At 43.2% G+C, this 71,919-nt stretch overlaps 2 protein-coding genes across 2 annotated transcripts; one reads left to right on the top strand and one right to left on the bottom strand.

Annotated features, from left to right (window-relative positions):
* Nucleotides 1-26,304: 26,304 nt before the first annotated feature.
* Nucleotides 26,305-54,858, top strand: LOC124865177 (low affinity immunoglobulin gamma Fc region receptor II-b-like). The gene is made up of 9 exons (XM_047360142.1): nt 26,305-26,477; nt 26,947-26,982; nt 27,140-27,412; nt 27,492-27,734; nt 27,820-28,014; nt 28,175-28,261; nt 44,609-44,707; nt 50,464-50,550; nt 54,756-54,858. Exons 1-9 carry the CDS (start codon nt 26,447-26,449, stop codon nt 54,797-54,799), a joined length of 1,095 nt encoding a protein of 364 aa, XP_047216098.1. The 5' UTR covers nt 26,305-26,446; the 3' UTR covers nt 54,800-54,858.
* Nucleotides 54,859-62,283: 7,425 nt separating this feature from the next.
* LOC124865179 (Fc receptor-like protein 5) lies at nt 62,284-64,173 on the bottom strand. The gene is made up of 6 exons (XM_047360144.1): nt 64,001-64,173; nt 63,496-63,531; nt 63,066-63,338; nt 62,744-62,986; nt 62,510-62,671; nt 62,284-62,418 (listed from the first exon to the last, which is right to left on the bottom strand). The coding sequence occupies exons 1-6, from the start codon at nt 64,029-64,031 to the stop codon at nt 62,315-62,317; spliced, it is 849 nt and encodes a 282-aa protein (XP_047216100.1). The 5' UTR covers nt 64,032-64,173; the 3' UTR covers nt 62,284-62,314.
* Nucleotides 64,174-71,919: the final 7,746 nt, after the last annotated feature.

Genomic DNA, 71,919 nt, shown 5'->3' with positions numbered 1-71,919 from the left:
TTAATGCAGGTTAAATGCAGGTTAAATGCAGGTTAAATGCAGGTTAATGCAGGTTAATGCAGGTTAATGCAGGTTAAATGCAGGTTAAATGCAGGTTAAATGCAGGTTAATGCAGGTTAAATGCAGGTTAAATGCAGGTTAAATGCAGGTTAAATGCAGGTTAATGCAGGTTAAATGCAGGTTAAATGCAGGTTAAATGCAGGTTAAATGCAGGTTAATGCAGGTTAAATGCAGGTTAATGCAGGTTAATGCAGGTTAAATGCAGGTTAAATGCAGGTTAAATGCAGGTTAAATGCAGGTTAATGCAGGTTAAATGCAGGTTAATGCAGGTTAATGCAGGTTAAATGCAGGTTAAATGCAGGTTAAATGCAGGTTAATGCAGGTTAAATGCAGGTTAAATGCAGGTTAATGCAGGTTAAATGCAGGTTAAATGCAGGTTAAATGCAGGTTAATGCAGGTTAAATGCAGGTTAAATGCAGGTTAATGCAGGTTAAATGCAGGTTAATGCAGGTTAATGCAGGTTAAATGCAGGTTAAATGCAGGTTAAATGCAGGTTAATGCAGGTTAAATGCAGGTTAATGCAGGTTAATGCAGGTTAAATGCAGGTTAAATGCAGGTTAAATGTAGGTTAATGCAGGTTAATGCAGGTTAAAGGTTATTTCACCATAATGATCTCATATCGGCCCCATGTTCTAGAACTTTGGTATGAATTAGAAACAAGAATCATCTGAAGAGCGAATTGACTCCAGAGAAAACATTTTACACAACAGGACACATTTTTAAATCTCATTATCTCACATGAAAACTTATTATTCCATCTTTTTATCAAAGATTAAACTTACCAGCAGAAGCAGCAACGAAGCAGCTGAGAAACAGAAGATTCAACATTTGTGACGCAGTTAGAAAAGCAGCCATTTCCTCGTTGAACTCCTCGACGACTTTAACTCTGAGTTAAATTAAATCCTCGGAGGATCAACAGAGTTTAACTTTAGTAATAAAGTCTGTTAGGTTTCCGTTAGGATTAGAGGAGGAATCTGACTCTAGTTTAGGCTGAATAAATATTTCTGGTCGAGAGAAACTGAGGGTTGAACCGAAGACTCGCTGCGACACTGAAGAAGGAGGATCTGAGAGGAGGAGCTTTGATGAAAACAAAAATAGATCAATGTTCTGGTAGAAATTAATCCTCCATCGGTTTCAAACTAACCACAATGACCAACTAACTGATACCTGGTCCGCTTCTTGTAGCCTTCAGAGATCTTTAGCGTAAAATAAGTTCATAAATACGACCAACGTCCACATCCTGGAAGAACACTGAGTCCGTTTATTAGAAGCGACTTTCTGCTTGTTTTCTTCTAAAGCGGCGGGTTGTGGTTTTTTTTGCTTGTTTTTGAACGGGAAGTTGCTTATTTGGGCTTAACTTTATTTCCAAGTGAAATCTATTGATTATCTCCCAGCTCCCACAGTAAAGCAAAACACGAGTGGAAGGAAGTTTGTCTTTTCCACGCCCGTTTCCTGGTTATACAGTGTTGCCAGAACTTACGAGAAAAACAAGCAACCAGCTCTATGAAAACAAGCCCGACGAAGAACCACCACATTTATAAACATTATAAATGTAACAATTATTATGGCATTATACAACAGCACAATTATGCTAAACACTTTAACCATGAATATTTTTAATAACTTAATCACATATCTACAAATTAGCATTAAGGTGGCACAGATATAAAATATGTAAAACGGCATTTACCTGGACTATAATACTACGGAACCCGCGAAGGGACATGGGCGAGTTATTTTTTTTCCTTTGCGTCCCCACGCAATACTTTTTGCGTTCTCACGAAATATTCTTTGCGTTATCTCGCAATACTTTGTGGGATAGTTTCCAAACCAGATAACTGCAAAAATGAAACCAACACTTCACCCGTTTTTGAGATTTATTGAGTTTTATTTTGAAATCAGCCTTAAATAAAACGATCTTCAATCAGACAGCCTGAACTCTGGACAATAAAACTGCACAAAACCACATCTTAAATACATATATACAATGTTCAACAGAGAAACAGCCTGGGGGAAGAAACTGTCTCTGTGGCGGCTGGTTTTAGTGAACAGTGCTCTGTAGCGCCACCTGAAGGTAAAACTCTGAACAGTTTATGTGCAGGGTGTGTGGGGTCTGCAGAGATTTTAGCAGCTCTTTTCCTGACCCTAAACCTGTATAAGTCCTGGATGGATATGAATGACAAATCAAAGATTTTCACTTCATTTATTTATTTTTTTGTGATTTATTTAAAATTGGACAGTGGAATTTCATAAAACAAATGACAATTCAAGTTTAATTAGCCAGCATTAGTCTAATGGCTATTTTTCATCAGTAATCCCCTACAGTTCACATTGTTTTTTAAATTATTATTTTTTCATGAGTTAATTACTCAGAATCTTTAATGGGTTACTAAAAACACATGTACAACACGCATATATACATACACAAGTGCTATTATTTACACAAGAGGTGCATTCGCACGGCTTCATTTGGTGCAGCAATCACTACTGCCAGTAGATGTCACCCAAGGGAATAGAATGAACCAGGTAGTGAACCACTTTATGACACAATGGTTCAAAATGATTCTATGCTTCAAAAAACCTCATTTTGACATAACTATCTGTGGTCAACTGTGGCGGGCGGCGCGATAACCAGGAAAGAGGGGCGTGGAAAGGTCAAAGTACCTTCCACTCGTGTTTTGCTTTATTGTGGGGAGCTGGGAGATAATCAGAGGGTTTCACTTGGAAACAAAGTCAAGGCCAAATAAGAAACTTCACATTCAAAAATAAGCCCAAAAACCGCAACCCGTGACTCATGAGATTTGCAAGCGACTTTAGAAAAAAAGAAGCCTAAATTCGCTGATAAGAAGCAGACTTTAAACATGACATTTTAACATCTGTTTCATCTGTTCCAGGCTTTATGCAAATTTTTACATATGTTATTTCTGACCACGATCGAAGACAGTTTTACACTCAGCCTATTTGAATTGGCTCAGGTGTTTAAACAGTTTAAAGAGAGTTTTTTATTGACTGTTTACCGTCATTTTGCTGTTATATATGCAAAATGCACTTTTCTTTATATCAGAGTTTAAAAGTAGGAGTTATTTAAAGAATTTAAGTAAATGAAAATGTTCATGGTTAAAGTGTTTAGCATAATTTTGTTGTTGCTTATGTATAATGCCATAATAATTGTATACATTTATACTGTTCATAATTGGTCTTTGTTTGACACAATGTGGTGGATGCCCGTTGGGCTTGTTTTCATTGAGCTGGTTGCTTGTTTCTTTCAAGATCTGGCAACACTTGCTCCTGCACTTTATATAAATCAAGTAACTTTTACACATATAAGTGCCTGTGACACGCTTTTTACTCTGTAGATGAGGAATAATGCAAAGCTGGAGGATGAATTACACTCGCCACTGGGTGTCGGTCAGGACATAAACTGGAGATGGAGTTTTCTTTGAATCTTTAATTACCAGTTAGAGCAGCTGTACAGACATGATGAAGATGAAGGGATGTGGACATGTGGTAATAAGTCAGCAACCCACATCAACTAGAAAAGGGAACAGTCGCACCAGCTGCAAACATCCACGCACTGGAATACGTTCCTGGGCACCATTCTAAAGCAACAAAAATCTCACCAATAGGTGACACCCTTACTCCACCCAGGCTCGGACCAACAACATAAGCTTCTTTCTTAACATAACTGCATTGTGAAATGTCTATGTCCAATAACAAGCATGAACCTTTCTAACACCCACAAATGCAGAAATTGAAAGAAAGCATCTATGTATTGAGGAAATTGGGCAGTAATTGACATGATAATAGGATTAAAGATGCAATAAAAGACAATTGTGGCACAAAATAAGCATATTTCAATGTTAAATTTTACAAGTCCAAAGTTGCCCGGAAATGACGTCTAGGGTCACAATGGAGAAATTGTCCTCTGCATTTAACCCATCCCCTTAAGGAGCAGTGAGCTACCATTGTGTGGCACCTGGGGAGCATTCAGGGCTAAGGGTCCAGAGTGGCAGCTTATGGGATTGATCCCAGGTCCTTGTGGCCTCTCTGGAACACAAATCCCCTGCTCTAACCACCAGGCCAACCACTACCCAACCTATAATCTGAAATGAGTTTTATTATTAAAATAAGATAAATTACAGGCGCATATGATATATTTAAATAGATGTTTCCCTAAAGATTCTAATATTAAGTATAAAAAATGACACCGGGTAGTGTCTTCAGATCTTGAATCATCCCTTGTGTCGCTGCTGCTGCTCCATGATGCTCAGCTTCTCCTCCGGCTGTTTTAAACTACTTAAACTGCTTCATTTTTCGTTTTTGCATCCAGATATTTTCATGTTTTGTTCTACAATGGTTGAGTACCCTGAGTTCGTTTGTTCCTTAATTTGGTGCATTTAATGTTTAATTGTTCGGTTTATAATACCTTAGTTAAACCAGTAACTGATCTAATTGATCTAATGTTAACAACTGCTAATATATACATGTATGTATATATAAATAAATGTGTGTATTTATTAATATAGCTCGTCTTCAGTGAATTATTTTGAAAATCCGGATGTTGTACTGGTTCTGTTTCCTGGTGGTGCGGGATGATGCATGTGTATTGACTCCGGCCGTGCTCCAGCATCCGGCAAAAAAAGACTCTGGTCGACGTCCGCAGGCCGCAGCACTGACGCTCTGCCATCTAATGAAAGCTCACTTTGTTCTCCTAACTCTGCTGCGTCTTTCTGTGATAGTGACTGAAATATATCTAAAGAAATATCAGATTCTGTTTGTGTTGCTGCCATTGTAGCAGCAGTCAGTTTACATGCAGGGATTTCCTTCTGATGTCATAAAAGAGCGCAACAAAATCGCAAAGGACTAGTCTGGAAATGCTTTTTAATGGAAATTTATGACAGTATATCTTAACAATCGTTGTATCGTTGTAATCATATTATATCAAAGTTTCCTTTCCATAAATGTAATTGGATTTATCATGAAAATTTGATGTCACAGGCACTTTAAGACTTCTATTGTCATTCAACTGCACATTCACAATGTACATTTGAGCGAGATGTCGTTGCTAGGCTCCCAATAAAAACAGGAAAACAAGTAAAGGCACAACAGTATAAATATGAGGATACGAAACAACCGGAAGGAATGTGGCAAATAATAAATAGGTTAGAAAATTATGTACAGAGAGAAAAGTTAATGTAGGGCAATATCAAACTGCAAGTATCTGTAGCAGCTGCATGAATTGTAACACAGTGACCATGTAAAGTGACTAGTGTCAAGATGAGACCCACCACTGCCGTGCCAGGTTCAGAACGAACCATATCATTAAGTATGCGGATGGCACGGCAGTCCTGGGTCATTAGGGTGAAGTGCAGTGGGCTTAGAACACAGCCCTGGGGGAGCCGGTGCTGAGGGAGATGACACTGGAGGAGTTTTTGCCAAGACATGCAGACTGGGGTCTGTCTGTGAGAAAATCCAGCAGCCAGTTGCACAGGGGTGGTGTTGAGTCCGAGGGGGGCCAGTTTGCTCACCAAGTTTTGGGGGATGATTGTGTTGAATGCTGAGCTGAAGTCCAGAAACAGTATTCACGCGTTGGTATTATTCTTCTCCAGATGTTCCAGGCTCAGGGGGAGTGTGGAAGAAACGGCATCCTCTGTGGAGCGGTTGGAGTGGTAAGCAAACTGGAGCGGATCAAATGAGGGGAGGAGTTTGGAGATGATATGGTCCTTCATCAGCCTCTCAAAGCACTTCATCATGATGTGAGTGAGTGCAACAGGGTGATAATAGTTGAGTGATGAGATTGTGGCTGTCCAGGCACTGGTATGATTTTGGCAGTCTTGAAACAGGGTGGGACGACGGCATAGTTCAGCAAGGTGTTAAATATGTCCAGTGAGCCAGGTGATCTGCACATTCTTTGGGCACTCAGCCCCGGATGTTTTAAGGGACCACGGCTTTTCGTGCATTGACTCTTCTCAACGTTCTTTGGACATCAGCTGTCTCAAGTCTGATGTCAGAGTGCCTGTTCATCTGGGTGAGGAGTGGCTTTCCTCACAGCAGTGTTGTTGAGGGAATCAAAATGACCAAAGTAATGTTTGACTGTGTTAAGAAAGTCTGTGTTGTCCTTACAGGGTAAAGGAGCAGCCTTATAGTCTGTGATGGACCGGATGCCTTGCCACATGTACCTGATGTTTGTCGGGTCGTGGAAGGAGCCCTGGATTTTCTGACCATAGGCATGCTTTCTTGTTCTGATGGCACGGTTAGGTTGGCTCTAGTTGTTGGATGAGTGCGAAAACTTGTTATCACTCATGTAAAAACTTTGTGCTGTAGTGCAGCTGCACTCTGCTTTGTATCATGCTCTGGTATGCAGTCCGCCCTGTGTGTGTGGGATTTCCGTTATCTATTTGTACACACACACACACACACACACACACACACACACCAGCCTCTTCTCAGCCTCACACACACACATACATACACACACACACGCGCACACACACACACACACACACACCCTGTCTGAACTGTCTGTTGAACTGTGCATATAAATAAAGAGATAAGGTGTCAAAACTTTGTAGTCTGCACTGCAAAGTGAGCTACCCTTGCTGCAAGTAAAACTGACTCTGTATCGTTCTTGCCTCTGAGTTGACTTAATAATACCTAACACTAGTTGACCTAGATGCCTCTCTGTCCCCACTCTTTAAAGCTGTATTTCGTGCTCTCAGCATTGCATGTTCCTCCTTTGTCATCCGGGGTTTCTGATTTGCCTGTGTGGTGATTCTTTTCACTATATATATGCTTCTAATAGGTAAAATTATCAGGCAGCATAGGATAAATCTTTACTGTTATGCTGATGATACTCAGCTTTATTTATCCATGAATCCTGATGAGCCCAACCAGTTAGATAGACTACAAGCATGTCTTGAAGAGATAAAAACTTGGATGACTTTAAATTTTCTGCTTCTACATTCAGACAAGACAGAAGTTGTCATCTTTGGACCGGACTCTTTGAAAAAGAAACTGCTTAGTCAATCACTTAACCTGGATGGCATTAAATTGACCTCTGGTAATAAAGTAAAGTTATTTAGCCTGGTTCTGCTGGAGGTTTCTTCCTGTTAAAAGGGAGTTTTTTCTCTCCATTGTCACTACATGCATACTCAGTATGAGGGATTGCTGCAAAGTCAATACCAGAGATTGTCCACAGTCGCTACATGCTCATCCAGGAGGAGGGAATGTTTAGATAGAAAAACTTTTAACCAATCTAAATAATAATCCAAATCCGACTGCACTGTTGATAGTTAGGATTAATTGGAATGTATGTACCTGACTTTAAATATGTATGGTTCGATTGAACTGACTTTGTAAAGTGCCTTAAGACGACATGTGTCATCTGCCAATTACCAGAGTACATAATGTAATTACCAATTACCAGAGTTGGCCTCTCAGCGGGTGTGTCGCTGAGCGGGGAAAATCTGTTAGAAACGCAGATGGGTTGGTGGTGAGCTGTGGGCTGGGATCTAGGACTAAGCTTTCTACGCACTGTCACCCAGCCGGCCTGAGGCTGCACGGGCTCTGCTGGAGGACTGCTACAGGGGGCTACCTAATTCCGACACCTTCGCCTCCAAAGCTACAAAAATGCTACATTTATTACATGTACCATTATCACTAAAGGAGGCAGAGGAGTAACTGAACATCTGACACAGAGAGCAGGAGAGAGGAGGAAACTCAGAGAGAGAAACAGTAGAACGGGTGGCCATGGTGGAGCTAAAGCTAACGCTAAGCTAGCAACCCCTTACCACTACTAGAAAAAAACGTGTAAGACACAGAAACGTTAAATGCAGCAACAGAAAATTTGTTTTAACGTGCTTATGTATTAGAATAAGTCAGAGATATCACAGTAAAGAGAAATCAGATGAATCATTTGAGTGCATGTTCATTCCCTTAGCTCTTAGCAGTCATGACTTTATGGGATTCTTCTTAAATAAAATTGATTCTATCAAAAATAAAAATCTTTGATATACTCCCAAAGATGATTAATTCATCTTCAGCAAGTGAGACAATATTGGAAATAACTGCAGAACCTGATTTGTGTTTGGACTGTTTTGATCCTGTGGAGCTTCATGAATTATCAGAAATATTAGCTTCATCTAAACCTTCACCTTGTATGTTAGACCCAATCCCAACCAAATTATTTAAGGAAGTGTTCTCTCTGATTACCGGCCCCATTTTAGATATGATTAATCTATCTTTAGTAAATGGATCAGAACCACAAGCTTTTAAGTTAGCTGTAATTAAACCTTTACTTAAGAAACATTCGCTTGATCGAGATGACTTGAAAAATTCCAGACCTATATCCAATCTTCCATTCTTATCTAAAATTCTTGAGAAAATAGTTGCTAATCAAATGTGTGAGCATTTATACAGCAATGACCTGTTTGAAGAGTTTCAGTCAGGTTTCAGAGCTCATCATAGCACTGAAACAGCTCTGCTGAAAGTCACTAATGATATTCTTATGGCCTCAGATAATGGACTTGTGTCTGTTCTGGTTCTGTTAGATTTCAGTGCTGCATTTGATCCAGTCGACCATAATATTCTCTTGAAAAGGCTGGAATATGCTGTAGGGATCAGGGGAACAGCGCTAGGCTGGTTTAAATCTTATCTGTCTGACAGATTCCAGTTTGTTCATGTAAATGATAAATCATCTTTAAACTCCAGGGTTAATTGTGGAGTACCACAGGGTTCAGTACTTGGGCCAATTCTTTTTACTATATATATGCTTCCAATAGGTCAAATTATCAGGCAGCATGGGATACATTTTCACTGTTACGCTGATGATACTCTCCTTTACTTATCCATAAATCCTGATGAACCCAACCAGTTAGATAGACTACAAGCATGTCTTGAAGACATAAAAACTTTGATGACTTTAAATTTTCTGCTTCTAAATTCAGACAAGACAGAAGTTGTCGTCTTTGGACCAGAGTCTTTAAAAGAGAAACTGCTTAGTCAATCACTTAACCTGGATGGCATTAAATTGACCTCCGGTAATAAAGTAAAAAACCTTGGTGTAATCTTTGACAAGGACATGTCATTTTAATCCCATATTAAACAGGTTTCTAGGATTTCCTTCTTTCACCTCCAGAACATTGCCAAAATTAGAAATATCCTGTCCAGGAGTGACGCTGAAAAACTAGTCCATGCATTTGTTACTTCAAGGCTGGACTATTGTAATTCTTTACTATCAGGATGTCCACAAAATGCAGTTAAAAGCCTTCAGCTGATTCAAAATGCTGCAGCAAGAGTTCTGATGAAAATTAAAAAGAGAGATCATATTTCTCCTATTTTAGCTTCCCTTCATTGGCTCCCTGTTAAATCCAGAATAGAATTTAAAATTCTCCTCCTCACATATAAAGCCCTTAATGATCTAGCTCCATCATACATCAGAGATCTGATTGTTCCATATGTTCCCAACAGAGCACTTTGTTCTCAGACTGCAGGTTTACTGGTGGTTCCTAGAGTCTCTAGAAGTAGAATGGGAGGCAGATCCTTTAGTTATCAGGCTCCTCTCCTGAGGAACCAGCTCCCAGTTTTAGTCCGTGAGGCAGACACCCTGTCTACTTTTAAGGCTAGGCTTAAAACTTTACTTTTTGATAAAGCTTATAGTTATAGTGGCTTAGGTTATCAGGGAGGGAGCCTTCCTCCCTTCCTGTTGGATAGAGTAAGGGGGAGTCAGGTTTAGCCTAAACCGGCTCAGTTATGCTTGAGGTCCAAACACACCCTCCATTTCTGCTACCTGTATGACCCCTTCTCTTTTCCAATGGTTATAATCAGTTTGACAGAGAGGGGTATCCCAATCCTTGTGGTTTTTAGTATAACAATGACCATCAGTGGGACCCTTTGTGGGGTTCCTTGAGACGACATTGTTGTAAATAAGCACCGTTTAACTAAATAATCTGAACTGAAACTATCTGTGTAGTTATGCTGCTATAGGCTTAGGCTGCTGGAGGACATAATGACCACTTTCACCCTCTTCACTACATTCTCACACTACTCTCCAATTTTGCATTATTTGCTGTTATTTCAGCTTTTAACTTTGTGCTCTATTCTCTTCCTAGAAGCTACACCTGGCCTGACTCTGTGTCTACCTGTGACACCTTTCTGGAGAAGAGAATTGTCCGAGCTTCTGCTGGCAACAACTTAATGCTCACCCTCTACCGATGATCCACATAGCCCTGTCTTTCAGTGTTTAACCCTTTCTCTCTCCTAGATATAGCAATTGACTGAGCTTAACTGTGACTAACTCTATGTGCTCTCTTTCAGACTCTAACCTTGAAAACTGGCTCAGAGTTTATCTGTTCTTTCTTTCTAGGTGAAACGACTAAAGGAGCTACATCCATTAATATTTACTTTTCCTTCCCATAGAAAGTACTCCTGGATCAGTGCTTCTTTGTTCTCTTTTTGTCTCTGCTCTGTTCTCTCAAACCCCCAGTCGGTCGTGGCAGATGGCCGCTCACACTGAGCCTGGTTCTGGTTCTGCTGGAGGTTTCTTCCTGTTAAAAGGGAGTTTTTCCTCTCCACTGTCGCTACATGCATGCTCAGTATGAGGGATTGCTGCAAAGTCAACGCCAGTGACTGTCCACTGTCTCTACATGCTCATCCAGGAGGAGTGAATGCTGCAAGTCACTGACTGGATGCAATCTGCTGGGTTTCCTTAGATAGAAAAACTTTTTATCCAATTTGAATAAATAACTGAATCTGACTGAACTGTTCAATGGTTACGATTAATTGGAATGTATGAACCTGACTGTTGTGAAGAACCTTGAGACGACATGTGTTGTGAATTGGCGCTATATAAAAAAACTGAATTGAAATGAATTGAATATTAACTTTTGCTCAATGATCTGAAACATGTGTGTAACAAATAAATGTCATCTTGCTTTTGCTGTTTTTCATAATCTATGTGGTTTGTAGAGGTTTCTATCACCATGGTGTAAAATATGCTGAAAGGGAAATGCCTGAGATGAAAACATAAAAAGAAAAAAATCTTAGACAAAGAGAATAAAATCTTATAAAATGTGCTCTACATTTTAACTAAAGACTTGTCTGTCAAGTTAGGTATGGGTTTTGCTGGTGTAACAATGGTTAAGATGTAAATTCCACTTGCTTTATCTACAGGGGTTGGACAATGAAACTGAAACACCTGGTTTTAGACCACAATAATTTATTAGTATGGTGTAGGGCCTCCTTTGGCGGCCAATACAGCGTCAATTCATCTTGGGAATGACATATACGAGTCCTGCACAGTGTTCAGAGGGATTTTAAGCCATTCTTCTTGCAGGATAGTGGCCAGGTCACTACGTGATACTGGTGGAGGAAAATGTTTCCTGACTCGCTCCTCCAAAACACCCCAAAGTGGCACAATAATATTTAGATCTGGTGACTGTGCAGGCCATGGGAGATGTTCAACTTCACTTTCATGTTCATCAAACCAATCTTTCACCAGTCTTGCTGTGTGTATTGGTGCAATGTCATCCTGAAACACGGCACCGCCTTCAGGATTCAATGTTTGAACCATTGGATGCACATGGTCCTCAAGAATGGTTCAGTAGTCCTTGGCAGTGACGCGCCCATCTAGCACAAGTAGCCCAAACCATCACTGATCCACCCCCATGCTTCACTCTGGGCATGCAACAGTCTGGGTGGTACGCTTCTTTGGGGCTTCTCCACAACGTAACTCTCCCGGATGTGGGGAAAACAGTAAAGGTGGACTCATCAGAGAACAATACATGTTTCACATTGTCCACAGCCCAAGATTTGCGCTCCTTGCACCATTGAAACCGACGTTTGGCATTGGCATGAGTGACCAAAGGTTTGGCTATAGCAGCCTGGCCGTGTATATTGACCCTGTGGAGCTCCCGACGGACAGTTCTGGTGGAAACAGGAGAGTTGAGGTACACATTTAATTCTGCCGTGATTTGGGCAGCTGTGGTTTTATGTTTTTTGGATTCAATCCGGGTTAGCACCCGAACATCCCTTTCAGACAGCTTCCTCTTGTGTCCACAGTTAATCCTGTTGGATGTGGTTCGTCCTTCTTGGTGGTATGCTGACATTACCCTGGATACCGTGGCTCTTGATACATCACAAAGACTTGCTGTCTTGGTCACAGATGCGCCAGCAAGACGCGCACCAACAATTTGTCCTCATTTGAACTCTGGTATGTGTTGAAGCACCCCCTCCGAGAGGTCTTCGGTGTGTTCGTTTATTCACCGTAAGCTGAAAGAATTCACACCCATTGAAATAACACACTCAGACACCGTTATATTGAATTCTAAGTACCTGGCCCAGGGAAGCTCTCATGTGATCTGAACACACACCGAGACGACTTCGGAGCTTCTCCCTTGGGCTCATTGCTTTTATTAAAACACATGAAAATGGGCAGCGCCCTGTTTACAGTTTTTTCCCACATATAGTTACGTACAAACTTTTCTGGCTTACCATATTAAGAGAGTTATTATTTTGCATATCTTGCACCTGCACTCTGCTTTTCCGCTGATATGAGAAGGGAGTACTTGGCCCGTTAATCTTTTCACATCCTTTTCCCACCCCTACAGTTCTTCAGTATTTTTCTGCTTCACCACACTCAAGGCCAAGTTTATGCAATACAATTCTGCAGGCCACTAACACAAGTTATACATTTTATTTCCCACACTGGTTATGAACATAATAATAATAATGCACACACATAATATATCTCCACAATTTCCCCCTTTTGAATTCACCTATGTGACTTCACCACTACTTGGAGATGCTAAATAAAAGAGTTTAGCAGTCATTACAACCTGTGGAGCAGAAGGAAATGTTTGTCATAATGCTTTTTGACCCTGCCTCCAATGCCATACCATGTGCCCAGGGACTATTGCCTGTCGGGCCTTTGTAGTCCCAAGGATGCTTACAACCTTCTAAATCTTGACAGGGTGTATTGACCCCTCTAACTGGAGGGTGTCTATCCGTGCTTTATTCCATAGTCTGTCCAAATATGCCAATATAATATTCTACCATCCTTCTGTTCCCTACACAGTAAAGAATTAGTTCCCTAAAAAGTTTTCACACCCTACAAAAAGTATTTGCACCCTAGACAGTAATACATGTCAGACAAGTTTTTGCACCCAAACAAGTTTTAGCACTCAAAAAGTATTAGCACTCAAAAAAGTATTAGCCCTCAATAAAGTATTAGCCCTGTGACTTACTCTTACGGGTTAATCTTCATCCTCCTCCTCGTTAGCATCAACCACAAGCAAAGGCATCATATGGGAAGGAGGAGGAGGTGCGGTTTTCCCTTCAATGGTTGTAGTAATAAAGCGAACAATCAAAGATCTTATACATGGTACGCAGCAACATCCACAGGTAACCATAATAGCTACGAAAACAGCAATGGATATGAATAATGACATAATCATCCCTTTCCAGTGTCCAAACATTCCCGTCATCCAGTCTTCTAACGGATTGTCTATACCTGAGTGCTCATGCATCGTGGCCGAAAGGATTTTTAACCCTTCTAAGGATTTTGAGACTGAACCATCCGGTGCAGTGTTGTTGGGAATAAAAGTGTAACACATATCCCCAAACATCGCGCAGACGCCCCCTTTTTCTGCTAACAACATATCTAATGCCATTTGGTTTTGCACAGCCATGAGGGAGGTTGGTGCCAATTGTTCAGACAGGCCTTCTACTGCATCCCTTGTTAGGTTAGCTAGACGTAGGACATTGTAATGGATGTAGTTGATGCAGTCTACGTTTTTATTTGGGGTCACCGGAAAAAAGGCTGCAATTATTTGGATATTTTCAAAACCTGCTGAGATTTGGTCCGCGATCTTATATTCATTTGGCACTCCCTGAGGTACTCCTATAGCATCAATGTAAGTGGGGGAGCCTTGACTCAGGTCAAAGGTTCCTGTGCTCCTTTTCATGACGTGCCTCCTTCTTCTACGTGTTAACGCCCTGGTTTTATCATGTGTGGTCGGGGCAGATGTTATATTAGGTTCTATCAGGATCAGTGGTGCCTGTAGCCGAACCATGGCACACAATCCTACAGTGTCTTGTGGTATATTAGTGAGCAGTCTGTGGTCGCCGCAATAATAGTAGAGTCCTGCTCTTGCCCAGGGACCTATCACTGAGCCTGGCACCGTGATGTTACACCAATCGCGAGGACTTTTTCCTACATTTGCCTGTGGTTTTGTGGAAGTGAAGTCAAAACTAGTGTATGTGCCATTTCTCCGTAGAGGGGTAAATGGTCCTGTTTTAGTGTTATTTGGGATGGGAGGAAAAATGCTGGCTAGTGTAGCACAGTTAGCTGGTGTGGCCTCATTAGTTAGTTGTATCATGCAATTGTAACCCCACGAGTCCTCTGGATACAGAGGTGCAGGTTCAGTAGTTAAATGTGGTCTTGCAGCCGCACATGCTACACAGTCTGATTTACTGTGTTCTTTAGCAGTCTGAGTTATCCATTGGAGCCAGAGGTTATCTTCAGTATATCCCGTGGCCATATGGATAATTTATATGGGTTTTAAGGTGTTGTAGTCTATCTTTATCCTCCCCTTGTCTGACTCTGCCTGATTGGAGTGGTTTCCGAAATTTATCTTGATGATGCCTTCCGGATTCTGTGTGTTCCATCCTCGTCGAAGACCAAACATGAAATGGGCGTTGTGTGTTCCTAGGGGGTTGTGTGTCAAGGCTTTAAGTGTTAAAAGAAATGGCTGTGGGCCGTTTGAGGCGGTATTCGGTAAACTACCACGTATCAGAGAAATGTTTAGCACTTCAAGTTTAGGTGTCGGGTCAGGGTTAAAAATGTTGGTATTCCATGGTCTGCTGTAATATATAGTATTTCTCCACCCCCTACCGCACAAAGGGGTGGGTGTGTCTGCACTTGTGGACTCACAGTGTGTGGAGAGTTCAACATTAGCACATAGGTAATAGTGGAGCATCATCAACCATGTGCTGCCTGAGATTTGGTAAGAGCTACAATTGATAACGTCGCAGAGATCAAATAGGAAAGTTGTGGTCGCACCAAGAGTGTAATTTAATTCTATTCCCCCAAACGCCTGGAGGCATTTATCTGGACCCTGGGGTTTGGATTGTCTTTTATTGATTGTGGGATGACTGGAGCATGTCTGGAAAGGAAGTTCACAATACAAACCTAGAATCAACGTGACAATAAAAAATGATAAAACACCTATACCTCCCGCGACCCAACCCTTAAGGGGCCTGGGTCCTAGATTTTTACCTCCCATTCTCTTCAAAGGTACCTGCAAAGGAAGATAAGGATTAACAATATGGTGAAACACAAAATACCTCTTTTTTTTATTCAAAAGTTCAGTGTTCAGTTCAGTTCAGTTCTCGGTGGGAGAGCAGCTACGACCACCAGTGAAAGAGAGGAAAGCTCAATCACATCCGCCTCTTCTGTGGTATTTCCTGGTCTTCACTCACAGACCTGGAGCTAAGTGGTCTCACCAGGGGATTATTCTACCCCTATTGGTGGGACCACTGATCTGACGGTGCACCTAAGGTGTAGACTAACCTTTAGGTGTAAATGAAAACTTTCTCACCCTAGGGGATTATTCTGCCCCTTGAATTGGGTGAGAAAGGTCTTCTGGTGTGCTGGTGTTGTCCCTCAGGTTCTGCTGGACTTCTGACAGCGATCTCTGTGGTGCCTCTGCTGCTGCACACTGGCTCCAATGATACCACGTGTCTCCTTTGCCCTTGACCCTCACCGCATCAGCTTATCCAATGACCTACCGTCTGTTTCAGGTATGGATGCCACCAGTGCTCAAGACTCTTCATCATTTGTGTACTTCTTGGGGAAGTAGTAGGGCCTCAGCTAATCTTCTCATTTCTTGCTCATGTTTAATGGCTTTTTGTCCTGCTGTTCTAAACCCTGTTCTCATCCATTGCTTTAGTTCCACGTGCGCTGCTCCCGTGACATAAGCTGAGTCTGTGTAGATGTTCACTCTTTGTCCTTCCCCTAGTTCTAGGGCTGCTATTACTGCTAGCACCTCTCCTCTCTGTGCTGATTGGGTGTCTGTCAACCCTTCTGCCTTAAGAGTCACAAAGTTTGTTCCTGTGTCTTCCACCACCGCATAGGCTACTTTCAGACCCTCTGTGTCATGTCTAAAACAACAGCCATCTGTGTACAGGTTTCTTGCCTCTGTCAGTGGTTCTCCTTGTAGGTCTGGTCTGATTTTCTCACTTACCTCAACTTTTTCGGCGCATACATGGGGCTCTCCTTGTGTCATTCTGTCTGCCATGTTGATCCCTTCATGGCTGTAGATGATATTTGGCGCCTCCAGCACCTTACTCAATCTCTGTTGTCTCAATGGTGAGAGTGTGAAAGTTTTGGAATTGACAAATGCCACTACTCCATGTGATGTTAAAATGTGTAGTGGATGTCCCATCACCACATGGGCTGTTTTTTGAATTATTTTTGCCAACCCTGCTGCATGTCTGGTACATTCATGGTGTCTTTGTTCCATGTTGTCAAGCATCACGCTAATGTACATTAGCACTGTTCTTACTCCCCCTTTTATCTGGAACAGCACTCCATTCGCAGTATGTGCTGTTACAGAAACATCCAAGTGAAAGGCCAATGTGTAGTCTGGATGTGCCAAGTGAGCAGCTTGGGAAAAGCTGGTTTTAAGAGCAATAAATGCTTCCTCTGCTTCTGTTGTCCATTCTAGAAGCGCTGTCAAATGGCGCATGCCCTGTTTCTTCACTAAGTCGCGGAGTGGGGCAGTTAGGTCAGTGTGTCCTGGAATAAATGACCTGCTGTATCCGGTGAGTCCCAAGAAGGAAAGCATGTCCTTCACCCGCACCGGTTTTGGATGAGAAAGGACAGCAAATTGATGTGAAGGGGACATTCCTGTCCCGGGCTGAGAGATTACCCTGCCCAAGAAATCCACCTGTTTCCGGCAAATTTGTAGTTTGGCTTTGCTGACCTTCTACCCAGCTTTAGCTAGGTGTGAGAGCACCACAGCCGTGGCCTCCAAGCATTCAGAAACAGTTGGTGTCGCCAAAAGAATGTCATCCACATATTGAATCAATGTGGTGTTCGGTGGAAGGGGACAGTCTTGGAGGGATTCCTTAAGTACCTGATTAAATATCCCGGGTGACAGAGCAAAACCCTGCTGCAAACGAGTATAGCGGTACCTGTTTGACTTATATGTGAATGCAAAAATCTCTGCACTCCTCAGCTAGAGGCAGGCAGAAGAAAGTGTTGGCCAGATCGATGCAGGTGAACCATGCATGCTCGGGGTTTAGATTGGTAAGAGCAACATAAGGATTGGGCACTAGAACTGTAGGAGTGGAAAGTGCTGCATTTACAGCTCTCAAGTCATGGGCCATTCTCCATTTCCCAGTGCCCTTCTTTTCTACTGGTAAGATGGGTGTGTTCCAAGAGGAGCCGTCAACTGGTTCCTGCACCCCAGCGTTCCACAGCCCTTCTATGGAGTCAGAAATTCCACTTTCGGCTGCTGGTTTGTGAGGGTACTGGGATTTCCAAATGGGTCAGTCAGTGTTAAGCTGGAAAGTGATGGGAGAACACTGAATGAGTCCCACGTCCGTGGGGCCCTCAGCCCAAAGTGAAGATGGCATGCTCTGAACTACTACTGCTGCAGCCATTGGATGATCTGTTTTTTCTCTCCCATGATGTCTTTCAAGTTGCACATGTTCCAAGGTGCCAACGTCTGTGGACATGTTGGTAATGCGGTAGGTGTTACATGAGGGGAATAAGATAGATTGGGTGTGGATAAAGAATGCCAGTCAGTGAGAGCTAGGGAGCGTTTTAACACTCCTCCCAGCTCGCGAACTTCGTGGGCAGGGTGGAGGGCTAGTGAAACACGGGGAACACCATCCGACCACATTTTGAACCAGTTCTCCTGTTCTGTAGACAGCTGCACGGAGGCTACGACACCTTCGGGGGCTACATAAATGTCTGCAGTGGCAATCTCCCAGGAAGTCCCCTCCAGCTCCTCAGCAAAGCTTTCCTGATAACACTCACAGTTATTCCTGTCATAGTAGAGGGTGACATGTGGCGGGTCAGGGGGAGAGACGTAGGGCGCCAGGGTCGAGATCCAGGATTTCCACCGAAGGAAAGACGAGAGGATGCCTCCGCCCGCTGTGGTTTCTGGATGCAGGAGGACCCAATATATGTCAGCCATAGGGTCAGCCAGGGGTTGTATGAGATACTGTCCGTGAGAGAGGCAGGAATTGTTGCCACAAGCTAGTTGAGTTCCATTGGGCAGATGCACAGACAGTCCATCAGGTCCACATAAAATGGTGGCACCCATTTTAATCAAAATGTCTCTGCCCAATAAGTTGACAGGGGTGTCCGCTGACACCAAATAGCTGTGGTTCAAAGTTTGTCCCCCTATCTCGGTTTTTAGGGGTGTGGTGTAAGGTAGGACCTGTTTAGCCCCGGAAAACCCCATGACAGTAGTAGTCCTTGTGGCGAGGGTGGCAGGAGGGGCTCGTTGAATAGTTGAGCATGTTGGCCCAGTGTCCACCAAAAAAGGAAGGTTTTGTCCATACACCGTCATGGACAGTAAGGGGTCCTCAGTCCCTCTGTCCGGGGGGTTCTGTGGGGGCCCTCAGTAGTGGTCCGGGCCAAGGCTGGGTTCATCCCAGGATGGCAGCTGAAGTGAAGGTTGCTGCTGTTGACCTCCACGTGGTGGACCACCCCGTCCTCGATACGGGCGTCGCCCTGGGCCTCCTCTGGATCCATACCCACGACCATATGCCTCAAGGTTGTATGGACAGTCTCGGCTCCAATGACCCTGCTCCTCACAGTAGTAGCAAACGTCAGCACCCCCCCATCGCCTTGTTGGTCCGCCACGGAATCCACGGCCCCTTGGCCCGCCCCTGCCCCTGAACCGGCCTGGTTGGGCATGATAAGGACCAGAGGTTGCAGACCTCGGTGCAATCATGTCCTGATGGCCAGGAAAGGGAGGAGGCTGGGGACCCTGAGAAACCGCACCTTCATACATTATTTTGGAGGTTTTATTGTCTTTCTTCTTGTCTCCTGCTTTTTGCTTGGCTTCAGCTAACTGCATCTTTAACAATTGGGTCTGCAGCGTTTAAGTTCCTCCTCATCTTTCTTATGTTCCTCTCTTATTTTGGACAGGTGGTGTATCAGATGGCAATCCCAAGTTCCAGCCTCCTCTCCCGCCATGTCCGGATTGTCCTCCATGCTGGCTTTTACCTGTTGGGGTAGTCCTTTAAGGACAGCATCTCTGAACCAGTCTTGTTGTGCCCCCTCGTTAGCCGGATTAGTTCCTGTCTGAGTTTGCCACATGGATTTACATTGATCCAGGTATTCCATGAGGTTAATTTTAGGGTCCCATTCAAACATAGGAATGGTGCGCCCCCTGGTTACAGGGTATGCTTGTCTCAATGCATCACCTAGCCAGTGGACATGCTGGGTGAAGAGGTCAGAATCCGGGGCTCTTGAGGTAAAAGCAGCAGTCTCAATCTCTCTACATTTGTGGTGTGGTATGCAACGTAACTAAAGCCTTCTGGTTTAGCTGCTGCTTCGCGGACTCCCTTGGGCTCATTGCTTTTATTAAAACACACATGAAAATGGGCAGCGCCCTGTTTACAGTTTTTTCACACATATAGTTACGTACAAACTTTTCCGGCTTACCATATTAAGAAAGTTATTATTTTGCATATCTTACACCTGCACTCTGCTTTTCCGCTGAAGGGAGTACTTGGCCCGTTAATCTTTTCACATCCTTTTCCCACCCCTACAGTTCTTCAGTATTTTTCTGCTTCACCACACTCAAGGCCAAGTTTATGCAATACAATTCTGCAGGCCACTAACACAAGTTATACATTTTATTTCCCACACTGGTTATGAACATAATAATAATAATGCACACACATAATATATCTCCACATATGTCACCCATAATGTTGTGTTCATTTCAATATTTTGAGCTAAACTGTATTCTTACCCTGCTAATTGAACCTTCACACTCTGCTCTTACTGGTGCAATGTGCAATCAATGAAGACTGGCTACCAGGCTGGTCCAATTCAGCCATGAAACCTCCCACACTAAAATGACAGGTGTTTCAGTTTCTTCTTCTTCTTCTTCTTGTATTATTTTTGGCAGTTGGCAAATAACGTTATGATGTGCATTACCGCCACCGACTGGTATGGAGTGTGGTTCTTCATGGTTTTAAATCTTATTTACTGTTACAACAATCAAATTCTATTTATTAATTTAGTGCTTTTGAAAAATCTAATTATAATTTGAATATGCTTGCTACCTAAACTTCTTTGCAAAGTATCTCTCAAAATAAAATGGTCTTTAATACCTACAAATTCTCTCCTTAAAATTGTTCTTTCTTGTTCATATTTCTGACACTTCAATATTACATGTTCTATTGTTTCCTCCTCTCCACAATAATCACATTTTCCTGTATTATGTTTCTTTATCTTGAACAATGTAGAATTAAGTCCTTTATGTCTAGATCTTAATCTTGTAATTAACCTTTCCTCTTTTCTGCTCCTTCTTCATGTTCTTACTTCTTCTACTATCTTGTTGATTCTGTAAAACCATCTTCCTTTCCTTTCTTCATTCCACTTTTTTTGCCACTCTTTCCTGATTCTCTGTTTAATTATATTTCTCACCTCTGACCTACTAATATTAATGTGGTTTTGTGTTGCCTTCTTTGCCATCCTGTCCACCATCTCATTCCCTACAACTCCTACATGTGCTGGTACCCATAAAAACACTAATATTAATCTCATCCTTTGTATTCTAAATAAAGTATATTTTATTTCTAACAAAATGTCTGGTCTACCATCTGATTGATTATGTTTTAAACTTAATAATGCTGAACTTGAGTCTGAACAAATTGTTTTTAATGGTTTTATATCCTCCACCCACTGCACTGCTAAAAATATTGTTAATAATTCTCATGAATCAACAACATCCATCTGTAATTCTTTTTCCTACTTTTATTTTAAATTCTGGTATTACAAATGCTACTCCTATTTTTTCATCTGTTTTTGATGCGTCTGTGTAAATCTGGACATAATGATAGTAATTGTTTATATATTCTTGTATTATACTTGAATCTAAAATACATTTCTTATCCTTTTTCTTTTCCATCAATGCCATATCCACCACTGCTTCTGGTAACAGCCACGGTGGCACTACTGGCAAAGGCAACATTAAACTTATTTCTTTTTCATATATTTGAAATTCTTCTGCTATGTTATTAATAATCCAACCAAAACTCTTAACTTGTTTTTTTTCTTTTTCCCAGCATGGTTTTAAAATATCACGTGTGGGATGATCCGGATTATTGCCTTGTAAGTTTATCCATTTATTTATTGCTAACTGTTTCCTTCTTAGATCTAATGGCATCTCTCCCATCTCTACCTGAAGTGCTGCTATTGGACTGGTTCTAATTGCTCCTGTACAAATTCTTAAAGCTTGATGTTGTATATTGTCTAATTTTATAAGGTGAGTGTTTGCTGCTGATCCATAAATTATACTTCCATAATCAATATTTGATCTAATTAATCCTGTATAAATTCTTTTTAATGATGTTCGATCTGCTCCCCAATCAATACCAGCCACACATCTCATTATGTTTAATATTTTTTTGCATTTATCTATGATTCTTTCTATATGTACTTTCCATATAATTTTTTCATCAAACCATATACCTAAACATTTTATATTTTTTACTTGTTCTAAAACTTGATTGTATAATTTTAGTTTGATATTTTCTCTTTTCCTTTTCTGTGTAAACATCATTACTTTTGTTTTTTCCACTGAGAATTTAAATCTCCATCGATTTGCCCATTGATCTATTCTAATAATCTCATCCTGTATTTTCTTTTCAATAAGTTTGATATTACGACCCCTTTTCCATATAACTCCATCATCTGCACTGAGCCTGGTTCTGCAGGAGGTTTCTTCCTGTTAAAAGGGAGTTTTTCCTCTCCACTGTCGCTACATGCATGCTCAGTATGAGGGATTGCTGCAAAGTCAACGCCAGTGACTGTCCACTGTCTCTACAAGCTCATCCAGGAGGAGTGAATGCTGCAAGTCACTGACTGGATGCAATCTGCTGGGTTTCCTTAAATAGAAAAACTTTTTATCCAATTTGAATAAATAACTGAATCTGACTGAACTGTTCAATGGTTACGATTAATTGGAATGTATGAACCTGACTGTTGTGAAGAACCTTGAGACAACATGTGTTGTGAATTGGCGCTATATAAATAAAACTGAATTGAATTGAGTATATTGTTACTGTAAATTATATTGGCCACCTGAGAATAAAAATTATCACATTAACAATGTAACTGTGTGTGTGTATATATATACACTCACCGGCCACTTTATTAGGTACACCAGTCCAACTGCTCGTTAACGCTAATTTCTAATGAGCCAATCAAATGGCAGCAACTCAATGCATTTAGGTGTGTAGACATGGTCAAGACGATCTGCTGCAGTTCAAACCGAGCATCTGAATGGGGAAGAAAGGTGATTTAAGTGACTTTGAACGTGGCATGGTTGTTGGTGCCAGACAAGCTGGTCTGAGTATTTCAGAAACTGCTGATCTACTGGGACTTTCACGCGCTACATTCTCTAAGGTTTACAGAGAATGGTCCTAAAAAGAGAAAATATCCAGTGAGCGGCAGTTCTGTGGACGCAAATACCTTGTTGATGCCAGAGGTCAGAGGAGAATGGCCAGACTGGTTCCAGCTGATAGAAAGGCAACACTAACTCAAATAACCACTTGTTACAACCAAGGCATGCAGAAGATCATCTTTGAACGTACAACACGTCGAACCTTGAGGTGGATGGGCTACAGCAGCAGAAGACCACACCGGGTGCCTGTCAGCTAAGAACAGGAAACTGAGGCAACAATTCACACAGGTTCACCAAAATTGGACAACAAAAGATTGGAAAAACGTTGCCTGGTCTGATGAGTTTCGATTTCTGCTGCGATATTCGGATGGTAGGGTCAGAAATTGGCGTCAACAACATGAAAGCATGGATCCATCCTTCCTTGTATCAACGGTTCAGGCTGGTGGTGGTGGTGTAATGGTGTGGGGAATATTTTCTGGGCACACTTTGGGCCCCTTAGTACCAGTTGAGCATCATGTCAACACCACAGCCTACCTGAGTATTGTTGCTGACCATGTCCATCCCTTTATAACCACAGTGTACCCATCTTCTGATGATTACTTCCAGCAGGATAGCGCACCATGTCATAAAACACCAATCATCTCAGACTGGTTTCTTGAACATGACAATGAGTTCACTGGACTCAAATGGTCTCCAGTCACCAGATCTCAATCCAATAGAGCACCTTTGGGATGTGGTGGAACAGGATATTCACATCATGGATGCAGCAGCCGACAAATCTGCAGCATCTGTGTGATGCTATCAAGTCAATATGGACCAAACTCTCTGAGGAATGTTTCCAGTACCTTGTTGAATCTATGCCACAAGGATTAAGGCAGTTCTGAAGGTAAAAGGGGTCCAACCCGGTACTAGTAAGGTGTACCTAATAAAGTGGCCGGTGAGTGTATATATTTATAGGCCTATATGTTTCATAAAAATTTCAACCTACCAGTTGAAAGTGGGTCGGTCTGTCAGGAACTCCTGGGCCACTTTTCCTCCCCAGTCAAACCCTCGTTTCCAGCTCCACAGTGACTACGTTGGAAAGGGCTATGAAAGCCCCAAATAGGATTAACTTGTAATCACCAGTATAAACTTTTTTTTTAACAGGGCAGAAAAAACCCTGCACAGTTTTGGGGGATCTAGGTAGTCAAGTCTGATCCGAAGAAATGCATTTCAGTTCAATGTTCTGTGTTCTAAATGAATGTGTGTTTACAGATTTGTCATTGTTATGAGTAACTAAAAAAATCTGAAATGTTTTTATGTTAAATTACAGGCATGGTTCATTTCAATGACATGTTTAGTAAACATGTAGACACACCGCTAAAAGGGAGAGATGTACTGAGGGCATGGTACAGGAACTTACAGGTCCTTCTCAAAAAATTAGCATATTGTGATAAAGTTCATTATTTTCCATAATGTCATGATGAAAATTTAACATTCATATATTTTAGATTCATTGCACACTAACTGAAATATTTCAGGTCTTTTATTGTCTTAATACGGATGATTTTGGCATACAGCTCATGAAAACCCAAAATTCCTATCTCACAAAATTAGCATATCATTAAAAGGGTCTCTAAAGGAGCTATGAACCTAATCATCTGAATCAACGAGTTAACTCTAAACACCTGCAAAAGATTCCTGAGGCCTTTAAAACTCCCAGCCTGGTTCATCACTCAAAACCCCAATCATGGGTAAGACTGCCGACCTGACTGCTGTCCAGAAGGCCACTATTGACACCCTGAAGCAAGAGGGTAAGAAACAGAAAGAAATTTCTGAACGAATAGGCTGTTCCCAGAGTGCTGTATCAAGGTACCTCAGTGGGAAGTCTGTGGGAAGGAAAAAGTGTGGCAGAAAACGCTGCACAACGAGAAGAGGTGACCGGACCCTGAGGAAGATTGTGGAGAAGGGCCGATTCCAGACCTTGGTGGACCTGCGGAAGCAGTGGACTGAGTCTGGAGTAGAAACATCCAGAGCCACCGTGCACAGGCGTGTGCAGGAAATAGGCTACAGGTGCTACATTCCCCAGGTCAAGCCACTTTTGAACCAGAAACAGCGGCAGAAGCACCTGACCTGGGCTACAGAGAAGCAGCACTGGACTGTTGCTCAGTGGTCCAAAGTACTTTTTTCGGATGAAAGCAAATTCTGCATGTCATTCGGAAATCAAGGTGCCAGAGTCTGGAGGAAGACTGGGGAGAAGGAAATGCCAAAATGCCAGAAGTCCAGTGTCAAGTACCCACAGTCAGTGATGGTCTGGGGTGCCGTGTCAGCTGCTGGTGTTGGTCCACTGTGTTTTATCAAGGGCAGGGTCAATGCAGCTAGCTATCAGGAGATTTTGGAGCAGTTAATGCTTCCATCTGCTGAAAAGCTTTATGGAGATGAAGATTTCATTTTTCAGCAAGACCTGGCACCTGCTCACAGTGCCAAAACCACTGGTAAATGGTTTACTGACCATGGTATCACTGTGCTCAATTGGCCTGCCAGCTCTCCGGACCTGAACCCCATAGAGAATCTGTGGGATATTGTGAAGAGAACGTTGAGAGACTCAAGACCCAACACTCTGGAGGAGCTAAAGGCCGCTATCGAAGCATCCTGGGCCTCCATAAGACCTCAGCAGTGCCACAGGCTGATTGCCTCCATGCCACGCCGCATTGAAGCAGTCATTTCTGCCAAAGGATTCCCGACCAAGTATTGAGTGCATAACTGTACATGATTATTTGAAGGTTGACGTTTTTTGTATTAAAAACACTTTTCTTTTATTGGTCGGATGAAATATGCTAATTTTGTGAGATAGGAATTTTGGGTTTTCATGAGCTGTATGCCACAATCATCCGTATTAAGACAATAAAAGACCTGAAATATTTCAGTTAGTGTGCAATGAATCTAAAATATATGAATGTTAAATTTTCATCATGACATTATGGAAAATAATGAACTTTATCACAATATACTAATATTTTGAGAAGGACCAGTACATGTACTCCTGGAGAAGGTCTTGCTGTCTTTTATGCTTCCTTACATTATTTGTGTCATGGGAAATTCATTTGAACAAGAGTAAATATCTTTCCTCTTACTTACCAGGTAACACTGTCTGACCTCAGGATCATCTGGACCATAAGGAGAATTCAGCTTCCTATCCAGGTCTGTCCTCATTTCCATCTCTGGATCATTTTGGTTCTGGTTCTCCTGTAGTTCATGACTGCTCTGCAGACCAGATATAACTGCAGTGATGGTTCTGGTCACCTGTGTAACTGAGGCCTTTTCTTGGTCTGCTCCTATATGTCTGTGATCTCCAGCAGCACCTTATTGTGAAACCACCTCTACCTCCTCTGTTCTGTAAGGAGTCCTGCAGATTATAAACTGGCAGCAACAGTCATTCAGTCTCAACTGGAAGCTAACGAGCTTCAATCAATGGGATCAGCTGTCAATGCAGATCTATAACTGTGTAAAATCAACCAATCAACAGCGTGAAAATGTTTAAATGTGTTTAATCAAGTAAAAAGGGGGCGGGGTCAGGGTGCTTCTGTTTCTATGACTGATTTATTTGTAGCTTTGAATAAAGAAAACCTTCATTTGTATGTTAGACAGAAGGAGGAACCAACCTCACATTTATATTTCCAGGAAGAAGGCGGGCTTTATTCTGAGGCCCCAACAGGAAACAAACAGTGGTCAGATGGTGAAGTGGCACCATGATGGAAACATCTCTACAACATCTGCTCTGTAAGTACAAAACCTGTTGTTTAAGCAAAGTAACTTTACTGTCTGCTCTGTTCTAACCTGAGTCAAAGGGTTAGGATGAAAGGTCCGACTGAATTCAGATGAAAGAACTTCTACACATCAAGCAGGAAGAAAAGTTACTTTACTTCCCTCTTTTGTAGCTCTTAGTAACACAGCAGTGGCTTTCAGGCACAGACCTCAGATCTACTGAAAATACTGAAAATGACTGATGTGAAATGACAGAATAATGATGTAGGAGCCGATGAACAAGAGAATAAACTGTGGAAACTCATTTAGATTAAAAGAGCAAAGTCTGAATAAAGTTACTTTTATTTGAGTAAATAAATGCAGATGTAATGAAGATCAGTTTGATGAATAAATGTGTTTTAGGAGGATAAAATGTCTGGGATTGTAAAGTTCTCCTGAACTTTTCTATGTTCAACTGTAACCAATAAGTTTAATTTCTCTTCAGTTTCCTGTTTGCTGGTTTGCTGCATAAATAATGAAGGTTGGTTCACTTCTATCACCATTAAACTCAATTCATAATATTATTATTTAAATTAATGTTTGGAGGAGAAATATAAGATGTAAACAGAAGGATTCTAACTTTTAACCATAAAATTATTTTGACAATAAATAGAAATTAATGTAATTTTACATTCCAGTCCTCCCAGCTGGTCTGACTGTGAGTCCCAGCAGATCTCAGTTCTTTCAAGGAGACTCTGTGTCTCTGAGCTGTGAGGAGGACAACATCTCTGCTGGATGGACTGTGAGGAGAAACACAACCAGAAGAACCAGAACTCAATGTGGAGATGGATGGGGAGAACCAGCTGGTTCTTCCTGTACCATCAGCAGCCTCTACAAACATGAAACTGGAGTGTACTGGTGTGAGTCCAGAGAGGGAGCAGCCAGCAGCAGCATCCAGCTCACTGTCTCTGGTAAGATCAGACTGTGGAGTTAGTGTTGATGAAGCTGTGTGGAAATGGATGAAATGCTGTAGTTTGTCTCTGTGTTGAGGTGGATCAGTGATCCTGCAGAGTCCTATCCTCCCTGTGATGGAGGGAGATGACGTCACTCTGAGCTGTCAAACAAAGACTCCCTCCAACCTCCCAGCTGCTTTCATTAAAGATGGCGTCTTCATCAGGACTGAGCCTGCAGGTCACATGACCCTCCACCATGTGACCAGCTCTGATGAAGGTCTCTACAAGTGTTTCATCAGTGGTGATGGAGAGTCTCCATCCAGCTGGATCTCTGTCTCAGGTCAGGAAGTAAAATCAGCAGAACCTTCAACTCATGAATAAATATCTGTTCTGTGGTGATAATTTAATAAATATCTTTATTTTAGAGAAACCTTCCACCACTGGACCAACCACATACCTCCCTCCTCCTTCTTCTTCTTCTTCTCCTCCACCTTCTTCTTCTCCTTCCTTCCTTCAACCTCTACACTATGTGCTCCTGTCTCTTGCATTGGTCATTATTGTGGTTCTGCTGCTGGTTCTGGTTCTGATGGTGAGACGACATGTTAGGAGAAAGTCTGAAGGTGAGACAGGCTTCTGTATCTACAAGCTAAACTTGTTCTGTGCAACAATTATTACATTTAAACCCATTTTTACAGGTTCTACAGCTACAATCAGAAACATTGTTCTGAATATAAAAACACTGTTAAACAGTAAATTCTGACCCGCTTCATTTCCCTCTAGGTGGTCCAGAAGGTGGAGAGGACAGCATTACTTACAGTGACGTCAACATCTCCCATCATCAGCGACAGAAAACCAAGTCCAACAAAGGTAAGATTGGGTTTATTTTCTGGTTCTGTAGATTTTTTCTGATGTTTTCTTGTTTAATCACTCAGTTGGTGAACAGGAACCAGTCCTCAGAAGCTGGTTGATTTCTGAGGTTCTGTTGGGTCGGAGCTGAAATAGTAACTGAAGAACTGAAGCTTTGAGTGAACAGGAACATCTGCAGATGATCCAGGTGTTCTAGGAACATCTTCAGGAACTAGATGACAGATAGATCTACTATGTAATGAATATTAGTAGAAACTTCCTCTTTAAACATGGTTGATTTTAAGGAACCTTTTTACTTCTATTCTGAACCCAGTTCTGCTGGTTTCACCTTTTAAATGATGAAGGTTTTCTGGTTTATGATCAGATCTAGATTCTTGTTTTATAGAGTTTCTATTTCCAGATTGTGATCAGATAATCGATTATTGAGACATTGTTTGGTGGCCATGTTGCTAAGTTGATCCTTGATCTCTTCTCTGAAATCTAATTATTTTACTGAGGTTATCTTGCTGTTCTGGAGACCATGTTGTCTCTAAATGTAGACGTTTATTGATGATGCATTTATTCAGTATCTAATCTCCATCAGTCTGTAGTTGGTTGATATTTCAGCAGATCACAGTTAAAGTTGCGTCCTCTGTGCTGCACGATGTGCTGCAGTTTGTGGTTTTTCTGCTAAATGACTCTAAGAGACTCTGTGATCGTCCAGCTTCCTGTTTCTGTGTTTCAGCTAAATGTGGACCTGCTTATTTTTCATTAAAAGACAAGAAGTGAAACACAGGGTCTTTTAAAAAAAGAAAGAAGATATCTTCCCTTTCTTGTAGTATAGTTTCACTAAACTTACCTTTTCATTTAGTAGAAGAAAATGTGCATGTCTTATAATTCATTTATATTTCATGTGATCCAGAATGTCAGAAAATTAAATAAGAGCTAATGTCTTCCATTTTTACAACTACTTTGCTCCCCTATTGGCTTCATTTGGGGTGAGTGGTGGCCTAGTGGTTAGAGAGCAGGGGATTTGCGTCCTGGAGGGGCCACAAGTACTCTGGTTCAAATTCCACAGCCTGCCTCTGGGTCTCAGAGCACGACCCTTATCCCCTGAAGGCCCCCCGGGTGCCGCACAATGGCAGCCCACTGCTCCCTGAGGGATGGGTTAAATGCAGAGGATAATTTCATTGAAATGTAAAAATTGCAATGACAAATAAAAATATTATTATTATTTCTGCACCATGAGGCCGACGGCACCAAGCGTGTTGGAAGCAACACGTCTGTCAAACCCAGAAGATGAATTTAGAGCCTTTTTTTTAGGTTGCAGTTTTTCTCTTTCAGCTTCAAACAGCTGCAGAGTGATCAGAGATAAACTGAAAATGTTTTATTACTTTAACTTACAGAGAACTCCACATCATTACTTTATAAAGATTTCCTCAGAATTGACAAGATTTAACTGGTGGAAGAATATTGCAAAAGCATTTCCAAATCAGAGATTAAAAAGCATTGGTTAAATTAAAAATTTATTAAATATGTTTAACAAACTTAAAATTATGCCAGAATAAAGTCGGAACAAATGAGCGTAATTCTATCCTGTTAATTTAAATTAATAAATAAAAGACATACTGTGGTTACTGTTGGCTGTGGGCTCCATCGCCACCACCTCCTCCTCATCCTCTCCATTGCCCCCAGTCCCCTGGCCCCTCATCTAAATGTGCACCGGCCAATCAGCACAGAGAGTCCTCAGTGTGTCTCACACAAGCTGCACTAGACAGTAGATTCATAGATGATATTAAATAAAATTTAGAAAATGCATGCACTGGGACGGTTCGCAGCCAAGTGTGAAGCGGCTGGGATGAAGATCAGCTCCTCCAAGTCCGAGGCCATGGTTCTCGACCAGAAAAGGGTGGCTTGTCCTCTTCAGGTTGGAGGGGATCCTGCCTCAAGTGGAGGAGTTTAAGTATCTCGGGGTCTTGTTCACGAGTGAGGGAAGAATGGAGCGGGAGATCGACAGACGGATCGGTGTGGCTGCCGCAGTAATGGGGGCGCTGTGCCGGTCCGTTGTGGTGAAGAGAGAGCCGCTGCTCCTCCACATCGAGAGGAACCAGTTGAGGTGGCTCGGGCATCTATACCGGATGTCTCCTGGACGCCTTCCTTGGGAGGTGTTCCAGGCACGTCCCACCGGGAGGAGGCCCCGAGGACGGCCCAGGACACGCTGTCTCTCGGCTGGCCTGGGAACGCTTTGGGCTCCACCCGGAGGAGCTGGAGGAGGTGTCTGGAGAGAGGGACGTCTGGGTGTCTCTGCTGAGTCTGCTGCCCCCGCGACCTGGTCCTGGATAAGCGACGAGTACGAGTACGGGTATATTATAACAAACGTCTCGCTGGTCATTAGAATCACTTCAGCCTTACACCCAAAGTCAGCTCTAGCCATTTGATGCCCTAGGTGAGATCAAGAAAGATAGAAGGCAACTATACTGGGTGGTCCAATGGGTGGTCCGATGCCAGACCATTTTAACCATCAGAGTCTCATTAAACATGTCTTAAATGACCTCTTATTTGTTGCTCGGTAGCCTTCCTGTTTCTCAGGTTGCATGCTTTCTCTCTTAGTCTCTCCCACATCTAAACTGTTCTCCCTTGAAGCAGGGAGAGGTGGGAACTAAAAACCTAAAGGTGTTGCACTAATAAAAAACCCTTATCCAAACTATACTTATAGTCCCTGTTGTGATTATAAATATGAATATAATATTTAATATTAATACTTTAATATTTAGCACTGTTGCCTTGCAGCAAGAAGGTCCTGGGTTCGATTCCCGGCCAGGGGTCTTTCTCCATGGAGTTTGCAAGTTCTCCCCGTGCATGCATGCGTTCTCACCGGGTACTCCGGCTTCCTCCCACAGTCCAAAGACATGCCTGTTAGGTTAATTGGTCTCTCTAAATTGCCCGTAGGTGTATGAATGAGTGTGCGTGGTTTTTGTGTGTTGCCCTGTGATGGACTGGTGACCTGTCCAGGGTGTACACCGCCTCTCGCCCAGACTGCTGGAGATAGGCACCAGCTCCCCCATGACCCACTATGGAATAAGCGGTAGAAAATGACTGACTGACTGACTTTAATATTTTATCAAATAATATTTGGGTCTGTTAAGGATTGTCCTGTGAATACCAGCCCAGTAAGGTGATGGTAATAGAACAAAATAGAAAGGTGTGAGACGAGCTCTGACATTATTGAACAGCATAAACTCTGCACATACATGGAATGAATTCACACAATTTCTTAAAATACAAGAATTTATTAACAAAAATAAGTCAACTCAAAGTCAAACATATTTCAATCAACAAACTCTTCACTATGCTAAAACAATCCAACTAAACTACCAAGCAAAATTAAATAATGAAGACTAATGTACAATATAAACAAGTTGATTAAAGATGATTGAAACCATGACTGAAAGAGTGATGCAATATTACCATGCAATGTTTATGTTTGAGAACCAAGGATTATCTTGAAGAATCTGGAAATGACGTGAAGTTAGTCTTGGAACCAATTTAGGCAATAATTGATATACCTTTGAACAACCCTTCACAATGCAAGATCAGATAAAACATTATTTTAATAAAACAACATTTTAAAGAATGATTTGCTGAATAATACCAACCTTCTGGATGACTAAAGCTACGTTCACACAGCAGGACTTAATGCTCAATTCCGATTTTTTGGTGAAATCCGATTTTTTTTGCCTGGACGTTCACATTTCCAAATACATGTGACTTGTAGTGATCTCCTGTGTGAACGTATTCATACAACTCAAGTGCGCACTAGACGACGCAATGACGTCACATGTAGCGAGCATTTTTAGTGTTTGCAGAAATAGATAAATGTTGGACTGTATCTTGCGGGTTTTAAGTTGTTTTCCAACCGGAGCCAGCATATTAACAACCATGTCCGCCATGGTTGTTGATTTTCTTTCCGCTTCCGCGTAGCAGGGTCCAGAATAGTGACGTTTATCGAGTATCAATGACGTACAGGTCGGATGAATGCGACCTGGCCATACAGACACAGGTTGCATTTGAAAAGATCAGATACGTATCGGATTTAGGACCACATATCCAAGTGGCCTGTTTTGCATATGAAAAATTGGATCTGTGTCGTTCAGACTGTCATGAAAAGTTTGTGTCAGGGTTGTGGGTTTGGTGGCAGGACCAGAATGCAGAACACCAGCGAGGAGTATAGCAAACAAAGCAGTTAATAAACAGAGGGAGATGGAGTATGGACCAATGAGTAATCAGATGAAAGTGGTAACAGGTGCGCAGGCAAGGTGAAGGGAACTAAAGAAATAGGTTGTTATGGTAACTAATGTGAGACTGAGGCATGGGAGAACTAAACTAGTAGCCTACAAATGAAAATAAAAGAAACCTCTATGACCCCTTCTCTTTTCCAATGGTTATAATCAGTCTGACAGAGGGAGGTATCCCAATCCTTGTGGTTTTTAGTATAACAATGGCCATCAGTGGGACCCTTTGTGAGGTGCCTTGAGACGACATTGTTGTAAATAAGCGCCGTTTAACTAAATAATCTGAACTGAAACTATCTGTGTAGTTATGCTGCTATAGGCTTAGGCTGCTGGAGGACATAATGACCACTTTCACCCTCTTCGCTACATTCTCACACTACTCTCCAATTTTGTATTATTTGCTGTTATTTCAGCTTTTAACTTTGTTCTCTCTTTTCTCTTCCTAGAAGCTACACCTGGCCTGACTCTGTGTCTACCTGTGACATCTTTCTGGAGAGGGGAATCGTCCGAGCCTCTGCTGGCAACAACTTAATGCTCACCCTCTACTGATGATCCACATAGCCCTGTCTTTTAGTGTTTAACCCTTTCTCTCTCCTAGACATGGATACTGACTGAGCTTCTACTGTAACTAACTCTATGTTCTCTCTTTCAGACTCTAACCTTGAAAACTGTCTCAGAGTTTATCTGTTCTTTCTTTCTAGATGAAACGACTAAAGGAGCTACATCCATTAACATTTACTTTTCCTTCCCATAGAAAGTACTCCTGGATCAGTGCTTCTTTGTTCTCTTTGTATCTCTGCTCTGTTCTCTCAAACCCCCAGTCGGTCGTGGCAGATGGCCGCTCACACTGAGCCTGGTTCTGGTTCTGCTGGAGGTTTCTTCCTGTTAAAAGGGAGTTTTTCCTCTCCACTGTCGCTACATGCATGCTCAGTATGAGGGATTGCTGCAAAGTCAACACCAGTGACTGTCCACTGTCTCTACATGCTCATCCAGGAGGAGGGAATGCTGCAAGTCACTGACTGGATGCAATCTGCTGGGTTTCCTTAGACAGAAAAACTTTTGATCCAATTTGAATAAATAACTGAATCTGACTGCACTGTTCAATGGTTAGGACTAATTGGAATGTATGAACCTGACTTTTGTGAATTGCCTTAAGACATTTGTTGTGAATTGGCGCTATATACATAAAACTGAATTGAATTGAATTGAATTAATAAACCTTGAAGCTTGAAAATAGAAATAAAGTCTCAGAAGAACTAAACCAGAGGATATGGGCAAAAAACTAGACTCAGGGATCAACCAAGCAAGTAACAACAAAGGGGTCTAAGCCCATGGGGAAAAAGAACTGATAAACTAGAAGAAGGATGTAGCAAGAATAAATAAACCTAACTAACAGTAAACAAACAGAAACACTAACCGAGGAACTAAACTAGAAAAACCATAGAAGGAAAATAAACAAAGAGAACTGTAATAATAATAGTAATAATAATAATAATAATAACCAGAGGAAACAATTCTAAGGAATAAATAAATGAGAAAACAACCACCAAGGGAACTATGGGCGAGGGGAGAAAGAACTACTAAAACTAGGAGGCAGGAGAGAGAACAAAACTAACATCATTATAACAGAAGGAATAAACAAACATAACTACTAAACCTAAAGGAATAAAAACATCTAACTGAGAAAGTAAACAAACACAAAACCAAAACAAAGTCCAAAATGGCCGATCCTGACAGTTTGGATATAGGGGAAAAAAAATCGGATTTGGATCACTTCAAGCTGCAGAGTGAAATTAGCTGAATTCTCAACGGTGTTTAATTAGATGCCTTGATTTATTGAAATTAATATTTAGGGAAATATTTTTAATAAGAGCCTAACCTTTTTGGACAAATGGGTCTTAATGGTGTTTAATTAGCTGGCTTCATCTAGTACAAATAATATTTAAGGAAATATTATTAAGGACATTTTAAAATAATATTTGAGAAAATATTAGTCTGAATATGGACCAACAACCTTTCAGGGTAAATGATCTGTAGCTGCCTCATAAATTGGGTGAGCGCGTGTTTTTAGCCGTTAGCGGCTGGAGCTAACAAAAGAAGCTTACAGCTGGTTACCAGAATCAAACACATAACCTTTTAAAATACCACTAATACAGCACCCTTTAAATAAAGTGTGTCTTAACTTTTAAAAACAGAACACATCATTAGCTGAGTGCTAGTTAGCTAGCACTTACTTTAATGAGTTTCTAAACACAAACAAAAACAAATGTCATTAAACAAACAATATTTAGCTTAAAGTAATCTTCTCTGCCCAAACACTACCTTTTATGTGAAACGTGCTGAAGATAAGTTGTCCTGGGCGTTGAGGGAAACATCCACATGTGGGTAAACAAAAGGTTAACTTGCAGCTAACTTCCGTAGCTGGCTTAAGTGGTCTCGATGTATTGGGGTTGCTCTCGCTACCTGGACGTACACGCTGGAAGGCGTGGGATGCAATCCTGGCCTCCTTTTCCAGGCCGTGGAAAAATCAGCTTCAATTAGGGCTGCTTCTGGAGGCCTCAGAAGAAAAGTTTCCTTGCACCCTTTTTATGATTGAATGCCGGATCCCCGAACGGCAAATCATTATTTAACTTTGTTGTATGTGATCGTAGTTATTCTGGATCCAACTTGAAGAGTTATGTCTATTTGCCAGCAAAGAGACATTAGCACGCTGTGTCTCTCCTTCCAGTTCCGCTGGGAACCTGTGTGAAAGAGGTCTGTTTGTTGGAACGCGGGGTTTTTATTCAAACAGTGATGTCACGGGAATCCATTGTTACTTCCTTCTTGTTCCTATTCCTGGCTGTGCTTGAAGTAGGTTAATGCGATTTATTTCGAAAATTCCAGAAAAGATCAAACTGGCCTTTAATGTTGTAACCCATGGCCGGGGTCCCAACATCCCAAAATGTCATCAATAGTTGCAGAAAAAACTAACAGTAAACAATATATTGACTGTTTAAATGAGTCAAGCTCAAACTGACTGTTTAGCCCCACAGACAGTTTCACCTCAGAGGTCAAGTTCAACCAGACCTTAAGGCTGCTGATGTTCACTGTGGGCTGAAAGACATTAGACCGGGGGTCGGAAGCTTCTCTGATCCGAAAATACATTTTTGATCTCAGTCCTGCTAAATAAAACTTGTTTAGAACTGCTAGTCTTACATGACCTTTTAAAAAATTACAGCTTATAATTTGTTAATGAATTGTATTGTATTATGTTGGTTTATTTGTCATATGCAGGTTAACACAGTCAACAATGCAATGAAATGCTTGGGATAAGAAGAACCGTTAAACTCACTATAAAACCAAAAGTACTAATGCCATGCAATAAAAAAGTACACTTGTGCAGCAGTAATCAGCTAATAAAGTGTCACAAAATGTGGTTTAGTGCAGTATTCTTGTTCAGAGTTCAGTAGTCTGACAGCTTGTGGATAATACCCGTCTTTAAGTGTTTTTCTGTGTACTGGCAGGCACCTGTACTGCCTGCCACAAGGTACTAGACAGAAAAGTCATTTTGCTGGATGGCTGTGGTCCTTGATGATACTGGCTGCGGTGAATGTCCTTGTTGGGGGGAGACTGCTGCCAGTTATGGCCTCTGCCATTTGTACCGCTCTCTGTAGTGCTTTCCGACTCTGACTGGTGCAGTTCCCGTACCACACTCTGATACAGCCCGTCAGCAGGCTCTCAATAGTGCACCTGTAGAGGTTTGTGAGGATGCTGGTGTTCATACCAAACTTCCTCAGCCTTCTCAGGAAGTAGAGTCTCTGTCGGGCTTTCTTGACCACAAAGTTTGCATGTACTGTACAGTCCTCAGTGATGTGAATGCAGAGGAACTTGAAGCTGCTGACCTGCTCCACTGCAGCGTTATTAATATAGATGGGGGAATGCTGGCCTCCATGCTGTCTCCTAAAGTCATCATCTCCATAGTTTTGCTAATGTTCAGAGAGAGGTTATTTTCCTGACACCAACTGGTCAGTGATTTCACCTCTTTCCTGTAGGGACTCTCGTCGTCGTCTGTAATGAGGCCCAAGATGGTGGTGTAGTCAGCAAACTTGAGGATAATGTTTGAGCTGTGCCTGGCAGTACCGTCACATGTGAAGAAGTTAGTAGAGGAGTGGACTGAGAACACAGCCCTAAGGTGCACCGGTGCTGAGGAGTGTGGAGGAGAGGTGTCTGCCGATTCTCACCGCCTGTGGTCTGTTGGTAAGAAAGTCCAACATCCAGCAGCAGATGGTTTTTTTCCAGTCCCGGGGCGGTGAGCTTGGTGACCAGTTTGGTGGGGATTATGGTATTGAATGCTGAGCTGTAGTCAATAAAGAACAGTCTCACATAGGTGTTTCCCCTCTCCAGGTGGTTGAGGGAGGGGTGGACTGCTAGAGCAATGGCGTTGTCTGTGAACCTGTTTGCTCTATATACGACCTGTAGAGAGTCTAGGGTGTCAGAAAGGGAGTCACAGATGTGGTTTGAATGCCCGTTTCACTGTAGCCATGTCTATATTGAGTGTAGCGCTTTCATTATCCATGTGTGGTCTGGTGACGGGTGTGGCATTGTCCGCATCAAACCAAGTGTAGAAGGAGTTAAGCTCATTCAGAAAATATGCACTGGACAGCTCCACAGACCTGTTTCTCCCAGTATAGTCTGTGATGCATTGCAATCCATGCCACAAGCGCCTCGGGTCGTTGCTCTGTTGGGCAGACTCGACTCTCTCCCTGCACTCCCTCTGCAATGTCTTAACAGTCTTTCTGAGGTCGTACTTGGCTGATTTGTATGCCTCAGGATTTCCAGATTTAAAGGCAGCAGTGGGTGCTTTAAGTTGACCATGTACTTCAGGTCTGACCCATGGTTTTCTGATTGGGGTAAGTGCTTTTGACACAACATCCTCAATGAACTCTCTTATATAGCCTATGAGTTGGTGTACTCATTAATGTCACCATCAGCTGAATCTGCAAACATCTGCCAATCCGTTGTTTCAAAGCAGTCCTGTAGGGCCTCATCAGCTGCATTGTCCCACTTGAAAATGTCCCTTGGAACTGGTTTTTCCCGTTTGAGCCTTTTTTTGTACGCAGGCAGCAGCAAAATGGCACTGTGGTTTGCTTTATTTAAGGCGGGGCAGAGGAGGAGTTTGTAGCTGTGTTTGAATGAGGTGTAACAGTGATCCAGGGTCTGGTCCCCCCTGGTGGGAACAGATATGTGCTGGTAGTATTTCAGCAAAACTGCTTTCATGTTGGCTTGGTTAAAGACCGTGTAAAGAGAATTTTACCAGTTTCTTCTAAACACTTTATAAATGTCATTAATGTATTGTTTTAAACGTAATGAAATCTCCAGCAAACGTTTAAACCGCCATTTCCAGCGTGTCTCACAGGATGACGCAGCAGAGGCGCATATCTGGAGAGACAAAAGCTCGCAAGCGAGTTACTTTTTTCTACACACGGCCATTCCCGGAAGAGCTTGAAAGCTGGAATCTGTCTGATACAACAAGGTCAGAAGATTCATATACTGATCGAAGACCACGCCAACACCCGGCGCAGGTGAAAACCCACAGAGATTTTTTCCAAGGAGATGTGTTTCCTTCCTTGTTGATTCAGTCGACTAAAAGGTTCTTCATATTTTCCCCTTTTGGACGGATGAGAAGTTTACCGTTTTTGAGTTAATCATGGACACGTCATTCTGGTACCCCCCCCACCCGTTTTTCTTCTTCAGATGTACCCATTCTCAAACCGGTGGAGAGAAGAAATCAACGTCAATGTAATTTCGTCAGCCCACCATCTACCTGGTGATCGCCACTATCGAGACATCAACACACTAGGAGGGCTTCTCTTTCCAAGTTAACCCAAATTGCACATTTTGTCCATAAAACTGCTGGTTTCTTCATAGACACTCAATGCGCATATATTTCTTTTATTATTGTTGTTAGGTAGTCATTTTTATCGCTTTTGTGTAGAATAGTGCCTGTTAGTTATGTGAAGGTTTTTGGACCATTATATCAGGGCTGTATGGTTTCAACAAATTTTCACATATGTGACTGGCCGTGGCAAAACCAGGAACAAGTCTACCCGGGGTCGTTTTGACTTATTTACAGATCCCGAAAGAGTGGAGTCTAAGCTTTCCAATTATGTCAAACTTGTGGAAATCGGAAAAAGAATTGAAGAAGATATGACCATCTGAATGTCTGCACTCACCAGACTACTTTTCTGAGAAATCAGCACTGAAAGATTTATTGTTTTCTCTGCCTGAAAGCAGGGCGGTGAGAAAAGCTGCTAATTTGAATAACTTTAAACAGCCCACCTCCCCCAATTGTTTGTCAACAGAAGCTCCAAGTGACTGCAAGACTTCTGTCACTTAACTCATAGTATTTTTCTATGTAAAGATAATTTACAGCACTGCATTACAATCTATTTTTATATTATTTATGACTGCAAATGTCACATTAATATTTGTTGTCAGACCAAAGTGCAGGTAAGAGCTGGGCAGCCGCATGTTGAGTGATCTTCAGCTTTATTCAGAGGTGTCCAAACGTAACATAAATCACTGCAGGAACATGAAACATATGGCAGTCAAGGATAGAGACCCGAGTTGAGAGACGAGGAACCAGCAATCAACACATGAAACAGACTAACTAATATACTAAGGGAATACAAAGGGCAGTTAATCAAAGGAAGAGGGAACAGGTGAGACAAGGAGGCAGGGAGACAGAAGGAACAGGTGAAACAAATGCATAGACTAAACATGGGCAAAGGGATTAATTAATAAAAAGACACAAACCAAAAACCACAAAGAAAGTCCAAAATGTCACACTGTGACACCAAATTGCATCATGACTGCAACATAATGTCTGCATCCTGGTGATTGGTTTGGTTTCCTCTTGTTTTTAGATAAGTCTCACTTAAAGTTCATCTATTAAATGTTCTGCCTCAGGCAGAGTTTGAAATCCTATCTGACAGAAATTAGCAAAATATAAGGGTAATATGGATGTGTTCTTCTTAATATGTAATATGAAATGTCCAAAGATTATTGTAGCATGCAGAATTGTTGTTTATCAGTCTTCATTTTATGTGTGCAGGTATGAATAGAGCTATGGGCCAATAGTTTACACTTTTCGAATACGTGTTAATCTAGAAGAGGCTGGTGCTGCAGCTAATTACACTGTACCCATCAAATTTTATGTCTGCAAACCTCTTGACTTTAATGGACAAAGGAAGAGAAATGGGCAATAACTTGACTTTGATCATGTCACAAATGTGATTTTTATTTACAATTTTATACACATTACAAATTGCCAAAACGCCAAAGTCACAGTGTCACACCATCATCCTCTTCTGTGTGCTATTCTGTGTTGTGCTTTGTGGTGCTGGGCATGTAATGTCATTCGCTTCTTTGGAACAGAAAGGCCTGTCTGTCCGTGGCCAGTCCAGGTGCAGGCAGGGCAGGAACACAGACAACAGGGGGTAGAACTTCCGGGTCACACAGCAGTTGAAAGTTAACAGGCTCTGCGTCGCTGTGAGTCCTAGCTAGAACCACACCAGGTCTTTTTGCATCAAAGCTGTTAATAAAAGCACACAAAAGACAATTCAAATATTGCATGTCTCTTTGTTATTGACAAACAGATTGTGGAAGGCTGCAGAATTGATACCAGAAGTGCTGGTAACTCTTGATCTGTGGGAGCTTTCGGAAGTAGGGACTCAGGTGTACCTGCCAGTCAAACGACTTGACTAACACCCTGCCATCTTCCAGTCCAACCAGCTGTGGGATGTTGAGGCGACTTTCAGGCGCTGTACCACAGCATATTGTTTTTGTTTTGTCCAATGCAGTTGTCACAATGAAGATCCACATCAGTTTCTCCAACTCCGAAATGAGTGAAGAAGTGGTGCATGTAGCTAATGACTTCATTGCTCCCCTTCCCTGACGACATGCCTTCATCAATAAGGAAATTCACCTGTTTCTGCAGGCCTTCACAAGAGACACCAAAAAGTCCACATTTCCGTGGTGTCAAGAAGTACATTGCCCCAGGCTGCAGTGGGTTCGAGGGGAAGTGCATCTGATGAAGACAGAGGACAAAAAAAACTTAAAATTTGACTGGTCAGGTTTATGTGATTTGTCCGAATCAGGACATGCCTTATTTACAGTTTGATGCATCGTAATAGTTTTTTAAAAAGTCATGAAACTCACCCCATGAGAAACTGATAGGTATTCCGGCAGACTTCGATGCCTCCGATGGAATAGGTTGTCCTGGAGTGTTTTCTTTTCCTTGGTGTCTTCTTGGTGGATGTGATCATTGCTGAAGTTTCTACTGTATGCCGGTTTGCTTCAAGATGTCCGATATTCTCATGTCCTGCCACTCCCTTTCTGCTGCCAAAGAATCCATCCGTATGTTGTACATGATCTCTGGAGAAAGTTTGTGACTACAGGACTGTGTCCCAAGTGAAGAGTTCTCCTTTCTTCTTCCGTAACATTTACAGTCAAAGTTACATATTTTCTCCATTTCACTGTCTCTGTTTTCCTCAAATGTTGTGATAGCAATAGCTTCTGATATCTTACATTCTAGCTCCTCAGCCGCCAGTCCAAAGCTTTCTTCGTCATCCTCATCTTGGGTTGAAGACAGCTGCAAACTAGGAATGTTCTCCAAAGTAATGCAGTCGCTATCATCTTCTGCTTCATCTCCTGATTCAGAATCTGAAGAGAGTCCGGTGGCGGTACTGTTGAACATGTTCTCCCACAGCGAAGCGTTGTAACTGCCGCGATTCAGTTCGTTTGCAACACGTTGAGCTTGGTCCATTGTGAGGAAACACATTATTTCTCATAGGAGCTGTTAAGTAGCCACAAGGTTTCTTGAAGCACGCTGGTCATTGGTCGACAAGCAGATCAAAAGCTAGCGCGGAGCCAAACAAAACCGCTACAGAAATGAGCTGAGGCTTTTCCCCTCCCCAGAATGTAAATACAATCTGGCTGAGTTTTAGGCTGAAAACAAGCCAAATTTAAACATAAAATTTACTATTTTAAAACCTCCGAAACTGTCATTTAAAGAATTGAGTGGATACTTCATCATTTCAACTTGCACATTTTGCAATAAAATGAAAATCACTATTTTCTCAGAAATTGATGGTTTTTCCTCATTTTCTCTGTTTGTGCTCTGCTGACTTGTTCCAGGTTTTCCAGTGGTGCGTCACATACAGGTCCTTCTCAAAATATTAGCATATTGTGATAAAGTTCATTATTTTCCATAATGTCATGATGAAAATTTTAGATTCATTGCACACTAACTGAAATATTTCAGGTCTTTTATTGTCTTAATACGGATGATTTTGGCATACAGCTCATGAAAACCCAAAATTCCTATCTCACAAAATTAGCATATCTCATCCGACCAATAAAAGAAAAGTGTTTTTAATACAAAAAACGTCAACCTTCAAATAATCATGTACACTCAATACTTGGTCGGGAATCCTTTTTCAGAAATGACTGCTTCAATGCGGCGTGGCATGGAGGCAATCAGCCTGTGGCACTGCTGAGGTCTTATGGAGGCCCAGGATGCTTCGATAGCGGCCTTTAGCTCATCCAGAGTGTTGGGTCTTGAGTCTCTCAACGTTCTCTTCACAATATCCCACAGATTCTCTATGGGGTTCAGGTCAGGAGAGTTGAGCACAGGCCAATTGAGCACAGTGATACCATGGTCAGTAAACCATTTACCAGTGGTTTTGGCACTGTGAGCAGGTGCCAGGTCGTGCTGAAAAATGAAATCTTCATCTCCATAAAGCTTTTCAGCAGATGGAAGCATGAAGTGCTCCAAAATCTCCTGATAGCTAGCTGCATTGACCCTGCCCTTGATAAAACACAGTGGACCAACACCAGCAGCTGACACGGCACCCCAGACCATCACTGATTGTGGGTACTTGACACTGGACTTCTGGCATTTTGGCATTTCCTTTTCCCCAGTCTTCCTCCAGACTCTGGCACCTTGATTTCTGAATGACATGCAGAATTTGCTTTCATCCGAAAAAAGTACTTTGGACCACTGAGCAACAGTCCAGTGCTGCTTCTCTGTAGCCCAGGTCAGGCGCTTCTGCCGCTGTTTCTGGTTCAAAAGTGGCTTGACCTGGGGAATGCGGCACCTGTAGCCCATTTCCTGCACACGCCTGTGCACGGTGGCTCTGGATGTTTCTACTCCAGACTCAGTCCACTGCTTCTGCAGGTCCCCCAAGGTCTGGAATCGGCCCTTCTCCACAATCTTCCTCAGGGTCCGGTCACCTCTTCTCGTTGTGCAGCGTTTTCTGCCACACTTTTTCCTTCCCACAGACTTCCCACTGAGGTGCCTTGATACAGCACTCTGGGAACAGCCTATTCGTTCAGAAATTTCTTTCTGTGTCTTACCCTCTTGCTTGAGGGTGTCAATAGTGGCCTTCTGGACAGCAGTCTGGGCTGGGAGTTTTAAAGGCCTCAGGAATCTTTTGCAGGTGTTTAGAGTTAACTCGTTGATTCAGATGATTAGGTTCATAGCTCGTTTAGAGACCCTTTTAATGATATGCTAATTTTATGAGATAGGAATTTTGGGTTTTCATGAGCTGTATGCCAAAATTATCCGTATTAAGACAATAAAAGACCTGAAATATTTCAGTTAGTGTGCAATGAATCTAAAATATATGAATGTAAAATTTTCATCATGACATTATGGAAAATAATGAACTTTATCACAATATGCTAATATTTTGAGAAGGACCTGTAGATAGAGGGCCAGGTGGTGCAGATTGTATGGCAGCGCCACTTCTTACAATCTGCCTCAGGGCAGCTGTGGCTACAATGCACTAAACCACCATCAGTGTGTGAATGTGTGGATTAGTGATTGTAGTGTAAAGCGGTATACCAGTATGGGCCATTTACCACTGTAGTAGGCCACTGCACACCCAGATTAGTAGGCAGAGTCTCGTGCTCTGAGCAGGAACTGCACCATCCAACCATGATTTCTGGTTGGTTGGGAAACACTTTCATTGTTTTGGCGGTTAACACATTTCCAGTACAGAAGGCAAAACAGTCTAAAACAGTGGCGCAGTATCCTTCTAAGTCTGTACCCTGGGCAAACAGCTTCCGGTCTGTATTCTCAAAACAACCCTGCAGCGATGCAGCTGGTTCTGCTGTCCAGATTTGGATGGTTTTGACAGATGGATGGGTCTCACAGGTCAGGTACAATGGGGTTAGATGCAGAGAGATGTGATCAGATAATCCCAGGTGCAGAGTTCTGGCTGCTTTATAAGCTTCAGGGTTGTTGGTATAGAGAATATTTTTGTTTCATTTTATTTATTTATATATTCGATAGGGACTAGTATAAACCTTTACATGACATATACTATAGCACTTATAGCCGTGGATGATTTGCAATGCTCATCCCTAGAAGGGCCTTTACAAACAATAAGAACAAACAATCAAGACACACCTAACAAAAGACATGCAGACATTTCATTATAAATAAGTTATGGTCACATGACTGACTTCTTTTTAAAACATGTTTAAGTTCTTATCTGGAATGTCGCCAGTCTGAATCCAGTTTGAGTTCAGGACTCAGGGAGTTCCTCAGGTTAGAGCCACAGACAGAACAAGCTGACCTTCTCAGTCGTTTCCCCTGGAGACTGATGGACTGATGGAGCCCACTGCTCTGAGAGGAACTACAAGCTCACTGAGAACAGGAGCGGCTCGCTAGTGGAAACATTTACACGTTAATTTTAAACCACAGAACTTTATAAAAACCTTAAAACTTGGTGCATTGAACCTCTGGAGAACCTGACAGTGGTGTGTCCTCAGGTTGGGAAATCTACATTAACATTAACTTTTGAAAAGCACAGCTCTAAGCTTTGCATGATTAAAGTCTCCTGCTACGATCACATCTCCTGCTGGTTACACATTAAACAAGCTGCTGATGGGTTTATGTAGCTCCTCCAGTGATAACTGGACCTTTGGTGGTGTGTAAACAGTGGTGATCAAGACTATGCTCATTTCCCTTTGTTTCATCTTTTTAATTGTAAACTAATTAATGTAATACTTATTACTATTGTTGTAGAAAGTGACCAGACTCCAGTCTACTCGGCAGTGAGAACGAAGGATGTCAGCTATGGAGAGATCAACATCAGAACCAAGAAGAAGAAGTCAAAGAGTCCAGGTAAAACTGGTCCTTTACAGCTGCTCTCTCACAGCTTGCTCCTTTTGGAAAGATGCTCTTTTATTGCACTTTCTTCAGTTTTTTCTCAGTTTTTCATACAAAATAAGAATACTTGAAACATGAGAGAATAAAATTGATGTTCCTGCAGTTAAAATGACTGAATATGCCATGCCGCCTACACATGTTACAGATGTGAGAAAACAGCAAATGAGACGTGGAAACATCATGAAACAGACTCTCAAAGGTCACAACATAAAGGTTGAGAAGGTCACGAATCTCAGCTGTTTTCTGTTGTGTTGATTGAACTTGATTTCCGTTTCATCCCTGATGTATTTAAGTTCCTGGTTTCTGTTTGTTCCCTGGTGGATTCTTCTGCTGTTAATAAATAGGGAATGTAATGATGCTGGTTGGAACGTTCAAATCACTGTGGTGAGTCCAGTTAGAACCCCAAGATAAATCCAGTCACACTCCAGTGTTTTAAAAGCTTGAATTTCTGTTTATTCCTCACTTGACAGAACTGTGTGGTTCTAAAACAGACAAAGAATAAGGAAATAACATCAGTGTCTAAATCAATCCAAACAACTGACTGAAATGATATCAGTTACGTTATTACTGATTACAATAGTAATGCTCAATGTACGTTCTTAAAAAATGTTACACGCGAAACCTCACGTTAGCAGCTCTCGTGAAATGCGCACACGAACAAGCATGGCATCAATTAAAAGTAAACAAGAATATTCTGCCAAGTAAACTACATTCTTAACTCTCAACGTGACTTACTTCAATTTCCACGCACACAAGGCAAAATAAGGTGGAAACAAACGGGGAACAGCAACAGAAGCAAAACAAACTTTAACCTTAAACCCTTGTGCAGCTCCTTTCTCATCTCTGCTTTCCATGTCTGCCTGCTGCTCACTGACTGTCTAGGCTCCGCCCCTGAAAGAGCCAGCATGACAGTCCCTTTTGGCAGCCTTTTCGTATTCACTTGTGAATACGAACAACTAAAAAAAAAGGCTGAGTCAAAAGGGTAGATTAATCGTCCTAAGGCTAGGCAGGTAGGCTGACAAGTCTTGAGGTTGAACATAAGCTCTTCCCTTTACGCTATAAAGCGTCACAGAGCCAGTAAGAATGCATCTGTGTCCATACTGGGGATCAGGTCAAGGTGGACTGCTCTTATAGTTAAGCATTTAAACAATATTCCCCACCTTTTCTCATTACTGCGTCGGATCTTAATGGTGTACGGCCCAAAACAATCAACACCTGTGGAATAGAATGGCGGCTTGAACAGGCGCAGTCTGGCTGGAGGGAGGTCCGCCATCCTGGGTGGATTTGGGTGACCTTTCCACCTCTTGCACTTAACACAGGATCTCTGATGGCAGCGTACTGCTTCACGTCCACATAACACCCAGTAGCTCCTTCTGATCTCAGCAAACACCCTCTCTGGCCCAGAACAATGAAGCTTATCATCATAATCTTGTATGATGAGTTGGGTCAAAGCGTGTCTGGGGTCCAGAACAATGGGGTGCACTTTATCTACAGCCAGGTCAAGATTGCAGTGTTACCGGCCTCCTACTCTGATGAGCCTAGTTTTCTCATCAAACTCAGGTGCTAGTAGAAGAAGGCAACTGGATTTGGATATGGGTTTGCCAGCCTCTAACTGGGTGACTTCCTCAAGGAATGACTCTCTTTGGGCTTGTCTTGTTGAAGCGCTTCTAGCTCAGCAGCAGTGTAGGAATCAGCAGTGAGAGGGTGGTTGGGGTCTGGCGCCCCGTGAAGCTGGTGTGCAGTGGCCTCTAAGAAGCTATTCCAAGTCTGGTACTGTCGTGGATCTGGAACACTAGAGCTGGACATAGAAAGACAAGCCACTTGTTGTTTCAGCTCACTTTCAGGTTCACTCTGGGGTGGGGGTGGTAGATCAGGCCAGTTACTTGGAGCCAGTTTCAGGAGTACAGATCCATCTGTCCATCTGCTGCCTTTACTGATGTCTTGGATAGTGAGGCCACAAGTGATGTCGTCTGCAGGGTTATCTTGTGAAGGCACGTACCTCCATGTGGCAGCTTCTGTCAGCTCTTGTATTTCCGCTACATGAGTGCCCACAAGGACCCTGTATCTGCAGGAGTCTGAACCCAACCAGGTTAGAACTGTGGCTGAGTCAGACCACAAGATACAGCTGCGAATGTGGAGGGTTAACTCAGTGCTGATGACCTTGTAAAGCTGAGCACCTGTTAGAACGGCGCACAACTTTAGCCGAGGAATAGATTGTTGCTTCTTAGGGGAAACACGAGACCCAGCTGCAAGAAAGGCGACCTCAACTTCTCCCTCTGGACTCTCTGTTCTCAGCCACTGATCCAAATGCCTGTTCAGAGGCATCACAGAACACATGGATGTCTCTCTTACAGTTGGGTTGGTCCTGGCTGGGACTGGTGTAGCACCTAGGCAGGGTGATCTCGTGCAGCTGTGCCAGCTCTGCTTCCCATACATGCCACCTTTGCAGGAGCTTCTCAGGGAGTTGTGGGTCATCCCAATCCCTCCTTTTCTCCCAAAGGTGACAAACAATAACTTTGGCTCCGGTGGTACAAGGGACCATGTAGCCAAGAGGGTCATACTGGCTAGCTAAAACTCTATAGATGTTCCTCATAGTAGCCACTGAGCAAACGATATGTCTGTGTTTGTAAGTGAAGGTGTCAGCCTTACAATGCCAGTGCAGTCCAAGGGCCAGCTCTTGGATGTCAGACTGACCTTAACTGAGCCACAACTCACAGCTGGATGACTTGATGTCCAGAGGAAGATGGAGAATGACATTTGAATTGTTACTTGCCCACTGCCTTAGCTCAAACCCCACATTGGCCAGAAGGTGGTGCAGTTTGTCCACAAGTATCTTGGAGGCTACTGGACATGGGAGACTCTGTAAACAGTCGTCCACGTAGAACGACTTGTTAATGGCAACACGCACATCGTCTTCTGGTTGGCTCTGGTCTGTGACGTGTTTCTGCAACGCGAACGTTGCACAACAAGGGCTGCAAGTAATTCCAAAGGGAAGTACCTGCCACTTGTAAATATCAGGGGGAATGTCTCGCTTCATGTCCCACCATAAAAACCGCAGCAAGGGTTGATCTGCATGTAGGAGCCTCACTTGATGGAACATGCCACGGATATCACTGCTGAAGGCTACAGCATGCTCCCTGAAGTGTAGTAACACTGCTAGCAAGGGAGGGCCAAGAGTGGGACCCAGTAGGAGGATCTGGTTCAGGTTGTAGCCTTGGTATTGGAATTAGCAGTTATACACTACCTGGTTCTTCCAATTATGCTGAACCATATGATGGGGTTTATACCAAGCTTCAGGACTGGTCTTCAATTGGTGGTCCACGAACTTCACTACATAGCCAGCTTCGACAAGCTTCTCAATCTCCCTCTGATAGGCAGCAGCTTGTACTGGTGATTTGGCAAGATGCTTCTCTATGCCTCTCAGGAGGGGCAGCACTGTTTCTGGAGTGGCTTTCAGGAGAGGCATGCTCTTAATTCGAAGAAAGGGTGTGGCATGACGCTCGTTGCCACAGACATTGACTCTCACTGTCTGTTCCTGCAGGAGCCTGACTGTTTCTTGGTCTTTTCTTGACCTAACCGCTAACTTCTCACTGTGGTAAGGGAGCACATTCATCTGCCATAACTGCTCTACACATGAGAACAACTCTGTGGGTGATGGTGCAGATGTAAAGAGGCAGTGACTTACATTAGTGATAGACTCAATGTTTTGTGCTGGGCCCTGTAGTGTCCATCCGAGGAGCGTCTTCACAGCTGCTGGCCCACCAGGGACACAGCTGTGTTTTTTCGAGTTTTGTAAGTTCCTCAGTTTGTTTACTGAATATCTCTTGTTCCATCATGCATCTTCTGATGTCTTGTTCCCACTCCTCAACAAACCCCAAACATGACAGCAGAATCCAGCCAGAGAAAGCACCAAGAAACAGAAGTTGAGTTAACTATTCTGTTTTAGTACTTCCAACAAGAGGTACAGAGGAAAATATTCCATGGTGAGGATGTAGTGGAGCAGGGATTATCTTTCTGGGGCTCAAGGCTGGCGATCCTTCTCCCTGGAAGAAGTCCATGATGCTGCAGCACCTCCCCCTCTCCTCGGAGCAGACCACCATCTTGGTGCCAGGGACACCGAAACAAACAGCATCTTGCAGGAAGCCTCTGAGCCTGATGGCTCACATTTCTTCCACAAGGGTTGGCGGGGTCCTGAGGGGACACGGCCACAGCCTGCTCCCTGGCTCCAGCGTGGGCTTTAAGCGAAGGAGCCGACTCATATAACTGTGCTGTCGATGGATGACGCTCCTCATTTGGATGTGCATTCAGTGTCTGAGCCAGATGTGTTCTTTGCTTTCCCAAAGCCTGCTTTAAGTCACCTCCGAGCCACAGGGGCTCCTTACTGCTTCAGAGCACCAGAGCCTGCTCCTCATCTCAAGCTACTGCTGCTGCCTCGTGCTCCAATCCCCAAGTTCTCTGATGAGAGAGGGAAGGTGGACCAGCAGCATGTTCCTGTTTCTGAGATCCTCCATGGGTTACTATCTCCAAGGCTACTGCATCGTCGTCTCCAGCCTCCTAAGCTTCGTTGCCACTGGTGGCCTCCAGAGCTCTGTGCTGCTGTGGGACTTTGAGCACTCAGTTATTTCAGTGTCATTCCTGCTGTATTTAAGTCCATGGTCTCTGTTTGTTCTCTGCTGGATTATTCTGTTACTTTATTACCTGCTTCCTGTGTTTCTTCGAGTTGCAAAACCAGGAACAAGTCTACCTGCAGTCTACCCTTGACCTGGGGTCACTTTGAGTTATTTACAGATCCTGAAAGAGTGGAATCTAAGCTTTCCAATGATGTCAAACTTGTGGAAATGGAAAAACAATTGAAGGAGAAATGACCATTTGAATGTTGGCACTTTAAGGAGAAAACAGGCTTCAAAGTTTTGTTAGAATCACCCTGAAAGCTGGACAAAAGCTGTTAATTTGAATAAATCCAAACATGACAGAATATGCTTGAAGATGAGGAGAAAACCACATTATTAAAGCAGCCGATTCTTAGTCATTGGCTATAATTTAACATTTTGGATTTGACACGTTGGGAAGTGGAGGATGAGGCTGAGGATGATGTTTAATGAGGTCTGGTTACCCAGCCTGAAATGCTGAAGTTTATTAATGAAGAAATCCTTTATCAGGAGTCAAAGGTCACAGCAGTAGCACGTGCTCAGCAGAGCATCTAGCTTGTTAGCCAGTCTATCTGAGGTGATGCAGGTGAAGGCTGAGCTGAAATCCAAAAACATCATCATGACCTCAATGTTAAGGTGAGTTAGAGCTATTTGTTGTTCTGTAGCTATAGCAATGATATTGTCAGTATGCGTTCCTGAGAGATGAACAAATATAAAAAGAACCGCTTCTTGTTGGTACCAGCAGGCTGAAACCGGTCAGATCTCTCATTGTGGTCGGGTCTGTGTAGCTGTTGTCTCCTTCAAGCGTTGAGAAGCTGTTTAGTTCCTTCTTTGTGATGAGCTGTCAAGAATAAAATAGAGTGGGGAAGTTTGTGGTTTGAGTTTTCAAGTTTTAGATTAATTTCCATTGCTTATGTATAGTAGATGGCCAAGAACGTGTTAAAGAAAAAAAACTGTGATAATTTGCACGTGTTCATCAAGTCTTCTTAATAACTGTGTGAAAAATGTTTTCCATTACCCTAATAAGGAAACTTTTAATGCACGTTTGTGTTTATTTTGCAGGAAGTGACCCGTGTGCTGTATACTCAGCTGTTAAGACAAATGATGGTAATTATGGAAAGAATATCATCAGAGAAAATAGGAAAAGAGGTAAAACTGCTATGAATTTATCACTCTTCAAAGAGATAAAATAACTCAGTGACGCCTGGATCTAGAGGATAAAACTCTGTTGTCTTTAACCATAAAGTTATATTATTATTTTTAATAAGCCTATTTGGGGTAAAAATATGTAATATTTGAATTATGTGAAACTTTATTTTTTCTGGAAATGTTCTTTAAATAGTGGTTTAGAACACAAACATGATCAACATCAGAATGGGTTTAATGGGGTCACCAAAACAGCACCTCCAGGCCCAGTTTTAAGGGGGACGGGTTCATTAACACGGCCCTGTTTTGTTCCTGCCCTGCTATCTTACTGGGTCACCTGGTACCGTTGGTGTGGATGTTGGAATGGGGATTACCTTTTCCACTGACTTAGCCGACTCCGCTCCACTCGGTACAGAACCTGCTGTGTTTCCATGGACCCACTGATGGCTGGAGCTTTGATGGCTTGACGCCTCGCCTCCAGCCGTCAGTGTAGTTCACAGCGCCGCTAGTAACGTTACTGTGTTACATTGAAGTAATCTGCGTGAAGCGATAAAAATAAATTAATAGAAAATAAAAACATAAATGAACAAAATACAGATAATGTTTGTATTATTGTATATGCAAGAATGTGTTTATACCAAGAATCCTTCATGAGGACTAATATATCGAGGCAGGCCTGGGGTCGGGACTCGCCGGAGAGCGCCTGGTGGCCGGGTTGCTCCTCGTGGGACCCGGCCGGGCCAAGCCCCAGTGGGCCCACCATCTGCAGGGGGAACCGTGAGGGACCGGTGCAAAGAGGATCGGGTGGCGGACGAAGGTGGAGACCTCAGCTGCCCAATCCCCGGATGCTTAGGCTGGCTCTAGGGACATGGAAGGTCACCTCGCTGGGGGGGAAGGAGCCTGAGCTTGTGCGGGAGGTCGAGAGATATCGACTGAAATAGTCGGGCTCACCTCCACGCATAGCATGGGCTCTGGATCCCATCTCCTTGAGAGGGGCTGGACTCTCTTCTACTCTGGAGTAGCCCACGGGGAGAGGCGGCAGGCTGGTGTGGGTTTGCTTGTTGCCCCCTGTAATGGAAATTCTTTTATTAAGTGTTCCAAAGTGTATGACCTTTAGCTTACCTCACTCCTCAGAACATCTGTGTTAGAGGAGGAAGCTGTAAAACCATTATCAGAAGTTTAATGGTTAAAACCCATGCTTTAGGGTGATGTCTTAGGAAGAGCAGGAGGGTCTAAGGCCATAAAACACAGACTCTTTGAAGTTGAGATAACACTGTCATGTTTGGTATAAATACTGTGTGTAAATGTTGTTCGGGGCTCTGCTTCACTGACTAACCTCAGTGACAGGGTCTTCAAACGCTTAATGCTTTTGAATAAAACTTATAAAGACAAAGTCCGGATTTTCTCTTGTTGTGAGTCAACTTCTCTCACACTTTGATAAGAAAATTCCACTATACCCCCAGCTCAGCCGTCTCGTGTTGGGGTTTACCCCAGTGGATGTCGCATCCCTGCGCCTTCGGGTTGGGGATAGGTCGTTTCGGCCTACGGGCCGAGCGGTAGTGCAGAGTACCCGGCCTTCTTGGTGTCCCTGTCGGGGGTGCTGGATAGTGCCCCTCCCGGGGACTCCATTATTCTGCTGGGGGACTTCCAATGCCCACGTGGGAAATGACAGTGACACCTGGAGAGGCGTGATCGGGAGGAATGGCCTCCCCGATCTGAATCCAAGCAGTGTTTTGTTATTGGACTTCTGTGCTAGTCACGGATTGTCCATAACGAACACCATGTTCAAACATAAGGGTGTCCATCAGTGGACTTGGCACCACGACACCCTAGGCAGGAGGTCGATGATCGACTTTGTTGTCGTATCACCAGACCTTCGGCCGCATGTTTTGGACACTCGGGTGAAGAGAGGGGCTGAGCTGTCCACTGATCACCACCTGGTGGTGAGTTGGATCCGCTGCAGGAGGAGAAAGCTGGACAGACTTGGCAGGCCCAAGCGCATAGTGAGGGTCTGCTGGGAACGCCTGGCGGAGCCCTCGGCCAGGGATGTATTCAACTCCCACCTCCGGGAGAGCTTTGACCAGATTCCGGGGGATGTTGTAGACATAGAGTCCGAGTGGATCATTGTTCTCTGCATCTATTGTCAATGCTGCTGCCCGTAGCTGCGGCCGTAAGGTCTGCGGTGCCTGTCGCAGCGGCAAACCCGGTGGTGGACACCGGCAGTAAGGGATGCTGTCAAGCTGAAGAAGGAGCAGTGGTTGGCCTGTGGGACTCCTGAGGGTGCTGACGGGTACCGTGAGGCCAAGCGTGGTGCGGCCCGGGATGTGGGAGAGGCAAAAACCCGTGCCTGGGAGGAGTTCGGTGAGGCCATAGAGAAGGACTACCAGTTGGCCTCGAAGCGATTCTGGTAAACCATCCGGCGCCTCAGGAGGGGGAAGCAGTGCTTCGCCAACACTATTTATAGTGGGGGCGGGAGGCTGCTGACCTCAACTGAGGACATTATTGGGCGGTGGAAGGAGTACTTCGAGGATCTCCTCAATCCTGCCATCACGCGTTCCCTGGTGCAAACAGAGGTTGGGGACTCGGGGTTGGACTCACCGAGGTGGTTAAAAAGCCCCCCGCGGTGGCAAGGCTTCGGGGTTGGATGAGATCCGCCCTGAGTACCTCAAATCTCTGGATGTTGTGGGGCTGTCATGGTTGACACGTCTCTTCAACATTGCGTGGCGGTCGGGGACAGTGCCTCTGGAATGGCGGACTGGGGTGGTGGTCCCCCTTCATAAGAAGGAGGGTGTGTTCCAACTACATGGGGATCACACTCCTCAGCCTCCCTGGTAAGGCCTACGCCAGGGTATTGGAGAGGAGAGTCCAGCCGATAGTCGAACCCCGGCTTCAGGAGGAGCAGTGTGGTTTTCGTCCCGGCCGTGGAACACTGGACCAGCTCTATACCCTCTACAGGGTGCTCGAGGGTTCATGGGAGTTTGCCCAACCGGTCCACATGTGTTTTGTGGACCTAGAGAAAGCATTCAACTGTGTCCCTCGTGATGTCCCTATATACAGATATACACATTATATATATTTTTATATATATTCTGTGTCCTTGTTTTTGCACAGAACAGTTTATCCTGCAACACAAAAACAGCATAAATCCGTACACTTTGTACCAGGGGTGAGCAGCTCCAGTCCTCGAGGGTCCTGCAACTTCTAAATGTGTCCTTGGTCCAACACACCTGAATCAAAGGTACGGCTCATTACCAGGCCTGTGCAGAACTTGACTGGATACTGAGGAGGACTGGAGTTGTCCACCCCAGATCTGTACTATCATCTTCAGAGTCTCCTCCACTAATTACATCACTATAGTCTGCTGCCGCTTCATTGGCTCCCAGCCAAACATCATAAGTGTTAAAATCCTTCTTCTAACATCTTCCAGACTCTTGCTTCTCCATACATCAGATAACTGATGCAGATTTGTATTCCAGTCAGAGTTTTCATATCAACCTCCTCCTCAAATCACCTCACTGGACCAGAGTGGTCGGTTCTTCAGCTCTTTCTCTGGAGTTTTCTCCTTCCCAGTATTTGGACTATTCAATCTATTACATTTTTCAAATCCTATTTTAAACTAACTTAACTAAGATGACTCACTTTGGTTTTACCTCTCTCCAGTAATTTATTCTATATTTACCCCAAACTGTACAGTTGCGTTCACAATAACAGCAATTTGTTTAAAAATGTTTGAAAAGCTCTACATTCTGAGAATAGTTTTAATTTCCATGCATTGGAAACACTGCACATTATATTCTAAATCAAACCATGAAGAAAAATGTAATCACTATATGGAAAATGAAGAAAATTGAACATTGGGCTGTTTTACAAAATAACAATGTCTACATCTTTCTTTACAAACTCAAATATTTACTTTATAAACTGAAAAATCTTTAGGAGTTATCATCACCTGGTACAGATTCATGCTGCTATTGTGTTGCACGATAAACTGTTCTGTGCAAAAAAAAAGGACTCAGAATATATATATATATATATTCTGAGTCCTTCTATATATATATATATATATATATATATATATATATATATATATATATATATATATATATATTCTGAGTCCTTTTATATATATATATATATATATATATATATATATATATATATATATATATATGCAACTTTGATCATTTTGTTTAAATTGCTTTTTTCAGAACCTTTACCAGACCCAGATGTTGTCTATTCTTCAGTGAAGTAGTCCAGATGATGTCCACCAGCCCGCTCTCAGCTCGTTCCCCCAGAACCAAACATCAGTGTACATCTAAAAATTTTTTTTGTGCATAAAATATGTTCAAGGTTCTATTCAGAACTTTCTAACCAACAACATTAAATATTAAGTACGGTAGTTTTACATGCTACAACATGAATGTATTTATTTTTCATATTTGTAATAAATGTTTCATATAGCAGCAGATTAGTCTTTACAGAGTTTTTTTCTTTTTGTTCTGGTTCTGGAGGCTTGAACAGATAGAGGCAGAACATGTAACTTCCTGTTCTAAACCGATGCAAAGTTTTCTTCAGAAAAGCTCAAAGAAACTGCAGAAATAAATGTTCAAACTCCACTGAGTGACAGAAAATATTAAACCAGAGCTGTTACATTTATGTTTCATTTATGTTTTTATTCATATCCTAGATAGCAAAACATGAATGAATCAACATTGAAATATGTTTAGGCAGAAATATTGAATCCATGTTGAAGCCTGACATTTAAATTATACAAAAAGTGGTTGGTGACTTTCATGTTGAATCAATGTTAGGTTTGCAACTGTAACTGATACTATATCAATGTTGATTCAGCCATCATCTAAATGGTAATCTACATGTACATTGTGTTGATTTTATACTGAATCAAAGTTAAGGAATCAATATTAATTCATGCACATTTGACATTAAAATATTACATTAAATATAACTTATCTAAAGCCGTTGTGAATCCCATTAGAAAAGTTTAGTTTTTCACCAACTGAGTTTCTGCTGATGGGTCTACATCATAACATGTCATTACAAGTTTCTTCATTTAGTGCTGGTGTTAAACACACAATATTGTTGGCAGACGATGGGTATTATGTCGTTCAAAATGATCTTACATTACCATATTTCTAAAAATGTGTGAAAACAAACTTAAGAATGACAGCATGGCATTAATATTACATTTTATTTAGGAAAACAGTCAAAGGTCAAGACAGCCAGCAACTTGTCCCTCAGCAACAGATGTGGGTGATATGGCGACAAATATTGTTTATGGTAACAGGTCGACACCATGTCTTATCAGAGATTAAAATAACCAGATAAGGCAACTGATTCCACATGGCTCAATGCCGGAGGTCAATCGCCAATGATCAATGACCAGTTAACCAGGTCCGTCGGTCCACAGTACCAACCGACCGACATCAAAGTGCAGTAAAAAATGCCAACCTTACTTTCCACTGACATTTTAGACAAAAACTGATTGGGGTCCACAGGCCAACAGAGGTCAGTTTGGTTGTGAACATAAATGCATCTGAGAATGAGAACCACTGATCTACACCCAAATTGCTGTGAAACCAGTAACCATTCTATGGATGGGTAAATGCAGAGGACTCATACAGGATATCCATCTACAGCTCAGAATAGTACATACGGCGACACAAAACAGAGGGAGGCCCAATATATATATATATATTCAAAACAGGGTCTGTAATTTTGTAGAACTTTAGGGCAACTCTGGAGACAACAAGACAAGAACAGGCTGAAGGTGCAAGTCCTTCAAGTAGATTTATGTATCTGTAAACAATGATTACAGAGATCAGCGCTGAGGCTCCCGTCTTGGACGGTCTGTTAGAGGATGACGAAGAGCCCAGATAGAAGGTCACATGTAGTTTTATATCTGGCATGTTATTCCTAACATTTCATTATTACAATATAATATTGTTATTGTCCATATTAAACTACCAGCATAACCAAACGTCTAACTATAACTATAGCAGGAGCAATGCAGTCTGAGACTTCACAAAACGCACCATAGACCCCATTATTTCCTAATGCCTTATTAAAGCTTTTTCTCCGTGTTAAATCACGCCATCTCCTCAACTACAGCTAAGAGCCTCGACAAAAACATATTTACGGCTAAATATGCACGCTTTTGATTGGCTGACTTGTACAACGTCATTCAGTAATGGCACGCGATTGGTCTGTTCGTTTGGGCGGAACATCGATAAGAAGGTAGATTAAAAAACATTTGAACGGTTTCGAAACACATCCAAATATTAAAATATGTACTGGTTATACATCTGAGAACAGACACAGGAACCGTACGGCTCCACTTCTACACTCAGAGTTAAACTAATTAGGACACGCCAACGAATATTCATGAATATTTATTTTAATGTTAGTTGACCTATCACACATTTACCTGTCAAGCTGCAGCATAAGAACAAAACAATGCAGTTATTTTTCAATAAACACAGTTAAGATAAAAGAAATATCGCCAAACTCATTGCAACTGCAGGTTGCAAACAAGCCAGCAGCAAACTGAGTGATGAAATGTGTGGTTGGGACGTAACACTCGCGTAAATGGGGTGGAGGACTGCTCCACTCCTTGTAGTAACCTGTAGACGTTGTTGTGAATGCACAAACAGTTAATGATCAAGAGCTCAAAGAGGAGGAGGGGGACACAAACAGCATAAGTTGATTCAACATCCTCTGCAGGTTTAACGGTTTTATTTCTTTAACGGTTTTGTTCAGCGGTTTTGGTTTCATTTCTTTCCAAGCTGCTCTGAATAATTGTTTCCATTGGTCAGCCACAAACAAACAGGAACATCATGTCTGAAATGTTAGAAACAAACTACAGAACCGCAGGTTAAACATGTTGAAGCTGCAGAGGAACCATCGTGCTGCTGTGGTTAGAACAGTTCAGACCAAACATTGAAAACAGAAAATAACTGAAGTTACTGAGAACATTGAACACCACACTGATAATGAAACATTGAAATACATTCAGGAGACCTTTGTGTCCATCTTGCTGAACTCATTTCCAGAGAAAGAAGCAGATCTTCAGCAGAAGTAGATCTTTATCTGCAGGCTGAAGATGAGCTGACAGCTGGACATTTCTGCTGGAACTGGAGGACCTCAGTGAAGAATGGACCACTTCTGGTTCTGCTGGAAGTTCTGAAAAATACAAACTAAGAAAATAAACTCAACCAAAGACAAATAAGAAGAACATTTACTTTACTAACAACAGATTCACCTGCTGCACCCTGTTAACTATTCCTCCTCTGATCATTCATTGCTCTGATGTTATTCCAGTTTTTTTACCTTAGTGCTTCATGTTTATACTTAATTTATCATTCATATTAATATATATTATTAATATACTGTTTGCCTTGTTAATTACTTGGTTTGGTTCATATAAACCAGTAATAGTTACTGAAGCTAGTGTTCTGGATGCTACGGCTCATATTTTATGTGTCTTATTTAACAGATTGGTTGTCTACAGCAGAGCCTATATTTAAAGGCTGGAGCTCAGAATAACTGCATTCAGTTACAGAATAATGTTATTTTCTTAGTGATTCTGATTAATATGTTTACATTCATGACTTTAGAGATGATGTTGATAATATCAGCCAGAAAATGTTTTAATTGGTTTGGAAATCTGACTTATTATTTAAGGTAACTTTCCAGGTAGATTTGTTCTATGTGTGGACCGGAGGGATGTGGTCAGATTGAAGTGAAGACTGAGAGGGAAACTATAAAGTTTTCTTACTATAGCTGTAGGTTTATTGGGGCGGTATCAGCAGACTGAAGTTGTTTAGTTGTCAGTCATCATCAAATCATTCCTGAAAGAAGATTTCACTGTGGAATCTGAATAAATGTTCGTCTGTTATTTTGTTACATCGGAGTACCGTGGAGGTTTGATCGATAGCAACGTAGCCGCTGCACCGAGAGTAACATCAATTACTTCCTGTTGGATCTTCAGACATCACAATCACATTTATTATTTCTTTTATGATTTTAACATTTTGATTTTTATGTTGTTTAAACTAATAAACTAAACAGTTTTTCTTTTGGCTTCATATTTGTTTCTGTTTCTTTTAACATTAATATTTGTTAACAACCTTTAGTTTGATGGTTGCTTTTATCAACCTGGACTTTTATTTTTGCTGCAAATGTTCTTTTTACAACAAATGCATGAATTTATTAATAAAATTAGGAGCAGAAATCAGACTCTTGTGAATCCAAACCTTCATAATGTTTCTAATGTATAAAATGAAGCAGCTCCATAAATCTGAATATAATAATAAATGTTTGTCAGTGAATCTAGTTTTACTCACAACAACATTTTACCGTCTGGCTCCAGGAGTCACATCATTAAAGTTTCTTCTTCTTCATCTCAGTGAACAGAACAGTAGTGAAGCACAGCTGCTTGAGATCTGTGGACCAACAAAGAAGAAAGGATCAAATTACTGAAGGCAGAATCATTTTACTGCAGCTTCATAAAACTGAAGCTCCAGAGCTTCAACAAGAGCCTCTTTGCAGCATTAGCAGAGTTAGCATTGCTAATGCTAACTGACTGAAGCTAACTGTTGCTGCCAGTGGAAGGTGTAAAACATAAAGTACTCAGTTTAAAAGCACCCTGTCACTAGAAGCATGATTAATATATTATCATTAAAATAATTATGGATCCTGATCTGATCAAGTCATTGACGTCCATCAGGCTGGAAGGGCTACAGATCCATTTCTAAAGTGTTGGGTCTCCAGAGGACCACAGTGAGAACAATTATCTACAAATAGAGGAAACATAGAACACTGGAGAACCTTCTCAAGAACAACAGTTCTTGTTGACGACAACCAGTTATTGGGTTTAGGGAGCGATTATATTCTAACACAGGCTCAGATTATGGTCCAGGCTTCACCAGGACAAAGTGTCTTCAGTCAGAGGCTGCTTCAGATCTGCTGTAAGATGGACCTACAGGAGATCCTTCCTGCCCACAGCCATCAGCATCTACAACGGCTCTTTGAGGAAACCTTCATAATATGAGCTACAACAACATTTAATTTCCCTTTGGGATCAATAAAGTATTTTTTAATTGAATTGAACGGAGAAAAATAACCAAAGATGATCATGAATGTGATGTAGAGGTTAGTCATAGGGATGGTGTGTCGGTTGTTTCTGAACCTATTTTCTGACCTTTACCCCCAGGGCGGCGCTACAGAGCGTTATTTTCAAAAAGCAGCCGCCACAGAGACAGTTTGTTCCCCCAGGATGCCTCTCTGATGAACACAATGAAAACCTTACAGTCTGAGTAGTCAGCTGCTCTGCTGGGAACAAAATAAACTTATTAGCACAACCTGCCTTCTATTGTCCTTCTTAATAAATGCTGTACATACATGTACTTACTGCTCTGTTACGCTTATTTTTATTTCTTCTACAGTTATATATAATTATACTTCATGTCTGTACGTTGTGAGGACTTGAAATTAAAGCCACAGAAATATTCGACACAGTGGAAGAAACTTATCTTAATTTTCCTCTGGCTCCATTTAGCCCGACTCCACTCCGCTTTGAGAACGTTTCCAGTCCTGTTTTTTTCTGTACCGGTACCTTCTTTTTGGACCCTGTACTGAGCAGGTCCGACCGGGGCTGAGTAGGGACTACATGTGACTCGACTGCTGTTCACTGATTGGCCAAGAGACCAGGAGAAATGAGAAGGGTGGAGTGGAGAGGATGAGGAGGTGGAGGAGGTGATGGAGCTCACAGCCAACAGTAACCAAAGTCTCTTCTTTATTTATTACTTTAAATGAAGAGGATAGAATCATGTTCATGTGTTCCTACTTTATTATTCCACCTCTCAAACGTTATTAATTTATCTTTGAAGAAATCTTCATCAGGTAAGGATGTGGAGTTCTCTGTAAGTTCAATGAATAATAATGATCACTCTGCAGCTTCTGCTGCTGTTTGAAGCTGAAAGAGAAAAACTGCAACCTAAAAAAAAGGCTCTAAATTCATCTTCTGGGTTTGACAGACGTGTTGCTTCCAACACGCTTGGTGCCGTCGGCCTCATGGTGCAGAAATAAAGCAAATAATGGAGCAAAGTAGTTGTAAAAATGGAAGATATTAAACAGTTATTAACTCTTATTTAATATTCTGACATTCTGGATCCCATGAAATATAAATGAAATATAAACATGAACATTTTCTTCTATTAGAAACTCAAAGATTAATTTAGTGAAACTTTAATAAAAAAAAGGGAAGTTATCATCTTTCTTTTTATAAAATGTACATGTATGTTTTTCACTTCTTGTGTTTGGCATTTCTATATGACTGTTAATAGAAAATAAGCAGGTCCACATTTAGCTGAAACACAGAAACAGGAAGCTGGACGACCACAGAGTCTCTTAGAGTCATTTAGCAGAAAAACCACAAACTGCAGCACATCGTGCAGCACAGAGGACGCAACTTTAACTGTGATCTGCTGAAATATCAACCAACTACAGACTGATGGAGATTAGATACTGAATAAATGCATCATTAATAAACGTCTACATTTAGAGACAACATGGTCTCCAGAACAGCAAGATAACCTCAGTAAAATAATTAGATTTCAGAGAAGAGATCAAGGATCAACTTAGCAACATGGCCACCAAACAATGTCTCAATAATCGATTATCTGATCACAATCTGGAAATAGAAACTCTAGAGAACAAGAATCTAGATCTGATCATAAACCAGAAAACCTTCATCGTTTAAAAGGTGAAACCAGCAGAACTGGGTTCAGATTAGAGGTAAAAAGGTTCCTTAAAATCAACCATGTTTAAAGAGGAAGTTTCTACTAATATTCATTACATAGTAGATCTATCTGTCATCTAGTTCCTGAAGATGTTCCTAGAACACCTGGATCATCTGCAGATGTTCCTGTTCACTCAAAGCTTCAGTTCTTCAGTTACTATTTCAGCTCCGACCCAACAGAACCTCAGAAACCAACCAGCTTCTGAGGACTGGTTCCTGTTCACCAACTGAGTGATTAAACAAGAAAACATCAGAAAAAATCTACAGAACCAGAAAATAAACCCAATCTTACCTTTGTTGGACTTGGTTTTCTGTCGCTGATGATGGGAGATGTTGACGTCACTGTAAGTAATGCTGTCCTCTCCATCTTCTGGACCACCTAGAGGGAAATGAAGCGGGTCAGAATTTACTGTTTAACAAAGTTTTTATATTCAGAACAATGTTTCTGATTGTAGCTGTAGAACCTGTAATGGGTTTAACCTGCCCCCAGTCCTGGCTAAGCGCTAGAACCAAGCGGGGCAGATGTCACTGGAGGCACCAAAAAGAACTGCACCCGGGGTTTGCTCTGACCCCTGGGGGACCAGAAATCTGGTCAGTGGTCAGAAATGTGACGTGGAGGCCTCCATGCAGCCTGGCGAGTGGGAAAACCACGAGTTCATAGTTCATCAGCTGCAACATGAACTAATTCTCCTCCATTTTCTAGATTTTGTTTGAAATAATGTAAAATATGAGTTTATGTTAAAACATTTTGTCATTCATGAATTACTATAGGGAAATATTTACTCAATGTATAGAAATTTATCAAAAAAACAAATTCAGTTTATAAATAGATTTATTACCTTGTTAAAACAAGAACAAAAAAGTAAATCAGGAGAAGTTCAAATAAAAAGCTCAATATTCAAGTTTCCTCGTATTTAATCATTTCTGATTCAAAGAGATGAAATCAGTTCAGAAGTGATGCTCTGTTGTGATGACAGTGATGATATCATCACAGTTTTCATCCAATCCCTGCTCAGTCTCGTTTATCACCATGGAGACAGGATGGTCTCTACCTGCAGAATATATATATAATATAGATTAACACCATATATTTATAATCTCAGTCACAGCAGACTCTGATTGGCTGATCAGAGATTTTCTCACCTGTGGATCTTTGTCGATACAAAGACACCATGAGGAGAGTGGAGATGAAGTATGGACAGAACACCACCAGGTGGCAGACCACCCTCAACACAAGACCAGAGGGGGCTGAGATAGGGGGAGGAGCTACAGTGACGTCAGTAGCAGTGGTGGTTGAAGGTTTTTCTGAAGACAGAATCAAACCTGGTCAGTTACCTCTGGACTAATGCAGTTTAAAAATGAGAAGAAGCTGCTGACCTGAGACAGAGATCCAGCTGGATGGAGACTCTCCATGACCACTGATGTTACACTTGTAGAGGCCTTCATCAGAGCTGGTCACATGGTGGAGGGTCATGTGACCTGCAGGCTCAGTCCTGATGATGACGCCATCTTTAATGAAAGCAGCTGGGAGGTTGGAGGAAGTCTTTGTTTGACAGCTCAGAGTGACGTCATCTCCCTCCATCACAGGGAGGACAGGACTCTGCAGGATCACTGATCCACCTCAACACAGAGACAAACTACAGCATTTCATCCATTTCCACACAGCTTCATCAACACTAACTCCACAGTCTGATCTTACCAGAGACAGTGAGCTGGATGCTGCTGCTGGCTGCTCCCTCTCTGGACTCACACCAGTACACTCCAGTATCATGTTTGTAGAGGCTGATGATGGTACAGGTAGAACCAGCTGGTTCTCCCCATCCATCTCCACATTGAGTTCTGGTTCTTCTGGTTGTGTTTCTCCTCACAGTCCATCCAGCAGAGATGTTGTCCTCCTCACAGCTCAGAGACACAGAGTCTCCTTGAAAGAACTGAGATCTGCTGGGACTCACAGTCAGACCAGCTGGGAGGACTGGAATGTAAAATTACATTAATTTCTATTTATTGTCAAAATAATTTTATGGTTAAAAGTTAGAATCCTTCTGTTTACATCTTATATTTCTCCTCCAAACATTAATTTAAATAATAATATTATGAATTGAGTTTAATGGTGATAGAAGTGAACCAACCTTCATTATTTATGCAGCAAACCAGCAAACAGGAAACTGAAGAGAAATTAAACTTATTGGTTACAGTTGAACATAGAAAAGTTCAGGAGAACTTTACAATCCCAGACATTTTATCCTCCTAAAACACATTTATTCATCAAACTGATCTTCATTACATCTGCATTTATTTACTCAAATAAAAGTAACTTTATTCAGACTTTGCTCTTTTAATCTAAATGAGTTTCCACAGTTTATTCTCTTGTTCATCGGCTCCTACATCATTATTCTGTCATTTCACATCAGTCATTTTCAGTATTTTCAGTAGATCTGAGGTCTGTGCCTGAAAGCCACTGCTGTGTTACTAAGAGCTACAAAAGAGGGAAGTAAAGTAACTTTTCTTCCTGCTTGATGTGTAGAAGTTCTTTCATCTGAATTCAGTCGGACCTTTCATCCTAACCCTTTGACTCAGGTTAGAACAGAGCAGACAGTAAAGTTACTTTGCTTAAACAACAGGTTTTGTACTTACAGAGCAGATGTTGTAGAGATGTTTCCATCATGGTGCCACTTCACCATCTGACCACTGTTTGTTTCCTGTTGGGGCCTCAGAATAAAGCCCGCCTTCTTCCTGGAAATATAAATGTGAGGTTGGTTCCTCCTTCTGTCTAACATACAAATGAAGGTTTTCTTTAATTAAAGCTACAAATAAATCAGTCATAGAAACAGAAGCACCCTGACCCCGCCCCCTTTTTACTTGATTAAACACATTTAAACATTTTCACGCTGTTGATTGGTTGATTTTACACAGTTATAGATCTGCATTGAAAGCTGATCCCATTGATTGAAACTCGTTAGCTTCCAGTTGAGACTGAATGACTGTTGCTGCCAGTTTATAATCTGCAGGACTCCTTACAGAACAGAGGAGGTAGAGGTGGTTTCACAATAAGGTGCTGCTGGGTTTGGGGATGGGGTTGGCGGGGTGCCCGGTAACTGGTTACCCCGTGGCCTTCTTTCCACGGCTTCCTTCTGTGGTCCTGTCCAGGGGTCGGGCGCTGGGCTGCGGTTGGCGGTTGGGTGGGTGGGGCGTCAGAGCATGTCTTGTGACTGCACCGGGACGGCTGGCGGGGTGTGCTTGGCCTGGAGCGGTTGTGCCCAGGTCCCCGGCCGGTGCATGTATCCCTCTCGTGGACTGGTGGGCTGGGGCTGCTGGCACTGTCTGGGGGGGTTGGGCGGGCTTGGAGGTGTGCTGCTCTGCTGGCTGTCTTGTCCGAGGGGGGATTGGGGCGGTGGACAGGGGGGTGGCGTGGAGGGGCTGCGGCCTGTGGGGTGGAGGGGTTGTGTTTACTTCTAGGGTGTGGGGTCACTGGCGTTTGGATCAGCTGGGCGGCGATGGTGGAGCTGAGCTGGATAGTAGTGATGTAGTGTTTTTTGTTGCGTGGGGGGGGCATGGTGGGGTCACTGGCCCTGGGTGCCTGCCACTGGCCGGGGACCTCTTGGTGGATGAATTTGTCCCATCATGGTGTGGGGTCGGGGGTCCGCTTGTGGGTGCGGTGCTGGGTGGGGTCTGCCCTGTTGCGCCAGTGGGAGGAGGTGGTGTTGCACAGGGCCCTTGCCTTGCCATTGCGGCGCGCTGTGTGGTGGGGGAGCGGGGTGCGGCGGGGGTTCTTGGAGCGGGGCTGTGTGTGGAGCTTGCGCTGTGTGGGTGTGGCTTCATTGGCTTCTCGGCCACGGAGTTCACCTGTGGGGGTGTGCCCCTGTGGGGGTGGGGATTCGTGGCGTTTGGGTTCAGGGGGATGTGTTCGATATCGGTGTCCTTATTGGGTGTGGCCCTGTGGGGAGGTTCTTGTTGGGGTTCACTGGGGGTGGGAGACTCATGGGGTTGAGTTCAGGGCTCGTTGGGGGGTCGGGACTGCTCCGTCCTGGGGCGGCTCCGGTTGGCGGGTTGCTTTGGGCCATGTGGACCCCTCTTTTGTACATAGCCCCCTCTCTGGAGGTGGATGGGGGTTGTTGGGGACTGGGTTCGGGGCAGGGGGGCAGGAGCTGGGCCGGGGTCACCCGAGTCTGGGCAGTACCTGCGCTGTCTGCCTGCCTCTGCCCCAGGAGGGAAGGGGACCACCTCCTGGGTTTGGGGGCTGGTTGCCCCGAGTGGGTACCGCCGCCTGGACCTGGGAGTATAGAGTATGCATGGGGAGTGTGAGTGAGTGTATGACGTCCATTGTTGTTTATCCTTACGTTGGGTGTGAGTGATTTTATGTGTATGCATGAGGGTGGGAGTGGGTGATTGTGACTGTGTGTGCCTGATTTTTTTTTTTTTTTTTGCGACAGGTTGGGTCTTGCACTGCTCCCTCTCCTGGATCAGTTTCCTCCCTGCCACACCGCCTGCCGGTGGTTGGAGTCTCTGCCCGCTGGTGTACTTGTGGTTCTCGGTGTCCAGGGCCGGGTGCTTTCGTGTGGGCTGGCTCACTCCCTGTGGCTGCTTGCCAGGGCCTGGCCCCCTGGGCTCTGTCGGGCCTCTGCTTGGGGGGTGGTGTGTCCCGGGGTCTTGGGCCTCTGGGTCCATGGCAGGATCTGCTCGTGCGTGGACGGCTGCCGGCGTGGACGGCTGCCGGCGGGGCCTGTGGACTCATCGCTGCGGCTCCCTGGGGCTTCTGCACTATCGCTGCTGGGTGGTTCCCCTGGGACTCTCCACTGCTCTTCTCTGGGGGGTTTGCGGTAGTCCCGGCGGTGGTTCTCCTGGGGTTCCTGTGCTTTGGGGGGCCTTTAGATGTCTGTGGCTCGGATCTCCTCAGTGTCCGTCCAGGGACCATGGGGCAGGTCTGTGGGTCCTCACACTCGCAATTGCATATTTTTGTGGAGAAACCTTGTATACAAAAGCGCGTCCACACCCATACTCACAGGTGTTGAGCTTCAGGTGTTGACAGATACACAGATGTTCTATTTTGGGCTGCACCTCTCACTAAGTACATTTTACATTTAGAATTACCGTGTACTATTTTGTTAAAAAAAGACAAAAAAAAACAACAGCTGCAGGTGTATAAGCAAGCAGGGTGTAATCTTGTATTCTCTTCATCGTTCTTTCTCTCCTCCACTCTTTCCTCCTTTTCTCCCCTTTTTCCCCATCTCTCTCTTTTTTGAGCTTCTTTTTTCCTTTTCATTTCAGTCTCCCTGTCCGTAACAATTGAAATATTCCCAAAGAAGTTTATAATAAAGTTTCTTTTATAAATATCAAGCAGAGCTTTAAAGCATTAGCTGTGATGCTCTGCTTGTGAAAGTAAATCTGTTGGGCAATTTCTTGGCACTCAGACAACAATTCTGAGCCATATTCTGCCGGACAGGACATGGTAAAAAAAAAAAAAACAATAAGGTGCTGCTGGAGATCACAGACAGGAGCAGACCAAGAAAAGGCCTCAGTTACACAGGTGACCAGAACCATCACTTCAGTTATATCTGGTCTGAAGAGCTGACTACATGAACTACAGGAGAACCAGAACCAAAATGATCCAGAGATGGAAATGAGGACAGACCTGGATAGGAAGCTGAATTCTCCTTATGGTCCAGATGATCCTGAGGTCAGACAGTGTTACCTGGTAATTAAGAGGAAAGATATTTACTGTTGAAAACAGGTCAAAGTGGGAACATCAGATTACAACTGGAGCTCAGGTTGGACCACCTTGGTGGATCTGCAGGTGGTCCATCCACTCTCCATGTTCAGATGATGGATTGAACAAAGCTCTGACAGATGTTCAAAGCTTAGCTTAAACTGAACCAGAACTTTTCCTCTGACCTGTCTGCTGTGTTCCTTGGTCTGTATAGAAGTGAATAGATTACTGTCTTTGTGATTTCCGCAGATATTAAAGTACATCCTCTCCAGAGTAAAACATGAGAATGAGTTATAAAATGATTTATCTATTGAGTTATAAAATCAATGAAAGCTAGAAAATACAGATCTTTTCCATCTAAACCAGAATCTATTTGAAATAGACATACTGGGGCATTCACACATTCTGACTGGGTTTACTGGTTGCACGACTCCCTCTAAAGTCAAACTCCAGTCATTCACTGCAGCAAAGGCCTTTGGGTAAAAACTGTATTTAAAGCTGTGTTGTTTTTATCGACCTGTATCTCCAACATGAAGGGATGAAACGGACCAGATGACGAATGTTTGGGGTCTTTTATTTAGTGTTTTTCTCTGGTTCTGCTCCTAATCTGAAATGTTCAGACACGTCAGACCTCAGCTGGATTATTCTGCACTGAACAGATGTTCTTCATAAAACACAGTTTCAGATTTAGAAAACTTTACTCTGTCAAAACAAACATCTGGTGCCGTCTTGGTATCAGAACCACCTGGGCTGATTTAATCTGCACGGATTACAGAGGCTGTAAAGCACCGATGTAACTCAGTGAATATCAGGTAATATCGTTTCATAATGGTTCTGATCCGTTAGATACGTGGAGGCAGGGGACTGGGTGTGTGTGGGCCTGCTGAAGGAGAACCGTGTCCCTGGTACCATTCATGCAAGAACAGATTCTGCTTCTGTCTGAAGCCCAGTGGAACCTCCTGACACCCAGACACTGAATATCGGCTCTGTGCAAGCTCAGTCCGGTTCTGACAGAGTAACATTCTCTTTGGTCCGGTTCCTGCAGAATAAACACTCTCTTTGGTCCGGTTCCGGCAGAGTAACACTCTCTTTGGTCCAGTTCCTGCAGAGTACACGCTTTCTTTGGTCCGGTTCCTGCAGAGTAACACTCTTTTTGATCCGGTTCTGGCAGAGTAAACGCTCTCTTTGGTCCGGTTCCTGCAGAGTAACACTCTCTTTGGTCCGGTTCCTGTAGAGTAACACTCTCTTTGGTCCGGTTCCTGCAGAGTAACACTCTCTTTGGTCCGGTTCCGGCAGAGTACACGCTTTCTTTGGTCCGGTTCCTGCAGAGTAACACTCTCTTTGGTCCGGTTCCGGCAGAGTACACGCTTTCTTTGGTCCGGTTCCGGCAGAGTAAACACTCTCTTTGGTCCGGTTCAGGCAGAGTAACACTCTCTTTGGTCCGGTTCCGGCAGAGTACACGCTTTCCTTGGTCCGGTTCCTGCAGAGTAACACGCTCTTTGGTCCGGTTCCTGTAGAGTAACACTCTCTTTGGTCCGGTTCCTGCAGAGTAACACTCTCTTTGGGCCGGTTCCGGCAGAGTACACGCTTTCTTTGGTCCGGTTCCTGCAGAGTAACACTCTCTTTGGTCCGGTTCCGGCAGAGTACACGCTTTCTTTGGTCCGGTTCCAGCAGAGTAAACACTCTCTTTGGTCCGGTTCAGGCAGAGTAACACTCTCTTTGGTCCGGTTCCGGCAGAGTACACGCTTTCTTTGGTCCGGTTCCTGTAGAGTAACACTCTCTTTGGTCCGGTTCCTGCAGAGTAACACTCTCTTTGGTCCGGCTCCTGTAGAGTAACACTCTCTTTGGTCCGGTTCCGGCAGAGTAAACTCTCTCTTTGGTCCGGTTCCTGTAGAGTAACACTCTCTTTGGTCCGGTTCCTGTAGAGTAACACTCTCTTTGGTCCGGTTCCTGCAGAGTAACACTCTCTTTGGTCCGGTTCCTGCAGAATAAACACTCTCTTTGGTCCGGTTCCGGCAGAGTAACTCTCTCTTTGGTCCGGTTCCTGTAGAGTAACACTCTCTTTGGTCCGGTTCCTGCAGAGTAACACTCTCTTTGGTCCGGCTCCTGTAGAGTAACACTCTCTTTGGTCCGGTTCCGGCAGAGTAAACTCTCTCTTTGGTCCGGTTCCGGCAGAGTAACACTCTCTTTGGTCCGGTTCCGGCAGAGTAAACGCTCTCTTTGGTCCGGTTCCTGCAGAGTAACACTCTCTTTGGTCCGGTTCCTGTAGAGTAACACTCTCTTTGGTCCGGTTCCTGCAGAGTAACACTCTCTTTGGTCCGGTTCCGGCAGAGTACACGCTTTCTTTGGTCCGGTTCCTGCAGAGTAACACTCTCTTTGGTCCGGTTCCTGCAGAGTAACACTCTCTTTGGTCCGGCTCCTGTAGAGTAACACTCTCTTTGGTCAGGTTCCTGTAGAGTAACACTCTCTTTGGTCCGGTTCCTGCAGAGTAACACTCTCTTTGGTCCGGTTCCTGCAGAATAAACACTCTCTTTGGTCCGGTTCCGGCAGAGTAACTCTCTCTTTGGTCCGGATCCTGTAGAGTAACACTCTCTTTGGTCCGGTTCCTGTAGAGTAACACTCTCTTTGGTCCGGTTCCGGCAGAGTACACGCTTTCTTTGGTCCGGTTCCTGCAGAGTAACACTCTCTTTGGTCCGGTTCCTGTAGAGTAACACTCTCTTTGGTCCGGTTCTGGCAGAGTACACGCTTTCTTTGGTCCGGTTCCGGCAGAGTAAACACTCTATTTGGTCTGGATCCGGCAGAGTAACACTCTCTCTGGTCCGGTTCCGGCAGAGTACATTATTTCTTTGGTCCGGTTCCTGCAGAGTAACACTCTCTTTGGTCCGGTTCCGGCAGAGTACACGCTTTCTTTGGTCCGGTTCCGGCAGAGTAAACACTGTTTTTGGTCCGGTTCCGGCAGAGTAACACTCTCTTTGGTCCGGTTCCGGCAGAGTAACACTCTCTTTGGTACGGTTCCTGCAGAGTAACACGCTCTTTGGTCCGGTTCCTGTAGAGTAACACTCTCTTTGGTCCGGTTCCTGCAGAGTAACACTCTCTTTGGGCCGGTTCCGGCAGAGTACACGCTTTCTTTGGTCCGGTTCCTGCAGAGTAACACTCTCTTTGGTCCGGTTCCGGCAGAGTAACACTCTCTTTGGTCCGGTTCCGGCAGAGTACACGCTTTCTTTGGTCCGGTTCCAGCAGAGTAAACACTCTCTTTGGTCCGGTTCAGGCAGAGTAACACTCTCTTTGGTCCGGTTCCGGCAGAGTACACGCTTTCTTTGGTCCGGTTCCTGTAGAGTAACACTCTCTTTGGTCCGGTTCCGGCAGAGTAAACTCTCTCTTTGGTCCGGTTCCTGTAGAGTAACACTCTCTTTGGTCCGGTTCCTGCAGAATAAACACTCTCTTTGGTCCGGTTCCTGCAGAGTAACACTCTCTTTGGTCCGGATCCGGCAGAGTAAACTCTCTCTTTGGTCCGGTTCTGGCAGAGTAGCACTCTCTTTGGTCCGGTTCCGGCAGAGTACACGCTTTCTTTGGTCCGGTTCCGGCAGAGTAAACACTGTCTTTGGTCCGGTTCCGGCAGAGTAACACTCTCTTTGGTCCGGTTCCGGCAGAGTAACACTCTCTTTGGTCCGGTTCCGGCAGAGTAAACATTGTCTTTGGTCCGGTTCTGGCAGAGTAAACGCTCTCTTTGGTCCGGTTCCGGCAGATTACACGCTTTCTTTGGTACGGTTCCTGCAGAGTAACACTCTCTTTGGTCCGGTTCCTGTAGAGTAACACTCTCTTTGGTCCGGTTCCGGCAGAGTACACGCTTTCTTTGGTTTGGTTCCAGCAGAGTAAACACTCTATTTGGTCTGGTTCCGGCAGAGTAACACTCTCTTTGGTCCGGTTCCGGCAGAGTAACACTCTCTTTGGTCCAATTCCGGCAGAGTAACACTCTCTTTGGTCCAGTTCCTGCAGAGTACACACTTTCTTTGGTCCGGTTCCGGCAGAGTAAACACTGTTTTTGGTCCGGTTCCGGCAGAGTAACACTCTCTTTGGTCCGGTTCCGGCAGAGTAACACTCTCTTTGGTACGGTTCCTGCAGAGTAACACGCTCTTTGGTCCGGTTCCTGTAGAGTAACACTCTCTTTGGTCCGGTTCCTGCAGAGTAACACTCTCTTTGGGCCGGTTCCGGCAGAGTACACGCTTTCTTTGGTCCGGTTCCTGCAGAGTAACACTCTCTTTGGTCCGGTTCCGGCAGAGTACACGCTTTCTTTGGTCCGGTTCCAGCAGAGTAAACACTCTCTTTGGTCCGGTTCCTGCAGAGTAACACTCTCTTTGGTCCGGTTCCGGCAGAGTAACACTCTCTTTGGTCCGGTTCCGGCAGAGTACACGCTTTCTTTGGTCCGGTTCCTGTAGAGTAACACTCTCTTTGGTCCGGTTCCTGCAGAGTAACACTCTCTTTGGTCCGGCTCCTGTAGAGTAACACTCTCTTTTGTCGGGTTCCGGCAGAGTAAACTCTCTCTTTGGTCCGGTTCCTGTAGAGTAACACTCTCTTTGGTCCGGTTCCTGTAGAGTAACACTCTCTTTGGTCCGGTTCCTGCAGAGTAACACTCTCTTTGGTCCGGTTCCTGCAGAATAAACACTCTCTTTGGTCCGGTTCCGGCAGAGTAACTCTCTCTTTGGTCCGGTTCCTGTAGAGTAACACTCTCTTTGGTCCGGTTCCTGTAGAGTAACACTCTCTTTGGTCCGGTTCCTGTAGAGTAACACTCTCTTTGGTCCGGTTCCGGCAGAGTAAACTCTCTCTTTGGTCCGGTTCCGGCAGAGTAACA

This window comes from Girardinichthys multiradiatus, unplaced genomic scaffold (assembly GCF_021462225.1).
Source record: "Girardinichthys multiradiatus isolate DD_20200921_A unplaced genomic scaffold, DD_fGirMul_XY1 scaffold_35, whole genome shotgun sequence".
NCBI lineage: Eukaryota > Metazoa > Chordata > Actinopteri > Cyprinodontiformes > Goodeidae > Girardinichthys > Girardinichthys multiradiatus.
Note: the sequence above shows the minus strand (reverse complement) of the source record. Positions and strands in the feature narration are given on the sequence as shown.

What these genes read in the sequence shown, in the direction of transcription:
- LOC124865179 (XM_047360144.1), bottom strand. Translation starts at nt 64,031, where the DNA reads ATGATGGAAACATCTCTACAACATCTGCTCT. An exon ending in CATCCAGCTCACTGTCTCTG is followed by an intron (nt 62,987 to 63,065) that starts GTAAGATCAGAC and finishes CTCTGTGTTGAG; the next exon opens with GTGGATCAGTGATCCTGCAG. An exon ending in CAGCTGGATCTCTGTCTCAG is followed by an intron (nt 62,672 to 62,743) that starts GTCAGCAGCTTC and finishes TTCTGTCTTCAG; the next exon opens with AAAAACCTTCAACCACCACT.
- LOC124865177 (XM_047360142.1), top strand. Translation starts at nt 26,447, where the DNA reads ATGATGGAAACATCTCTACAACATCTGCTCT. An exon ending in GAAGAAGTCAAAGAGTCCAG is followed by an intron (nt 44,708 to 50,463) that starts GTAAAACTGGTC and finishes TTTATTTTGCAG; the next exon opens with GAAGTGACCCGTGTGCTGTA. An exon ending in CAGAGAAAATAGGAAAAGAG is followed by an intron (nt 50,551 to 54,755) that starts GTAAAACTGCTA and finishes TGCTTTTTTCAG; the next exon opens with AACCTTTACCAGACCCAGAT.